We start from the raw sequence: 72,089 nt of genomic DNA, 5'->3' as shown, positions 1-72,089 counted from the left end.
AAAATTTAGTGGTCAAAGAATACATTGACAAAATATGCGCTAATAATATACAATAATGTAATATGCTAAAAAGTCATTTTTAATAAAAAAAATATTAGTATAAAATTTATAAAAATAATATATTTGGTCTTGAATTGGAGGGAGACAATATTGCTTTATTTTGAAGAAAAAAAAATGGATGACTATATTGTTCTATTAGTATAACATTTTTTTACTACTAAATCTTAATGTAAACACCAATACCTAATTTTGTAAAAACATTTATATTTAATTACTTTTAATATTATAAAAATGTGAATTTAAAAATATACTTCAATTATTAAAAAAAATTAGGACAAAATTGAACCAAAGACACAAAAGTGGGGACTAAATTGAAATAATGAGGTATATATGGGTACTAATTTTAAATTAGTACAATGACATTTGTCACATGTGACATTATCCTGCCACGTGGCACTGACATTGCCACGTGTCAGAACATGACTTGACACGTGACAACAACAAAAAATTTAAAAAATTTAAAAAATCAGAGAGTGACATGTAGCGTGTCATTAACGGCGTTAATTATTTTGTCTAAAAGGTACCTAATTCAGACACTTTTCAAAAGTGAGGATATAATTAGTATTTTTTTTATCTGAGTACCAAATTGATACACTTCTACTAATGTGAGTATTATCCAAGTAATTAAACCTAATTTATTTAATTATCATATTAATCTTACATCGAGTTAATTACTAATAGCAGCCTAAAAAAGACGATTTATTATGGGCCACAAGTAAGTTTTATTTCAAATGAGTTCATATCTCTTAAAACAAATCACCTAATTGTTGTCAAATTTGTCACTTATTATCTTCTTCATTAATAATATTTCAATTGAAGCAAACACATTAAAAGTTTTTGGACAAGGATGTAACCCTGCAAATCCAACAAAAACAAACAAATAACAATCATACAAACATGTAAATAAAAGTCATATGTTTAATCACATCATAATCATGCTATGCATCTTTCCCTTAATAGATTATGGCTATAAATGTTTATGCTAAATAAATTTGCTAAAAAGTCATTTATTTTTAAATAACTTTTATATAAATAGAAAATGATATGTGTTTATTCAGGATTAAAAAAATTTGTATTTTTAATTTAAAGATTTTTTTTCTCTTCTATCACATCTCCTTTTATAAGAAAGCAATTTCAAGTAGCTTGTAACAAAAATAGAAAATCATATCTTTCTTTGTTTCGATTTTTTAAGAAATTTCATCCAACACGACAAAGAATCATAATAAATAACTTTTTCATTTTGGATTTAAGAACAAACGAATTAATTTAGTTTGTTTCAATTAAATTATACAATTTAAAAATGTTAGAAAAGGATTACTCAGATAATATTAATAATAATAAAAATATAAAATGATATAATAATAATTATTATATCAATAATAATAATACTGAGACAATATATATAAAACAATGAATATTAATCAGATATCAACAAATATAATAACAATAATAAATAAAAAATAAACAAGGAAAGGAATAGAAATATTCTGGGTTGAGGCACGCATAGCGCTATCCTTAGAGAGAAAACGCCCCTACTGCATAGAGCTAAACAAATATGTCAATACACAATCATATGTGTTTTTAATCATTTGCGTTTCTCTCCCAAAATAAAACAACCCGTCAGATCAATCGAGTGCAGCGAAGGATCTCCGAACCTTATGAACACCACTGTCTTAAAGATAATATAGAGAATAAAGAATAACACTTTTAAGAAAAACTCTAGTGTTTGTTGTCTCTGTTTGTTGTTTTGTTGTACCCTTCCCCATGCACCTAGGTGGTATTTATAGGTAGCAAAAGGAGACAAAGGAGTAAATAGTAATAAGAATATAGCAGTTATCCATTCAAAACATTAACCCATAAATTAAAGGTTTATAAACACATGAGTAACACTAAGTTTTTTATTTTAATTATTTATTTTTTAAATTATATTAAAATATTTCTAACAATCCCCCACATAATTTAAAAAAATATATATATTATCTTTTAAAAAAAATATTGTAGTTCAGTGTAAGGAACCTTCCGGGTTTGACCCTTACACCTAGTGCTTATAAACTTTCACCCGAGAAAATGCAGAGACTTGATTGTCTTGAACTACATCCCCTGTGACCAGGTTTTAGTAAATAACACATACAATATCGGTATTCATTATAGGTTCTAATCAATGGGTGCACGTTACGGCCTTGTGCATGTATCTTGTTTCATGAGTGTCACTTAGAGACTTGCCCATGTCTCACAATGGCGGCCCCACCATCACACTCACTACGTAAACCCTCTAAGGGTGGTTTATGACTCACACCCCTACAATAATTGTCATTGGGTTTATTAAGAGGTATTTTATAAAATAATGCACATACCACAACCATTGGGTTTATTAAGAGGTATTTTATAAAATAAGCATAATAATGCACATACCTCGACCTTATTATTGTCACAATTTATAGTACACCTCGCCATAGGAATGAGACATAAAATTTAATCAAATAATTTGGTGTACTTTAGTCAACAACAACTTCGTTGTTACCCATTGAACTTCATTCCATGGGATCGCCATTCATGTGGAGATGGGTGTCCATTATTGCAACTAATTTATGGGCTATAGTCTCATTCCCATCGACGACTTAAATACTTGTTGTTGATGCATCAACCCTTTGATAAGCAGATCTGCAACATTTCTTTCTAACCTGACAAAGTCAAGAGAGATAATATCATGAGTAATTAAGTTTCTAATATATTTGTCTCTCATTCTCATATGTCAATTTTTCAATTTCATTGACATTTTTACTAAAAACTTTAAATATAATAATTTGATTGTCAGGATGGATTGGAAAAAAGAATAATTTATGCTTGCATAATAGATCATGATAGAACAACAACTTTTTAACATGTATCCATGATAGGGAATTTTCATCCAAGGTTAAAACATAACCATAACCAATAGATGATTTTGTGTCACCAAAATCAATATCCAATTTACATTAAAAATATCATTCAATAATTTCAAGAAATTGGACATATTGCCATAACTAGAAAAACAAATAATATTACACTAGATGGCAAAATAGTGAGGTATATATTCATTCACTTTATAATATATAACCAAGATTTTTTTATTAACAGGTATGTTAACCATTGCAAGACATCCCCACACTTTGAAATATTTTAAATGTGGTTCTTTTTTCTTTCATAACTCATAACAAGTTTTATCACAATCTTTTGTGTTCAAAATATGGTAAGCAGGATATATAATTTCATTAATATAATGTTAGGCAAGCTAGAACTTGTAGAATAACATTTACCATATCAAACAAAAGCATTTTTTTCTTTCGCTGCACCACTACCATATGAATATGTTACTTAATGAATAATACCATGAATTTCACATAAGAACACTCATTTATAATGACATGTATCATCACTTCTCTATTCAATTAATTTTGTACCTCAAAATTTTATAATTTGAATGATCTTTAACCAGAATTTCTCAACAACAATTATAATAATAGCATGTCATATAACACAACTTTCAACATTTGTAATAACCAAAGAAAAAGTTACTAAATATTTTATTACAAGATAAAGGTACTTAACTCAAACAAATCATCACAAATATATCATTTACCAATCAAAATACGTGTCTAGAAATAATAATTTATTGATATATGACATTAATGTTAGAAAAAAAATTACTCAAAAACCACTCCATAACCTTGATAAACAAAAAGAAAGTTTCTAAATTCAGAAACATGAAAAACTCTTTTTTTTTTTTTAAATAATGGATGGAAGACAAGTTTAGTTTTTACTTGACCATCCCTTCAATTTATCATATGGAGATTTCTTCTTTTATCAGCATTTACACGATCTTAAACATGATATCAATTAAAATAATTTATTTTAATTTCATGTCATAAACAATAATTTTGAATTCATAAATTTGATAAAGGTTTTATTTATTTATTTATTTTCATATAAATATCAAGCTATTTTTTTCTTTGTGAATGCAAAGTTAGTTCAAGTGTTTTCCATAACAATATAATAGTTTTAGTATGACAAATTATTTTATAATTTTTTTCATACAAAACACTTAAAATATATACATGATATAAAACATTTTTATCAATGGTAAGAATAGACAATATTAAAGCATAAATTAATATAACAGCAAAACATTAGCTTTAGACATCACAAAAATTATTCAATGAGCAGGAAATTCATTTATCCATAATTTCATTTATCTTACCAATAAAAGTAGAAACAATTATACACATCGATTTTTAAGCTTAGTTGAAACTGATTTAATTATAACCATAAGAAACACATTAGTTCACAAAATGTGTTTTGCAGTCTTCAACTTTATATTGTTTTTAATTTTAGAATTAAATACAGATGAGTAATCAAAAATAGAAATAACAAGAATTTTTCTCTCTAAGAATGTTAGAAAAGGATTACTCAGATAATATTAATAATAATAAAAATATAAAATGATATAATAATAATTATTAGATCAATAATAATACTGAGACAATATATATAAAACAATGAATATTAATCAGATATCAACAAATATAATAACAATAATAAATAAAAAATAAACAAGGAAAGGAATAGAAATATCCTGGGTTAAGACACGCATAGCGTTATCCTTAGAGAGAAAACGCCCCTACTGCACAGAGCTAAACAAATATGTCAATACACAATCATATGTGGATCTCCGAACCTTATGAACATCACTGTCTTAAAGATAATATAGAGAATAAAGAATAACACTTTTAAGAAAAAATCTAGTGTTTGTTGTCTCTGTTTGTTGTTTTGTTGTACCCTTCCGCATGCACCTAGGTGGTATTTATAGGTAACAAAAGGAGACAAAGGAGTAAATAGTAATAAGAATATAGCCGTTATCCATTAAAAACATTAACCCATAAATTAAAGGTTTATAAACACATGAGTAACAGTAAATTTTTTATTTTAATTATTTATTTTTTAAATTATATTAAAATATTTCTAACAAAAAATAAATAATAAAAATTTCACTAAATAAGTTATCATATTGTTAAAGCCCTTTATTTTATTTTTTCTTCTTTTATTTTCTTTTACTAAATTTTCATATGATAATAAATAATATATATATTTTGAATACGAATCTAATTAAGAAGACAAAGTGTAAGATGTTTAATATATAGGAAATTATGATATCATAAAAAATAAGTTCATTTAATTTATTTTTACAAAATTAATTTATAGAATGAATATTTTTTTCAATTTTATATTGTAAATTGATATCCAAAATGTTAATGGTTAAATGAAAAACAAGAAGTGCAAAATTGTCACGTGTGAACTTAATTGGAAAGTAATTTTACTCCTACCCCGTGAATGGTAATGTAAAACCAAATTGGTCAAATAAACGTGTTGGTGACTTTTGGCACAGTATTTTTGGTACCAAATAATGCTTCTGAATCAACATTTTAGTGTCCAGAAGCAGCATGTGCTGACTCTTGAAAAGGGAATAACCTTTCTTGCTAGCGGAACCAATTGAAACCGAAACAAAAGACACAAAACAAGAGACAGAACAACAATATTAAAACCATTTAGCTTTGTGTTTAGGTTGCAAATTTCACACCTGCTTTATCTAGCATCTTACTTAACATTTTCTTCGCCAAGTAAAAAAACCTGAAAAGGACACAAAACTAATCTAACTTTTTTAACATACAAAGATAAAATTATGGATTTGCTTACATCCACACCACAAAAGGAAGAGTCATAGCAGCAAAACTAGAAAAAAAATGTTAAATGACGGTGGCATGGACTCTTAAGACAGATGAGAATTTCACCTAACACAACCCAAATGTGTACTACAACTTCAGTGCATTACCCCACTACTTTCTTTCCTAACATTTTTGAATTTCAACACTTCATCATCTTCATCTATTAATTTAAACCTTCTCTTGAGGTTTCTTTCATAGTGCACCAACTTTTTTTTTTCTTGTGAAATCCATGGCCAAGACTAGGTGGTTGTGCCATCTTCTGCTGAGGTTCTTGGCTTTTGCAGCAACACTTTCTGCAGTCATTATGATGGCTACCAGCCATGACAGAGCTACCATCTTCACAGTGTCCTTTGAAGCTAAATACACCAATTCCCCTGCCTTCAAGTGAGTGTCTTTCTAGTGGTTATAATCATTAATCTTTTTTGGTGAAGAAACTGTTGCTGAAAACTGATAACATGATGTTCTACTTAGGTACTTTGTGATTGCATACTCTGTTATCACTGTCTATGGATTTTTTGTCCTCTTTCTTCCTGCAAAAAGCTTGCTCTGGCAACTTGTGGTAGCCTTGGATTTGGTACATGTCCTGAAGCCTCCTCTTTCTATTTATATGTGTTTCATCACACACACACTACATTAGTCTTTTTATAAATAAAAGAGACAATAATCTCACATTACTCGAGAGTCAAGGTTTAAAGGGAACAACATAGTGTCACAGTTTTGTTTTTAAAAGACGTCTACAAATATGTAAGAAGTAAAAAATATTTAGATTGTCTTAGATCTTGCCTTTTAAACGATGTAAGACTATTAAACATAATAGAAAGAATATGCATGATAACCGGATAACATAATGTGATTCATGTAACTAAACTTAATGAGATAAAATTAATATATGAGCAAATTATATTATATACTATTAGTATTGTGATTTAATTACTCTTTTGGTCCCTTGTTTTTGTCCAAAAATGTCATATTGGTCGTCTAATTTTTAAAGTTTCAATTTGGTCCCGATTTTTAGAAAATTGATACAGTTTGGTCATTTTCATTAAATTTCTTGAAACGGATTAAGGATTTTTCATCATAATTAAAGTTGTTAATAAGAATGATTTGCTTTATTGATGTAATTAACATAATCATAGTACCAATTTTGATAAAAAAAAAATCATTGATTCGCTTCAAAAAATTTAACAAAAAAGACCAAATTGTATCAATTTTTAAAAAATTGAGACCAAATTAAAACTTACAAAACTAGAAGACAGACCAATTTAATATTTTTGGACAAAAATAGGAATCAAAAGAGTAATTAAACGGATATAACATGAGAAGTTAATATTATAGTAGAGTGAAATTCAAACTGGAGTTATACTAATGGTTGATTTTTGTGTAGGTGTTCACCATGTTACTTGTCTCAAGCCTCTCTGCAGCTATTGCTATAGCTCAAGTGGGAAAGAAAGGAAACAGTTATGCAGGTTGGCTACCAATATGTGATTCGGTTCCGAAATACTGTGATGAAGCAACAAGAGCGTTAATAGCTGGTTTCATTGCAATGATTATATACATAATTCTTCTTTTGCATTCCATTCATACCATCATAGACCCTCTCCTCTTGAGAAAAAGTTGAACACTTTTTCAGGGTTAGCATGTTAGAGTAGAATTTGTGGTCATTTGTTGTTCAACCAACATTTTGATTCTGCTTCTCATCACTTTCACTTTTTTTTTTTCTTTCCTTCCCTTCTTTCTTGTAATAATTCCTTTAGATGAAATCTGTTTTTCAATTTTCATTAGTGAGATTTTGGTTGGGTTCTAATTTCACTCTGCCTTATTGCACTTGTAAACAAAAGCACGCTATAAATTTAATATAATTCAGCATCTCAAAATTTATATTTACAAATATATTTTAATTTCTTCAATAACAAGTAATTAGCAAAGTCTTTTATATCAATTATAAAAAAAGTTAAATTGTGTTTTTAGTCCTATTTTTGTTAGAAAATATTAATTTAGTCTCTTTTTTTATTCGTCTTATTTTGAAAATTTTGATATAATCAGATCTTGTTTGGTAGTATTGTACTAACAACGTTAAATATGTGTCAAATGTCAGTTCATGATTTTTTTGAATTTTTTTATTTAATTTTTTTTTAAAATTTATAAATGTGTCACATGTCAAGTTAGGTGTCGGTGTCTCAATCTTAATTTGTCTCTACATTTATTATTTTGTTTGAATTTAATTTCAATTTTTAAAAATTGAATAATTTCGTTCCTTTACAAATTTAAATCAAATTTAATTTTTATATAAATAACATACAAATATTTTTATTGAATATTTTTAACAAAAATAAGTTTATTTAAATTTATATTTTATATTAAATTTTATTTTAAATTATTTTAAATTTGTTAATAGTAAGTAATATAGGAAAAAATCAAATTTAATTTTAACCGACAAATATGTTAAACTTGTTTATCAATTGAATTTCATAAAAGGGTTAAATATGTTTTTGGTCCCTTAAGTTTCAGCTAAATTTGGAATTAGTCCCTCATCAAAACTTTTGACCAATTTAGTTCTTCATCTTTCAAAATGCGTGAATTTAGTCCTTTTAACCAAATTTTGTTAAGTTTATCTGACGTTTCAAGTGCATTTCATGATAGTATTTAAATTATTTACACTGTTTGACACATTTTTTTCTTCAATGTTAACTTAAATACTATCATGAAATGTGTTTGAAACGTCAAATAAACTTAACAAAATTTGGTTAAAATGACTAAATTCACGCATTTTGAAAGATAAAGGACTAAATTGGTATAAAGTTTTGATGAGGGACTAATTCCAAAATTCACTGAAACTTAAGGGACCAAAAACATATTTAACCCTTCATAAAATAAAATAACTTTACCAACTTTCTCGACTCTTTTAAAATTTATATTTTACGTTTTATTTGTATTAATATTTTATTACATCGTATTTTAATATTATTTTTTTATTTGAAATTGTTATAAATAATTATATAATTTTAAAATGAGCAAAATTCAATAATTTCTATACAAAGGTTTGAAAGTAACAATTATATAAATTCAAAGATAATTTTTTTTAAATTTTAAACAATTTTATAACAATTTAAAATAAATAAATTTAAAATTTGAAAACAATTTAAAATAAAGTTAATGTGAAATATAAATTTAAATAAACTTAATTTTGTTAAAAATATATAATAAATATCAATTTTAATAAAAATATTTTTATCATATTTATATAAAAAAAATTCAATTCAAAAAGAAATGAAATTGTTTAATTTTTTAAAAAAAAATTAAAATTAAATTAAAACAAAATACAAATACAAAAATTAAGAATTGAGAATAAAATAATGACACATGACATGACAGTGACACATGTCACTGTCACGTAACATAACGTTAAGCTTGACATATAATAAATTTTAATTCTTTTGAAAAATTAAAAAGTAAATAAATTAAAAATAAAAAAAATTACAAAAAAAACGGACATATATCACTTCTTTAACGTTGTTAGTATAATATTAATGAAAAAAAAATATGATTTTATCAAATTTTGAAACTAGTTTTTTTCTTTAAGTATCCATATTTTTTTAGTGTTACAAACTTTTATATTTTATTTTCACATGAATAATGATTAAATCATTTGTCAAAAGATTATAGTAGAAGTATATCCATAATATTTTTGTTTGTTTTTACTTTTTAGTTTATTAACTATATGATGAAAATATTTACTATTAGTTTCCAAAAAATTGTATTATGCATAACTTTAGAGAGAAAATGGCAACAGGGCGTTGACACAGAACAACGCATTTTGTCCTTCAATAATTGACAATTAATTCGGACCTTTTTATTAGTTTTTTAATAAGATTTCTTCTTCCAATTACATTTTTATTTATTTATAAAAGAACCTAAAATACTATTTGAAAAGTGATTTTCTAATCAATACGTGTTAGTCATAAATATGGATCAAATCTTTTTGAAGCATTCAAAATCTTATTTGATAGGTAATCTTTCAAGGTCTTTTGATTTAATGAGCTACTAAATAATTGCGATTAGGTTAAGGAAAAGTGGTTCTTGATTTAAGTATATATTAATTTTTAATGGAGTTCTCATCATTTTTCTATCATGTCTATGTCATTGTTCACCCTAGCCGCACGTAATTCGTAATCAGTTTAGGTAGCGTTATTAACTAATATTAGATAAATAAAATTGAATAAAGTAGATAATAATAATCATATTTAAAGGAAACTACAATTTTATACATATCAATTTGATCCAAACGTGATATTTTATTATTATAAATATAATATATAATCAGTTTAGGTACCGTTATTAACTAGTATTGGATAAATAAAATCGAATAAAATAGATAATAATAATCATATTTAAAGGAAACTATAATTTTATACATATCAATTTGATCCAAACATGATATTTTATTACTATAAATAATATATATATATATATATATATATATATATATATTAAGTTTTCATTTTTTTTTATATAATCATTTATTTATTAAAATTTAGTACTAAATTGTATAAAATCATGGTTTATTATAAAAATAATGATTTAAAATATATAAGTATTTTTTATTAAAATTTGCTATATTTATTTTATTCATTTAAAACTAAAAAATAAATATTTTTTATAATTTGGTTATGATTTGTTCAAGTTAACTTTAAATTTACTCATAGTTCACACTAGAATTTAATTTAATATTTTTTTATCACTTTCATTAAAAAACAAAGATAAATAAAGTTTTGCTCGAGAGTACTTTCACTTACAACATTCTTTATTTTCATATAATACACTATCATTCCAATTGAAAAATCACACCAACAACAAAATAGGATAATCTAACATATTTTAAAGGACAAAGATACATGTAGAATTTTACATTATAAATTCATATTTCTTCACATCACATACATCGATCTTACTACTAATGAACTGATTCTACTTTGGAAAGATTGATATATTGAAAAGACTGAGAAATTTTGCACTTGTCATATGACCTTCCACTTACACAAAGTCAAATTTTAGGATCTTAGTCCCGTAATTAGGGATGGCAACAGAGCGGGGTGGGGACGGGTTTCGCTATCATATACTCATTCCCGTAAAAGAAATTCATCCTCATCCTCATACCCAAACCCAACGGGTATCAAACTTTTGTCTCATCTCCATGCCCACTAGGTAACGGGTATAATCTTGTACTCATACCCGTACCTGTTTTCTTACTACTTTAATATTAATTTTAAATAATTTTTATAAAATAATAAAAAATTACGGTAAAGAAAACATAATATTATCAAATATTTAATATTAGGAGGATAGTTGTTTCTTCGATATCAAATACTTTGAAATAAATTATAATTGTTTATATTTTATATTAGAATACAAAATAAAATTTCATGAGAACCAAAACATTTATTAAATTTGCAAACATTAATGAAACCTAGTTGATAAATTTTAAAAATAGTGTTTTAAAAAAATATAAAAAGAAAAAAAATATTCAAATTAAAATATATTTTATTTTAAATGTTTGTTTACTTCAATTTCTTAAATTATAATGAATCTCTTTTTTATACACTAATAAAAGTTATAATACATCACTTGATCAAAATGACGCAAAGAATAAATAATAAACATTAATAAACATAATAAAATTTTAACATAGATCTTGTATCTTTTGAACTCCAATATATGTTAGATGGTGATAAAAAAATATGTATAACAATTACATTAAATTTTTATATTGTAGTAAATAAAAATTATTTATACAATTATAGTGAAAAACTTAAAGTATAATTGTAATGAGTTAGAAAATAAAAAATAGGTTTAATTATGCCTTTGGTCCCCATTTTTATAAAAAAATCTCAATTTGGTCCCTCTATTTTTTTTATCTCATTATGGTCCCTGTTTTAGGAAATTTGATCTCAATTTAGTCCTTTCCGTTACTAGTACAGTAACAGCGTTAATTGAGGTGCCACGTGTCAGTTCTTGGATTTTTTTGAATTATTTTTTTTTTTGAATTTTAAAAAAAATTGCCACATGTCAAACGGTCGTCGTGCCACGTGGCAGTGATAGAGTGATGTGACAGTGATAATGCTACATGTCAGTATTATGCCAGGTGTCATTTCCTTATTCTCAATTTGATCTTTGTATTTTAATTTTTGTCTCAATTTAGTCCCTATTTTTGTAAAAGTAGTCCAATTTTTTCTCTCTCCACATTGCAACAAAAATTAATTTTTATATAAATGTTATACAAATATTTTTATTAAATTTGATATTTTATTCAAATTGATATTTTTATTATATATTTTTAACATGTCTAAGTTTATTTAAATTTGTGTTTCACATTCAATTTTACTTAAAATTGTTTACAAATTTTAAATTTATATGTTTTTTATTGTTACATGAATTATTTAAAAATATTTTTATAATTTGTTATTTTTACATCAATTCAAACATTTGTGTACAAATTATTGAACTTTACACATTTTAAAAATATACAATTATTTGAAATATAAATTCAAATAAAAAAACAATATTAAAGTTTGATGTAATAAAATATCAATATAATTTATGATTTTTTTTTATTAGCATTATTATTTATTAACAACTTTAAAACAATTTTAAGTAAAGTTCAATGTAAAATATTAATTAAATAAACTTAATTTTGTTAAAAATATTTACTTGAAATATCAATTTTGATAGAAATATTTGTGTACATTTATATAGAAATTAAATTTGATTTCAATTTGGAGAGGGACAAAGTTGCTTAATTTTTACAAAAATGGAACTAAATTGAGACAAATTAAAATAAAGGGACCAAATTGAGAAAGTGGAAATGACATCTGTCATATAAGTGACACGTGTCATTATCACTGTCACATCACTTTGTCACTACACGATGACACAACAGCTTGACACGTGGCAAATTTTTTATTTTTTTAAAAATTTCAAAAAAATAAATAAATAATAATAAAAAATTCAAAAAAAAAATCAAAAAATCCAGAAACTAACACGTGACGCTCCTTTAACAGAAGAGACCAAATTGAGACAAAAACAAATAGAGGGACCAAATTGAGATTTTGCTACGAAAATGGGGACCAAAGGTATAATTAAACCTAAAAAATAATTAGATTAAATATATCGAAATAGTATTCTACATGATGAAAATAAAAAAAAAATATTAAAAAATTAACAAATGTGTGTCTTATAAACAATTTGGAGACTATTGAAAGAAATTACACAAAGAAAAACAAATGTATAATTAAAAGTACGATAAGATGAAAAATATCTTAGAGATCTAAGAAAAATTTTCAAATATCAACATATATACTCAATGGTTGAGAAATAACAAAAAATGTTTTAGCGAAACAAAAAAGTTCTTCAAATTAAATAAAAATTAATAATAATAATAATAATAATAAGTAACTTTTTTTTATATTACCTAGTAAATGAAATGTTTATGCTATTAAACACTTAAATTGAGAGTATTAAACATTCTCATGTGAAAGAAAAATATACAATAAATAAAAATATTAAAAAATAATAGAAATATTCAAATGTTAGAAATACAATTTTTTTTATTGACATACATCATTTTAACATAATTACATAAATGTTATGATAAGATAAAAAATATATTGGAGATGTGAATGAGTTTCATAACAAACCAAATAATTAAAATAAATAAAAAATGGAAAGTATATATATATATATATATATATATATATATATATATATATGCGGTTACTTAATTAATTGTGAATATTTTAATAATTTAAACGAGGATAGAGATATGGCGAGGACGAATATTATGGCGGGGATATGTATATCCTCATCCCCATCCCCATACCCAATTGAAAAAATCGGGGATTCCCCATACCCATACCTATACCCAGTCAATGCGGGGATTCCCCATAAAAATGAGCACGGGTTCGGGCAATACCCACGGAGACGAGTTTATTTGCCATCTCTACCCGTAATGGGCTAGACAAAGGAAGAAAGAGAAAATCTTAACAAATAAATATTATAAGAAATAAAATAGAGAGAGAAAGAAATGCATCATCCATTTTTTTCTTCCCTCAATTTTCCTTTTCTCAAACCCTCCATCCTCTTCATTCTACTATCGATTTTATCCTCTGTATTCATCTATTTCAAAAATCAAATATCACCATCTTGAAATTGAAGAGTAAAGGAGTATTTTGAATCGATCAATTTTCTCTTTTGAGTAAGTTCATTTTCTATCACTTTTTCTTTAATCAATTTGTTTTCTTCTTGTGTGTGGCCTACTTTCGGTTGAATGTGACCTTTATACACTCTAGGTGGGTCTCTGTCTGCTTGTGATCATAGAGTCATGATCTGATCATTGATTAGGCTTTCCTTTTGTAGATAGAGCAACCGAAAATTTTGAAGTTATGTAGGAGGGATCTGTATTAGGAGTTTACTGTTAGGTAAGGGGAGCTAATAATTTAATTATGCTTCTCTTTTATTGATATTTATAATTATAGAAATGAAAAAATGAGATGAATTCATATGAATGTGAATCTGGATTAAATCATAATTGTGATTAATGTAATGTATTGTATGTCTGACTATTTTAGGAGAATGAATTGCTTTCGAAAGTTTGTTAGCCTTGTGAAACTATTGGTGGATGAATGGAAATTATGTTGTTTGTGTGTGTTGGGTAATATAACAAATGTATAGTATAAATGATATTGAGAGGGTGTGGTATGGATGAACTTTGTCTCTATAAAGATTTAGAGTGTGAGTATATGATGGAAATTAATCCTTGTGTTAGAATTTTCACTAGAATCAAAAATCATTTTAATGTGTTTTGAACTCATGTGCAACTTGAAAATGAATTAGATGTAATTTATGATATATGTAATGGGCATATAACATTTTAGTTTGTGTGAATGTATTGATTTGATGTTACTGAATTTGGGATCAGATGGATTGATAGAAGTGTTTTATGTTATTGGAGTTTGGAAAATATATTTATTTTGGACCTATTCCTCTTATGTTTGCGAGTGTATTGCTCGACAAACCATGAACATTGTAGAATTTTTGTATGAAATGTGATTATTTGGAAATCTGAAAGTTGAGAATATGAAAAGTTAAATTGACAAATAATGTGAAGTTTGTTGAGGTCTCTATTGTTGAAAAATTTATGATTGCTTGGTATTGCTTGGATCTGTATATCTTAGTTAGTATTTAGATTTTGTTGATAGTTGAGAAACTAAAAAAATTATTTGACATTGTTTGATCTGGGTTGTATAGTTAGGACTTGTAATTTTGAAGTTATATTCGATTGATGAATTAATTAAGGATATGGATACACCTATTACCTTCTCTGTAATCAATTATATGTCGAGTGTAACTAATTACAAACATGAACTTTTTCAAATTTTCAAGATTTTATGTTAGAGAAATCTATGATGTTTTTGTACCTTAATTTGAAGTGATGATTGAATTGAATTGTGTTTGTCAATGTATGCATGTTTGAGAGATTTGGTTGTGATATAATAGTTTAAATTAGTTATTTCTAAGGGAAAATTCTAATTTAGGTTAGTCAAAGTGTATTAAAAGAGATTTGTTATATGAGACTATCCTGACTCTAGGATCTAACTGACATAGAGAGAGATAACTAGGTGGTGAGAGTTTAGGAATGCTTAACTTTGCAGACGATATGATATGAAAGGGGATTATACTCAATGAGTTAGTGAGGTTAACCCTATCATGACTGGATGGAGTATGTGAGTTCAATTTGATAACAAGTTATAGAAAAGAATGAGATGGTGGTCAGTATGACATGTGTAGAGTCTCATGAGTCCATTCAATACACTAGTCTTCCGGAAGCAGAGTCTATATTTTTTTTGAGCTACCTTGGAATGATGTTTGTTTGGGCCATTGGGTTGAGCCATGTGGACTGATACTTGGTATTTGATTTGATGAATGTGAATTGTTTGCATTGTTGGGCTGGTTCATGTAATGAAATGTATTGTTGAATGAGTTATGGGACTAAAGTACTGGAGTGGTATACATAAGAAAAATGAGAACCAATATGTTAAGGATTTATTTCTAGCAAAGATTTGTTTTGATGATATTTATTATAAGTTTGTATTTCTTTTATATTAAGCTTCTTCTTTTAATTGCATTCACGTACCCTTATTTTTACAAATTTTATTGTATTTCAAAGTTTTAGTTGGATAACTTTTGTGATAAGGTATGATTTCTTTCAAATTGAGTTTATTCTTTTGAAAAATTAGCCCACCCTTGCAATTTTTGTGTGTGTGTACCTTTTGTTTATTTTCTTTTGCGATGATCATATTTTAAATACAGGTGCAAATATGGGAGTTGATGGTGATAGTATCATTGGAACTGGAATGAGAAACTAAAGAATTAGTATATGAGTATTTTTAGATAAATAGTTTAACCATTTGAAAACTTGTATTAAGCTCATAGTTTATATTCTAAAGTACTAAATGAATGTTTGTTTAGAAAAAGAAATTTGGGATGTTACAAGTCCTCCTCATATGACAAGGTAAATTCCTACTACTTGTGGGAATTAGTTCTTTTCACACTGCACTCTATATATAAGAATGTTCATATACTTTTACCACCTAGATATATTCTTTTATATGAGTCCATCCTAGTAGAGTCAAGATAATCTTATGTCAAATCACCATTTAATACACATCCTAAGACCACCCAACATAATATTTCCTCATTGAAAATAACTATATTCACATCATATTCATAAATCAACAACTTTGGTATATTATGGCTATTGTCCTGAATTTACTCGGTCTTTCTCTCTCTTCTCTCTCTCTCTCTCTCTCTCTCTCTCTCTCTCTCTCTCCCCCTCACATACACACACACACACAAATATCCATTGTAGATTATGGCTACTCTCTTGGCTCTACTCGACCTCTCACACATATTTTCATTTTAAAAACCTCAAGCTACTAATTTTTCATATCCAAAATCTTTCCCTCTCACTTAGTGAGATAAAAGTGTAAGTTTTCAAAAGCTCAAGATAGCCTAGTGATCAGTCTAACTCACTCAGCGAGTAACCACTTGGAAGTACACTCGCCTAACGAGCCCTGGTTCACTTAATGACTAGTTTCCTTTTAGTTCTTCGGATTTTTATCAAATTAATTTTGCTCAACAAGGAAATTGACTCACTTAACGAATAGGTACTAGAAGCAAAACCACATAAATTAGCCTTTTGAGACTAAACTCGCCTACTGACTCACCCACCATGAGCTCTTTGAATTTTATTTAAAATATTTTTACTCAGCAAGATTTTTACTCTCCCAGTGACCTAAATTCTTAGGAACCTTTTTCACAAGGCTCGAGAACGAGTATTGGTTTGCCTAGCGAGTTGAACGACTTGAGCTCTCTAGATTTTGAACTTTGGAATTTCGCTTAGCGAGTGGTGGCTTGCTCAGCAAGTTTACATAATTTAGAAAAGTTTTTAGAATATTAGTTTGATCTATTGGCTCCAACTAGTGTGTTTATCCCTTTTAATAGTCATAACAAATACATTTTATCAGACCATGAACCAATTTAACCATGCTATTATTCCTTTCCTCAAATTGTTCCTCAACCACATAGAGTATTTCACACCAATATATGACACTAATGTTTAACAAAATCAATCATCATTATTATACACATCCTCATCACAGATTCCATCCACATCATAATATAACACAATATAACAATCAAGAATAATAAGATAGCTAGCTTTCTCTTACTCGAATTAAGTCTTAATCTCAACTGAGCTTAAAGAATTCTAAATCTCACATGATCCTCTACCTATACAAAGAAAACTTAATTAATGATTTGAACACATCCTAGTGATCTCATACAAGCAAAGATTTATCTTGAACCTTTTTGAATCACATGTGACCACACAATAACATGTGTGCAAGATTTTCAAAATGACTCAAGAAAATGGAAAAAGATGAACTTAATCTGATGGAAATTTTGATCAAAAAAAAGGTTGTGTTCTAAACCAGGATTCTTATAACACTCTCTAATATCTAAAGAGATGAGCAGAGAGGTACAAAATTTAGAGAGAAGTAGAGAAAAAGAAGATAATAGGTTTTAAATAGAGATAATGTTCTTTTATAAAATGAATTCGACTAAATAATATTTTTTCTTTTTATAAGCTTTATATTTTAATAATAAAATATTCAAACTCAATTTATAAAGATCACTTCAACTCTTTGATATTTTCAAGGTCTGTACAAATATTTATAAATCTATCTGAATAAAAAATTTTAACATTAAATATATTTTTAAAGAAAAAAAAAAGTATATTAACATTAAGTTCTTACGCTAAACAAATAAAAAGTTACTGACATAATTTTTTTTATTTTATCAACATGTTAATATAATAATAAAATAAGAAATATAGCAAATACTTTCATCATGTTTTTAGTATGCGAATATGTCAAAGAGATGAGCAAAGAGGTCAGAATTTTAGACGAAAGATAGAGAAAGGAAAGAGAATAATTTTTAGAAAGATAGGGGTCTTTTATAAAATGAACTCGATCAAATGATGTTTCTATTATAAACCTTGTATTTTAATAATGAAATATTCAAGCTCAAATTATAAAGACCATTTCAACTCTTAGCTATTTTCAAGGTCCTTACAAATATCTATAAACACTACAAGAAAATGTCTCATTAACTACCAATGTCAGTCATTATAGTGACAAATTTTGATACCAATCTACAAAATAAAAAATTATTAGTTATTAAAATAGTCACTATTATGAATAAAAAAGTTATAATTGATCGTTAAATTTGTCACTAATTAATTAGAGAATAATTTAGAAACAAATTCCTTTGGTAGCAAAAACCTTGATAACTAATGTTTAGAGACCAATTTTCTTTGGTAGCTAAATCTTAGTAGTTAAATTTTATAAATCAATTTAGAGACCAATTATATTTTTTTATTCATAATAGTAACTATTTTAGTAACCAATGATTTTTTATTTTGTAAATTGGTATCTAAATTGGTCACTATAGTAACTAACAACATTTGGTCACTAAAATTAGTTGTTAATGAAACATTTTCTTATAGTGAAATTTGACTAAATAAATTTTTTAACATATGAAACATATCTTATAAAAAAGTTATAATGTTAAAATTACGTTATTACCATTAAACAAGCAAAAGTTCTTGATCTCATAATTTTTATTTTATCATCTTGTTAAGATAATAATAATGAAACATTTAAGAAATATAATAAATACTTTCATCATTTTTTTTGTGTGAGAAGTTATCAAAGAGATGAAAGGAGAGGTTAAAAATTTAGAGAGAAAGTAAAGAAAGAAAAGAGAATAGTTTCTAGAAAGATGGTAACCTTTTATAAGATGAACTCAACTGAATGATTTTTGTAGTTATAAGCTTTGTATTTTATAATAAAAGATTCAAACTAAATTTATAAAAACCGTTTCAACTCTTAACTATTTTATAGGCCCTTACAAATATCTATAAATTTGACTGAATAAAAATTTTAACATGTGAAACATATCTTATAAAGAAAAAAAATTATCCTATTAAAATTAAGTTATTACCATTAAACAAAGAAAAAGTTCTTGATTTTATTTTTTTATTTCATCAACTTGTCAATATAATAACAAAACAATTAAGAAATATAGTAAATACTTTCATCATTTTGTTTTGGTGTGCAAAGATGTCAAAGAAGTAATTATGGGTCTCCTTATCGCTCAAGTTCAAGGGAGAATCAATAGAAAAATGAATTAAAATATGCATATAGAAAGCCCAAATAAGATCTATGATTTCATGAGTGCAACAATCACCTCTTTTTCTACCTACTTTGATGGTATGTGAAAAGTTATTTGTATATAAATCCTTTGAAAGTGTAGAAACTAAGCAATATGGAACTATATTTCTTTTGTAATGCACACAATATATAACAAGTCCTACATATTGCAAAAGGCGAAAAAAAAAGAAGACAAACCTTCGGTCTCATATAAGATATAATATATACAGTGACGGACCATTGAAGGGACACGGGGAAACCGTAGCCCAAAAAAAAATAAATTCTTTTATTTATATGTTAAAAAATTAAATTTTTGGAAAATTTTAAATGATAAAAGTATATATTGGCAATTGATGAAAATTAAATTAGGTATCTTTTTATTTATTTTATAAAATATAATATTTAATGTTAATAAATAATAAAACATAAAATCAAATTGAATAAAAAAATAAACAAATTTATTAAGATATTTTTTATTTTCTCTTTCATTGTCTCCTGAGTTTCTCACATGTTGTACTCACTTTTAACTTTTACTTGTTTTGTTTTCTTTTGTTTATGAAGAAAAAAAGAAAGTTGAACATAAATTTATTATTTTGTACTCTCATTTTTTATATGCTTTCTTCCATTCTTGAAAAAAAAAAGTAATTCTCTTTTGTCTCACTATTGATAGTGAAATATTAGTTTAATAGTTAACATTATTTGTTATCTTACGATCATTTTGTATATTCATTTTCATGAATATAGAAGAAAAAGTAATGCACCAAGTATTTTTTCATAACCGATTTTTAATTGTGACTTCATTATTATAGATTTTTCTTTTATTAATTACATATCTCAATTTTTTATTAGATAATGATAAATTATCTTTTACTCTTATTTTATTTTTAATTTTTAAACATAGGTATATTGATGAAGAAATTAAAGAATAGATTAATTATTTAAAAGTGATAAAATGGAAATTACCCGTGAGGAAGAAAACAAAAAAAAAAAATCAATCTTTGACAAAAACAGAAAAGTTAATTACATCTACTTGATTGATCCTCTTTAATTCGTCTAGTCTTATTTTAACTATTCTTGTTTCTACCATCGAACAGAAAGATAATGTTCTATAATGAAAATTATCAAAACAAGATTGCGAAATAAAATGGAGGATGAACTTTTTGCCAACAATATGATTATTTACGTTGAAAAAAAAAGTTGAAAATTTTAATATTGATTTAATTATTAATGAGTTCAAGAATCTGACTAAAGAAGGATAATCCTTTAGATGTGTGATTTGTTTTATAATTACAGGTATCCTAAATTATATGTTCATTTTTATTGTATTAATCACAACAATTAAATATATATATATATATATATATATATATATATATATATATATTGAGTGTATTTTGACTCCCCCACAAATATTGACCAAGATCTGCCACTGAATATATCATAATTGGTTTAACAAATTATATGAATCAATCCTAGATTGAGAAGTTGAACACATAGTGTAGTTGGTATAGAAAACTCTATGAATAGTGCTTAATCAATCACAATACACTTCATAGTCCTTATTATCATTGTGTTGCACTTACATGGTCCTATGTGTAAGGCCCTATTGTTTCTGCCCCTTTTATTTTAAGGGCTGCCTCAAACTTATGGGTCTAAGGGTTGGCCCAATACGAATTAAGACCTAATGTACCATAACCCTAACCATTATGCTGACTTTCGTAAAAACAGAACTCTCACACCCTTGAGCTGCTGCCGTCATCCTCTGCTAGGGTTTGGAATCACCATAGCCAAGCAAGCTCAGTCTCGTTCTTCCACTCTGCGTAAGTCTCTTCCAACTCAAGTTCTTTGTCCATTTCGTTTCTTACTTGTGTTCCTAGCTAGAGCTATTTCTAGTGAACTCGTTTTGAACCTGTCCCACTGCATTTCAGCTCTCGAAGCTGCTCTTTAAGCTACTATTCTTCACGATTGAATGTCGAAGCCCTAGCTAACACTTTCCAGGTAAGGGAAGCTAGACCTTACTATATTTTTGGTAGAATCTAATTATTTGATGAGTATATGATGATTGAATGACCTGTGTGAGAATATAATCGATTGAAAATACCTGTTTGAACTGTTTGGATGTGTCTGGGTGGCTGTTACTAGAGAGAACAGTGGTGAGCACTGGTCTTCTCGCCCAAGTGAGCCTGCCTCGCCTAGGCAAGATTAACAAAGGCTCGCTCAAGTTTTCCCACGCGATTAGTCGCTTAGGCGACTAGCTCAATTTTTGAGCGAGCGAGCGTCTCGCTCAGGTGAGGAGAGTCTCGCCTAAGCGAGAATGCGCAGAGGTCACTATACATGTATGTCGAGCTCTCGCCTGGGCGAAGGGGGCTCGCCTGAGCAAGAGACCCTCTCGCTTGAGCGAGACCCTTCAGTCTGAGTGAAGAGCTGAGCAAGATTGCGTTCTGGTGTGTTGTTTTCTCTACTGTTGGATGTTTGGCTTGTATATGAGTGAATTATTATATAATAGTATGAGGGAAAATGAATATGCATGATTTGGAGGGTGTATGAGTTGTGAATGATGAACTTGAATGAATCTTCGCATGTATTAATCATGGAATGGTTGGTTATGAAAGTGGCATGGTAATGAGATTAGTTGAGATTCGGTATTCATGGATGAAGTATGATGAGTTGGTATGGGTTTGATCTGAAACCTGAGAGAGATTGGTAACAAAGGTCGACATAATATATGTACATGCATGATAAAATCTTTCTTGATTGATTGAGTATGATTGGTCTGTGTTAGTGCGTAATTCCTCGGAATCTCTAGGCGAGATCTTCGGGGTCGTGCTTCAGTGGTCGAGACGTAATTCCATGGCCCCTGTTAGTGGGTGTCCATGGTGGTGCCACATCTATATAACTTGGTAAGGATTCAAGTTAAGGATTGCATCCTGACACTCTAAGGGGTCAGTTAGTCTCACTTAGAGCGGACTAACCCTTGTGGTGAGAGTAGCAAGAGGCCTGAAACCCATTAAGGGCTAACCTTGTGTGTGGAGGATTGATTTATTGTAACACTTGTAACACATAGTTCGGGGGTGAGCAGAGGTATCCACCACAAGTGCAAGCATTCGCTGAATTCGACCAGGTTATATGTATCCGAATGAGTCGACTCGAGTCTTAGTGTATTGATTTGAAGGTCATAACATGCTTGGTTGATGTATGTATGTTTGACTGTGAAGGTATATCTGATTGCATGATAAAAATCTTTTTGGCTCTAGCTTACCCTTTGCTTGTTTGATTGCTCTATATGTTATTCTTCTACCCTTGCGATGATCATCAATTTATTGATGGGAGCAGATGTGAGAGGTACTCGTGGTCAACAGAGGAGAGATGATCCCGCTGCATAGTCTACCTGGGCTGGACTTCATAATCTTAATGGACTTTTCTTTAGGGCTATGGCCCATGTACCTGTCTGTCATTTGATTTCTATATATTCTGTTAAACTTTTTAACTAGTTTCCTTTCGGGCATCGTGGTGTGTCTTGGGTTGTGTCTTGGGTTGTAAGGAGTTAAGTTTTAAACTCCAAGATTGCGTTGTTATGTTATCTTTATGTGACACTTCCTTTAGTTTCGTTTATTAAATTAAATGGGGTGTTACACTATGTGCTCGATATGTTATCATTAAGTGCAATAAACTCCCAATTATGAGGTTGATAAATTGATTTTCCTTTTTTTTTAATTTAGAGTTAGCATCATAAGGGACATTTAAGTTTTGTTTGTTTTGGAAGATGTATTTGGAGGAGTGAAATTGAAGAGAAAGAGAGGTGAATGTGAGGTTATTTTGATTAAGGGAAAAATGATGAGGAATAAAGATAAATAAGAGAAAACTCTATGAAAGTTATCGAGTGATGTGATGAGTTTGACAGATTAAAAAAATATTTTAATTAATAAAATTTGATGAGTACCATTTTATCCTTGGTCATCATAGTAATTTAAAATAAAATGTAATCAGAGTAAATTATGTTAAAATAAATTGTGAGTTATTAATTAAAATTAAAAAAAAATTAAAATTGATGAAATTATATGGAAAGAAAATAGGATCGATAGAAATTAAGTTGAAATAAATTGTGGGCGATTAGTTTAAATAAAATAAAATAATTATTATTATTGTTATTGTTGACCTTTTCTTATTCTTTAGGGTTCACTTACTTTTTCCTTCAAGGACGACTACCTCTTCTTCTTTAGGGAAAAAATTGAATCACAATAAGAGACATCTAAAGAGGTTGCATCAGCACAAACGACAATTACTAGTCAGCAAGCATGAGCACACCACACCGAAGTATATCAAACATAACCAAAAGCACCCTAAACTAGTATTCACCACCTATTACACGCAACAGTAGGACGACTAGCCACCTCCAACGATGTCCACAACCATGGCCACACAACACCACATCACAACCTCAATTGCATAAATGCAAAATAGGAAACAAAGCATGGAAAGTTAATTTTTGTGGAAAGATGATAATAGATTAGCACAAGACACATAATCACTATAGTGAGGAGAATCAATTCTTGCAAAATATGGTGAGAGGAAAATCGATTCTCCTCTATAAATCAGAGTGAAAAAAAACAATAGTAAAAATGAGGCTTTTTGTAATTGGGGGTTCATTGTAACTCGAATTTGTAAAAAAGGTCCCTCGATTTTTTTTTTTTTTGCGAAACAGGGTTAAGTCGTCACGAGGGAGGACGACATTAAAGGTGAAGTCGTCCTCCCCTCAGCCGGTTTCATTTTTTTTTTTGAAAAAGCAATGTCGTCAAGGTGGAGGCCGGTTTCTTTATATCTTAGATTGAAGTCGTTAAGCCAAAGCACGGTTTCACTTTTAGTTTTTTTTTTGTTTAACGTAACATTTTTATTTTTGTTTAGAATTTAAACGACGAAATGTTTGCAATTTTAGTGCTTATGGCTCTATTCACAACCTTCATCACAACACCAATAGTGATGGCATGGCAATCTATAAACCAGCAAGAGAAAACTCAACGAAAACATGGCGGAAGCTGGGTGACAATTCTTGGGGGTCTGGGAATGAAATGGTTGAGAAGTTCAGAGTCTTGGGCAGTCTCCATGGGCCAACCAATATCCCTTCTATCATAAATTTGATTGAATAAACTCAAAGCACAAAAAAAGTCCTTGACAAAGTTGTTCATGATGCACCTTGTTAAGCTCACAGAGTGCTCATCCTCTATCATCATGGTTCATTGTGCTCGTAGGAATGGTTTCACTTTATTCAGCCGCTTCAATCGTAATATTAAAAAAAATAAGTGAAATCGGCTTCAAGCCTAACAACTTCAATCTCAAATATTATAAAACTAGCATCCACCATGACGACATCGCTTTTTCGAAAAAAAATAAAGAAATCGGCTTAAGGGATGACGACTTCACTTTTAATGTCGTCCTCCCCGTAACTATTTGACCTTGTTTCGCAAAAAAAAATTTAACGAACCCTATTTTACAAATTGATGGTCAAAAGGATCCAAAAATACAAAAAAGCCTAAAAAAAAAGAGTGATTGGGTAATTTTATATTTGGTGAGGTATCTTTATGGCCATACCTTTTTACTCGAGCGAAGAAGATCCATCCACCCTCTCCCATATTTCAGCACTTATAAATGAGTTCTTATCGCTTAAAACAAACATAAACTTTACTCGTTTTTCTTTCCATATGCACAATACATGTACCAAAACGATTAGTAATTTAAAGTCATAATAGATAAACTTCTTAAGAAGCATTAAATATATTACTTTTGAAGTAGTATATGTCATTTCCTTATCTCTCTTGTACCTCCCCTCCAATTTAAAAAAATAATACTAAACAAGTATAATTATAATAAATATTCTCGTAACATTTTACAATATTTTACTATACGTATTATCTTATTTTTATAATAAATATAGCTATAATATATCACAAAAATATTACATTATAATAAATATATTTATGAACGTAACATACCACAAATTCCTCTAAATAAGAATATTGATTAAAAACTAAAAAAAATCCCTTTCCTTAAGAATATCGATTAAAAATACTGTAACAAATTCACAAACAAATTTGTATTAATGCATATATGTTAAGATTTTCAATACATTTTTAAAGTGAATTTCAATGAAAATATTGAATTTTAACGTTTGTTTTTTAACAAGCGTCTAAACTAACTAGTGGTTAAGAATGTCCTAAATTTATTAATTATGATAATATCAACTACTATTAATAATAATCAGCACCTTTTAATATTTGAGTTTGTGGTTTTCAATAATCTTCAATTATTAAAAATTATTGACGGACTCTCCCAATTATTGACTACTTATGATTGCTCATTATTCTTGACACACTTTTTGCACTGCAAAATAAATTTTGAAAGTATAAAAAATAGTACATTTATTAAAATCTAATCAAGAAAATATGTTGAGTGAACATAGCATTTAATTGGATTATTTTAATTGGTTGTATATTATATTTAATAGATATAGTATTTAATGATAATAATTTGTTGAATAAACAGCTACCTGCCTCCTCATTATTATTGGATCCAAGATTTTTTTTTATATCTGATATTTGGCTAAAGGAATTTTAAAGCGTTGTCCTTTCCTGCATTCGTCCCGAGATGTACATAGTACTGAAAGATGGATACGTTTTTATGTGTACTGTTTCAACCGGTACTCTTCTTATTCAAGATATTTATCCTTCCCTGGATAAGGATGTATTTATTTATCCTTCTCTAAAAACAAAAACAAGATGATAGAATAAGATAATATAAATTTTTTGAATAGTAGATTGAAAAAATTAATAAAGATTTAATTCAAAATACACAAATTTATGAGGAATTTGAAATTTAATTAAGACAAAAAAATATGTATTATTCTTTTTGTCTTAATTTATTTCATTTTATTTGAAGATTTTTATTTTGCTACACAATTATGTTAAAGGATATTGTGATGGGAACAAATGATGGATTGATCAGAGATAGAGTTTGTGTATTTGTATATGAGTAGTTAAAGAGGATGATTCATGAAGAGAATCATAAGAGTTATTTTAGCATGTATTCAGACCTAACTAAGATGTATTGAGTTCTGAAAGAGATCTTTTGGTAGAATGACATAACAAAGGAGTTTGTTCAATGTGTTTCTACATGTTTAACATGCCAAAAGGCCAAGGTGGAGAATTAGAGACCTCTTGAGAGGAAGTCAAATAGCATTAACATAAACTTTATTACCATTTTTCAGAGTTAGTGAAAGGTCATGATGCTATATAAGTGATACTGGTCTAGTTAACCAAGAGTCCTCGTTTCTTGCAGTGAAATTGAGAATATTTATGGCTAAACTAGTACAATTGCACATCATGAAGATAGTGAGATTGTATGGAGTGCCTTCTAGTATAGTATTAGACAAATATTTGAGGTTCACATGTAGATTTTAGTAGACTTTGTAAGGTGCTTCAAGAACTCAGCTAAGAATAACTTATGCCTGTCATCCTCCAACAGATGGCCCGTTTGAGAGAACAATTTAGTCTCTAAAGGACCTTTTTGAGAACCTGTGTCGTGGATCACTTGGGGAGTTGCAATCATATGCTACCTTTGGTATAGTTCACATATAACAACAATTTCTATACTATCATTGGGATGACTTCTTATGAAGCTCTATATGGGAGGTCATGTATGACTCCCTTGTATTGGTATCATGATGGGAAGGTTGTGATAGAAAGGTCAAAGTTGCTTCAACAAATCATTGAAAAGTTCAGGCATATTCTTAAAAGAATGTGAGCCTTACATAGCATGCATAAATTTTATGATTATCAAAGGAGGAGGCTTTTCAATTGGGAATCATGTGTTTTTTAGAGTGACACCTACCATTAGTGTGGGAAGAGCTATTAGGTCCAAGAAGTTGTCTCCTAAGTTCATCAAGCATACCAGATCCTTAAAAAACTGGTCCATGGCATACCTTCTCATTTAACAAAAATTCATAGTATGTTTCATGTGTCACAACTAAGGATGTATATTCCTAATCCTAGCCACGTGTTGGAGTTGGATGATGTGCAAGTCAAAGATGACTTATCTTTTGAGGCTTGGCCAGTCAGGATTGAAGATCATCAAACTAAGAAGTTTAGAGATAAGACCATCAACATGGTGACGATGTTGTGGGATGCTAGATATGGTTTTTCAACATGAGAGCTGGAAGAGAATATGAGAAAGACTTATCCTTATCCTTTTTCTAGTAACTGAATTTTCGATAACAAAAATTTTCTTGTTGGAGAGAATGTGAGACCTAAAAAGTCTATTATAAATTGAGCTTGAATATTTTATTGTTGAAATACAAAGCTTATAGATAAATAAAAAAACTCAATTAGTCAAGTTTCATTTTATAAAAACCACAATCTCTCTAAAAAAATGTTTTCTTTCCTTTTTGTACGTTCTTACTAGATTTATGATATTTTTGTGCATGCTTTTTAAGATTAGAGACAATCATAGAGATCTTAGCATAGAATAGAGCAATCCTAGCCAATTAGATTTTTCTTTTGATTAAGTTCATAGTGTTTGTCTAGGATTGGTATAATATGTTAGATCATTGATTTGAGTTTCTTATGTACGGGAAGAGTATCCTTTGAGAGTTTGAATCTGAGTTTGAATCTTTAGAGCTTAATTGAGTCTGAAGCTTGGTTTAGGTAAGAAAAACCAGTTATTTTCTTGTTAATTTTTTTATATTGGATTATTTAGTTGTGTATAGGGGTGGGCATGGATTGGATTTTTAATGATTCAATCCACATCCATTTTAGATCCAAATAATTGGATTAGATTTTTGACCCAAATCTATTTTTTTAGCAAAAGTAGTTTGGATTTTTTTAAAATTCAGATCCAAATATTTGGATCAAGATTTAAATCCAATCCAAATATTTGGATCAAGTTCAAAATCCATAATCTATTTTTTATAAAAGAAATTTAAGTTGAATTTTTTAAAACTTGTGTCATTAAGGCCCGGATGACCCGGATGGGCCCGACGACCCAGACGGGCCCAACGACACGGACGACCCAAACGACCCAAACGGGCTTGACAACCCGGACGAGTCAAACAACCCGGACGGGCCCGACAACACGAACAGACTCGACAACGCGAACAGGTCGAACGACCCAAATGGGTCCAACGACCTGTACAAGCCAAACGAGCCAGACGGGCCAGACGACCCGAACGGACCCATCCAAACAGTCGGGCCCAATCGGGTAGTCGGGCACGTTTGAGTCGTGGGGCCGTCCGGGTACGTCAAGTTCGTTAGGCCCGTCTGGGTCATCGGACCCATCTAGGTCGTCGAGCATGTTCGGGTCGTGGGGCCCGTCCGGGTTGTAGGGCCCATCCAGGACGTCGAGCTTGTTTGGGTCGTAGAGCCTGTCCAGGTCGTAATTCCCGTCCGGGTCGACGGGCCCGTTCGTGTCATCGTGCCCATCTGGGTCGTAAGGCCCGTGTAGGTTGTCAGACCCGTCCGGGTCGCCGGGCTCGTCCAGGTCGTCCACCCCATTCGGGCCCGTTCGGGTTGTCGAGCCCGTCCGGGTCTTTGGGCCTGCCTAACCCGTTCAGTTCTTCAAGCCCGCTTGACCCATTCGGGTCATTGGGCCCGCTTGGCCCGTTCAGGTTTTCGAGCCCGCTTGGCCCGTTCGGATCTTCAAACCCGCCTGGCTCATTCGGGTCTTCGGGCCCACCTGGCTCATCAGGTCATTGGGCCCGCCTGCCCCGTTCGGGTCATCGGGCTCACTCGAATTTTCCGGATCGTTGGGCTCGATCGACTCGTTCGCTTTGTCGAGCCCGCCTAGCCCGTTCATATCTTTAGGCCCGCCCAACCTTTTATGGTCGTCGGGCCTGCCCGATCCGTATAGGTTGTCGAGCAAGGCCCGTCCAAGTCTGAATTTAGCATATTCCATCTTAATCTTTAGTCTAACCCAACTAAAAATTTAAATTGAAAATTTGGATTGGATTTTTTGGATTATCCACATTTAAAAATCTTGATTTATAAAATGGATATCCAATCCATAAAATATATAAAATATAGATTAGATTGAAATCCATATCCATTAAATGGATTTTAAATGGATTGAATTTTTAAAAAAATGGATTATAAATGGATTGGATTGGAGTAAAAGTGGATTGGATCAAGAAAATTAGATTTTTTGCTCACCCCTAGTTGTGTGAATACAATTTGTGATGAGATATGTATAGTAGTGATGTTATTTGTTATTGAGATATGAAAAATGAATGGATACATGTGTGATAAAATGATTTGATTTAGCATAAACTAAATTGACATATCAATTGGGTCAAATTGGCTTAATGACATGTTGTTTTAGAATAAATATATAATTCTTTTAGCTTGAGAAATAAAATGAAAGGCTCAACTTGAATCAATTTGAGACAAACCTAAAAATTCATTGAGTGAAATTCCAAATTTTTAAATTTCAAAGAGCTCAAGCTCTTTTATTCATTGGATGAACTAATAATCGTTGGATGAGCCTTCTGAAAAAGACGGTCAGGACTTGGTTTACTTGACAAGTAAAACACTCATTTGAGTTGAGATAACTTTTTCATTTTATTTAAATGTGTGAATTATTTAAAATAATTTATATGATTATTAAAATATTTACACATTTATTTTAATTTATTAAAGTATATTATTTTTGTGCATACCTAACCTAAAAATAGGTCCATAAAATAAGCTTAAAACCAGACTCGATATCATCTAAAAATAATAAAGATCCATTGAAATAATAATATCACCTAAAATATTGGGAAGACATGTTGTTATAAGTGTTATATGTTATTATTTATAGGAATTTAACAAAATCTGGTAATATATTCTCTTTATTCATGGATTATAAAGATCTATGAATATATCTTTTGTCACAAGTAATATTTACTCAACACTTAATATTACTTCATAATTAGACATTATTTATCTACTACTTTTATTAATTTGAGTGAGAGTCTTTTGCAGATGATTTTTTCTCCACTTTTACTAACGAGCTCAAACTACAGTAGCTTTAAACCAATGACCTAATCATTCGAGGTCTTTCCATCCACCTCAAAAGCTACTTAACGGTTTTTAATAAAAACAATTTCTTAAATTAATTAATTATATATATATATATATATATATATATATATATATATTGATAAATCATATTTTTGGTCTCGATGTATATTCACAATTTGTTATATATCTTTTGTACTTATTATATTTTTTTATTCAAATAGCAACTAAAGAGCATAATTATCTCCAACTAAATATACTTCAGGAATATAAAAAAGATTTTATACTTGAAGGTGTTTTTTTATTGCTACAATTCATCTATACGTTCTCTTTAAAACATTATATTTTTCAGTATAATAAAAATAGAGTCTACCTCACTTCACCCTTATATGTATTTCTTTATATTTTATTCAAAAAAAATTTACAACTTATTTATTTATTTTATATTCTTCTTAGAAGATACTTAATTTTTTTAATGTTTATGATAACATATATCAATTAATATAACTTTCAATCCATTAACTATTGTATAGGGACCAGTAGTTTGTTTTTCAAACATCTAAAAATATTAATAGAATATAATAAACAAATTTTGGAGTGGTTTTTGTGAAATACTTTCTTTCTGGTACTCTAATAATACAAAAGTCAATCATATGGCCCTAATATAAAATTTTGAGAGAAGACAATTAAATTTTATTTTATAATAATGAATGAGTGACACATTACAGTACACACCAAAATCAAGAACCTCTCAACAACTAAAAAACAGTGGTCGGTGCATCTCATCCTTATCCTCTCATCTTTTCCAACACAATTCCTCTCATTTTTTAAACGTTTCTTTTATATTTTTTTTCTTTCTCACACCTTTTATTTTTTTTATCATAAATATAAATAAAATGGCTAAATGATTTTTTTATCTGAATATGTGAATCAATTAATAGTAGTTTATTTATTAAAATAGTGAAAATTTTAATTTAGTTCTCGGATTTTGAAAAAAATTACAATAGCTATATCCTTTTGTAAATTATTTGAATTTATTTTGACGTATTTTAAATTAATTCAACATTAGAAAGCAAAGTAGAAAAACTGATTTATAATTAGCTTCTATAAGTGAATATAATTATCATATTTTTGTTATTTTAAATCTTATAAGTTCGTATATCTATAAAAACCCTACCATTTTCTCCTTTTTAAAAAGTGTTACCAACACGATACTTGGTTTTGCGGAAAAGCAAAGTAACGACGCAGCATTCGATACACATCTTCTTCTCTCTCTCTCTGAAGATTGTTTCTCTCTCTTCGGACCCTTTTCTCTCTGAATTCATTCTTCTGTACGCATCATCCATTATCTTCAAGCTCCGGTCATGGCGTCTGGATCATCGGGTCGCGGAAACTCTGCCTCCAAAGGGTTTGATTTCGGTTCAGACGACATCCTCTGCTCCTACGATGACTACGCCAACCGCGATTCCAGTTCCAACGGCAATCACGCGGATCCGGTAATTGCTCCCAATTCAACTATGGTATATTTACCCATGTGCCCTTTGCGTCAATTCGTGCGTTGACTCGCGCGTTTATGGTTTCTAAGGGCAAGTTCAGAACATGGGTCTCGGCCGCTTGGAGTAAAAGTTGTTAGGGTTTTGGGAAGTTATCCTTTTTAGTGATAAAGGTTTAATATTGATGTTGGAGGTTTCTATTTTGTTGTTTGTTTGGTTCGATTCTTTATATCTCTGATCGTGGTTTTGGTTATAATTTGTTGAGACTGGATTGTTATTTGGGTCTTTATGTTGTTTGCGGTAAGTGAATAAGTTGCTTGGAGTTGAAATTGTGAAGATTGGAGTGACTTGCTGAGTTAGGGTTGGTGACATGTTAGGATGTGAGTTCGAGGTTGTAAGAATGCTTTAGTGAAATTTTGTGGTGCAGGAATGTGAAGCTGATTTCTTCAGGTGTTGTGGAATTCCTTCTGGTTGGTGAAGTTACTTTTGACTTATTGGGGCAACAGAAGTTTTAATTATTTCGTTGAGGGTTTATTTGGATTGTTGAATGGTGGATGTGTTGTTGGGAGTTATAATAGGAAAAGTTCGAGTGACTTGCTGAGTTTTGGGTTTATGCTGTTCTGTAATGGCTAGTGAAATCTTAGGTTGTGAGTTCGTTGTTGTAATGGAAAGTTTTAGTGAAGTATGAGTGTTTATCTGTGGGCCCAAGGTATTTTGGAGTTTATTTAGGAGTGTGGATTCTGGTGTGGGGTGGATGAATGCATTAGCTGTTTGACTTTGAAAGAAGAGAAGTATATTGATTGGATGTGAGAGGAAAAAGGAATGTTCTTCTGTAGTGTGCATTTGTCTCCTGAGTGTTGGGTTTTCTTTATCCGTACACATGGTTGAGTTTTTCATATGCAATTTGAAAACATTGATGTGTGAGATGTACGGGGTCAACATGGTTGTCAGCTGGGAGAAATAGAATCAATGAGGGATTGTGTCCAAGTGTACCACTTATATATGTTTTTTTGGCAATTCAGATGCTGGGATGCTTTTAATTTGTGCACTTAGATAGGTTGATAATCATGGTTCACTGTATGTTTGGAATATAATTGATCAGTCCTCATATACAAAACTAAAACTGATGTGTTATTTACCTTTTATGGTGTAGATATACGAGGATGAATGTAGGTAATAGGTCAATTCCTTGAATCATGTCAATAAAGGAATTGTGAAAATTAGAGAAACACCATAGTTTAAGATGAGGATACTGATGATAACATAATTTTTGTTTTATGCTTAAAGTGGTAAAGTGATATTATCCCATTGAATCAAATTGCTTATTATGGGTAACCAGAGTTTTTTGTTTACTCATAACTATTGTGCTTGCTTTCTTCTGAGTTTTCTTTACAATTCTACAATTCTCAAGCTTAATGTTTCCTATATGCGGCATATTCTTGTACTGGTTATGAGCCACATGTACCTTATATACCTCTCTGTCTTTTCTAATCTCTTATCCACAAATATTCTGCAGGATTTTCACAAAGCAAGGATGTCGAGGACATCGATGTTTCCTGCTACTGCCTATAATCCACCTGAAGATTCTTTAAGCCAAGACGTGATTGCGACTGTAGAGAAGAGTATGAAAAAATATGCTGACAACCTCATGCGTTTTCTAGAGGGAATTAGTTCAAGGCTATCACAGTTGGAATTATACTGTTACAATCTTGACAAATCTATTGGAGAAATGAGATCAGATTTAACTCGTGATCATGTGGAGCAAGATTCAAGGCTGAAATCTCTTGAAAAGCACCTTCAAGAAGTAAGTCACTATAATAATTTGTAATATCTATAATAGTTTGTTAACAATTAACATCGAAATTATATTGTGCTGTTACTGACATCATTCCATCTTATCTTCCAATTTTATCCTCCTCCCAAAACTTTGGGGTGTTGTATGATGGAATATAAATCATTGATATAATTATAATCATTAATTTTCTATTTTACTCATTCATAAGTGGTATTGCAAACCCTTTCCTTTTTATCTTCTCAGCCAGCATTCCTCCCATCCGTAGATATGTTTCCCCATAGTGTCATCAAGTCACATAATAACCTGCTAACTGCCAGATTATATGATATTTTATAAGCATAATAGAGACAAGGACAAACAAAGGGGTATAGATTGACACAATTCTATGAGATATAAAAGTTTTTTTCCTTAAATGATTTTGATTTGATTGAATCAACTTGTATTTGGATCTGGGGGTGTTATTTTGATAGTTTGGACAAATCTTTAGTTGGATTATATTGGATGGATAGAAAAGAATCCATTAATGCTTTTGTGATGTGTCAAAAAATGCATTGAAAAGAAATCCAATTGATCCATGTTCAATTTAATCAAAACCATCATCCATTGATCGCTAACTCCATTAATCACAATAACCCCACCCATCCTACCCATTTATTTCTGTTAACTAAAATAGGTGAACTGGATGTACTAATAGGGATTGTTTTGCCAACCCACTAGTGTAATGTTCGTGAACTCAACTCGGAGATTTAACTCATAAACTTGGAAGGGTTTACTCAATGTAAAAAATAATATTAAAAAGTCTATTAACGACGAATTGCATGAGATTATATTTTTTAGGATTATATTTTAACTTGATAGTAAAGAAAAGTAGCAGCCACAATAAGAAAGTATAATAGTACAATAGTGCTAAAATAAGATTAAACATAGCATGAATGACCAAGTCATATATGAATTCATAAAAACGCAAGTTCTTAAACTGAAAGCATTTGAAGCAGAAGTTAATTTCTTCAAATAGTTTGAGTACTAACAAAAACTGTTGAGTATAGTCAACGAGGGGAATTTTATGTTGATTTTGAACTTGCTGACTTGCTTCTTGACTTGAGAAGTTACACAAGTTTACAAAAATTTAAAGAGTTTGTGAGTTTACTTAGAAAAGAGTTTGAAAGTGAGTTAACTTGCTTTATCTACTGGGATCGAGCGCTCGTAATAGGTTAGAGTTCACTCCAGAGTGTGGCAACCTTGAAAACCCTACCCAGTCTACCATCATCAACATAAAATTGCCTCCGTGTGAAGGGTAATTGCCTCCGTGTCTCTATCTTCATTGAAAAGTTGGTACTTCTTAGGGCCATTTGTGCAGAATGATATTTTGATATATCAAATTCTAACTCAACTCTGTCCAAAGCATTATTTTATTACCAATATAATTTAGCTTCTTTCTATTGAAGTTAAATTGCTGTTATAATCTTTAGTTGCTTCTCTCTTTATTTTTCTTGGCACATATTTGGTGAAGAGGAAATGAGTGGGAAAGAGAGAATGACGGAGAGGTTAAATAGATCAGAAATGGGGGAATTTTTTGGTTTGGTTTGGTGGAAATGGGAAGAGACAGAAAAAAAGGTGTATCTTTGTTTCCTGGCTATACTGCGTGGAATTGTGAGTGGGGAGACAATTGGACCTTGTGGTTTGAAACTGTTGAAATTGTGATGGTGTTTAAAACCACCAATAATGTTTTATGGTTGATTTTAAAAAGCATAATTGATTTTCACTAATCACAATAGGTTGTGTGAATTAAAAATCAATTAACAAGGAACATTTTTATATATTTTTCCTTTCCTTTTTTTCATATCTCTTTATCTCTCTTAAAATGGACATTCATATATCTCTTTTTTTTGTCATCTATTCTTTTCCTTCTCACCACAAACACACTGAGGGTAATACGGGGATAATAGTCATAGTAATTTATTCTGTTTCATTCCCTTTTCAAACAATGGACTGAAAATTTATTCTTTCTTGCCATTAAATATCTAAGGTAGTTGTTGTATTCTATTTCATATTTTTCTCTGCTCATCATTAGATATTCAAAAGAATCATAGTGTGTACTCAACTTGAAATTAAAAGAAAAGAATGTGTGCTCATCATTAGATATTTTATCAGGTGCATAGATGCACTGTAACATACATGTGTTTCATATGTACCTGGTTGACATGCATACCACATTACCACCAGAGTAGCACCTACTTCCTGGCTCATTTCAAAACGCAAATCTCATTATCCTTGTGGAAATGTAATCTAGCCAAAAAGTACCCGTGTAATCAACAGTCAAAACCCTTTACAAAGTTGGACCTGGATAAAAAGGCACCGCTGTTTTCTTTGTTGAAAATCAACTCTTCAGAGAGATCTAAATCAGTATTTAATGATTTCCAGTTGATTTTTCTTCATCTTTCTCAATCTCTGATTCTTCAGCTAGGATATCCAAGCACAGCCATGAGGTAATTTCAAAAGAAGTTATCTCCAATTGTGTTGCGGGATATTCTGGTGTGTTTCTAGCTTGCTTAGTGCTACAAGTGGTAGGGGTCCTTTGTGTTGAATATAAGGAGTTGTGTGGGATGTAAACCAAATGGTTTAGTTGGTCTTAAGATAGATCTCTAGCCCAGCAAGGATTTGGACTAGAAGTACCATTCTGGGCAGGATTTTTGGGTTTGGCTTAGTAATGTGGACCTAGAATATTAGTCGTTGTCTGAATTTTCAAACCCAGCCATAGTCTTATCTCAATTTGCAGATTCTTAATATACTTTGTCCATCAAGATTAACAATTGCCTACCCTATGCAGTATTACTAAATTAAGAATTCATTACTACTGGTATAAGTTGAACAGTACTCCCAACCTTAAACTCTCTTATGCTGCTTCTGTAGGTTCACAGGTCTGTACAAATTTTAAGAGACAAGCAAGAGCTGGCTGACACTCAGAAAGAATTGGCCAAGCTTCAACTTGCTCAGAAAGAATCATCTTCCTCCACCCATTCACAGTCCAATGAGGAGAGATCATCACCAACCACAGATCCTAAAAAAACTGACAATCCATCTGATGCAAACAACCAGCAGTTGGCTCTTGCTCTACCTCATCAAATTGCCCCTCAGCAGCAGCCTGCAGCGCCTCCTGCTCAGGCTCAGGCACCTGCACCAAATGTGACTCAAGCCCCTCAGCAGCCTCCTTATTACATGCCTCCCACCCCTCTGCAGAATCCACCTGTGCCCCAGCTTCCCCAGAACCAATATTTACCTTCTGATCAACAATATCGAACTCCCCAACTTGTGGCCCCACAACCAACACCATCTCAAGTAACACCGTCCCCACCTGTGCAACAATTTTCTCACTATCAGCAGCAACAGCCACAGCCACAACAGCAGCAGCTCCAGCAGCAACAACAATGGTCACAGCAGGTACCATCACCTCAGCCACCCTCAATGCAATCGCAAACAAGACCCCCCTCTCCTGCTATGTACCCTCCATATCAGCCAAATCAAGCAACAAATCCATCACCTGCAGAAACACTACCAAACAGCATGCCCATGCAAGTGCCATATTCAGGAGTTCCACCACCAGGATCTAGCCGTGCTGACACAATACCATATGGATATGGAGGAGCTGGAAGAACAGTTCCACAACAGCCTCCACCCCAGCAGATGAAGGGTTCTTTTCCTGCACCTCCAGGTGAAATGTATGGACCTACTGGCTCTCTCGCGGCCCTTCCTCCTCCTAGTAGTGCATACATGATGTATGAGGGTGAGGGAGGAAGAACACATCATCCACCACAACCTCATTTTACTCAACCTGGATATCCTCCGACAAGTGCTTCCCTTCAGAACCCCCCAAGCCATAATCTTATGGTTCGAAATCCCAACCAGTCGCAGTTTGTTCGCAACCATCCCTACAATGATTTGATTGAGAAATTGGTGAGCATGGGATTCAGGGGTGACCATGTTGTGAGTGTGATCCAGAGGATGGAGGAGAGTGGTCAGGCCATTGATTTCAATTCGGTACTTGACAGGTTGAATGTGCATAGCTCTGTGGGTCCTCAGAGGGGATGGTCAGGGTGATGAACAACTTTTTCTGAACAACACTTGTCTGCCAAACTAAATACTGTGTTCAAACCCTCAAATCATTGCGTGTTTTAGTATGCATTGAATAAAAGTTTTTATGTAATGTGATGGTTTATCTTCCTATGTAAAAAATGCCTTGAGATGTGAGGATTTGTCTAGTATTTATGCAGAAAATCCTCCACTTGCTCTTTTCTATTTTTTTAACTTATATTTTAAAGAAGTATATGAAACTTTAGATTATTGGTAATGCCCTGTTTGTCATTTCACCACTAAAGAGAGTATTTACTTTATCTGTTCAATATATTTCTTATTAGTTATAATAACATGTATGAAAAAAGTTTAAGTTTAGGGGTAAAACTTTCAATCATTAGTAAAGGTTGATTCTAGTCTTTATATTTTAAAAATGGGGTTTTGATTCTTGTACTTTCTAGACTGTAGTAATTTGGTCTTGTGTCAGGTCAAAATGATAAATAGGGTAAGGAATAAAAATTTTAACATTTTATGATTGCAAAGACTTAAGAAGTTGTCCCGTATGGACTAAGACTAGTCTTTATAAAAAAATTTGAAAGACCTCTTATTTTATCCAAAATTTAGTAGAGTAAGACATTTGTTAAGGAGTCATTGTCCATTTTTCTGAATTTTTACAACTTACAAAGAAAGAAAAATTAATTATGAAGTATAATATAATTTTTTCAGTATTTTTTTTTCATTTCTGAACAGTATTTTCTTTTAATATTGATTAGTTCAGAGTTAACTTTTTTTCTTCTTTTACTTTCGGATTGTTGAATTTGAAATTTTATTTTCTACTGTGTGAGTGTAGTGTCCAGTGCAGATACCGAGTTGAACATGGATTGTAAAAACCATTTGTTGCATCTACCAAATATCTATAATAAAAACAACTTCTGATTGTAAATATAACAGTAAGAAGTTACGCATATAATCGATCATTGATCGCTTCTAAATTTTGCAGCTTTCCCAAATACGTCATTAATTCTTTTAGCTTATATCTCAGTACAACTCAAAGTTCTTTTCTAACGAATTTTTTGGGCTATAAATTTTATAAATTTTTTTCAAGTGTATGAAATATCATTTTCATATGAGTTATCAAATATTAAGTAAGAATAAGGTATTATTGAATCGCAAGCCCACAACTGTGAGAGTTATGGTAGAAACTCGAAGAAAAGAAATACAAGGGTAGATAAGACAGGAAGAAAAGGTGCATGTGCTGGAGAGGGAAAGGTAAAGTCTTTGCCTCGATGCCATTTGCAGACTTTTGCAATGAATCATGCATTGACACAATTTTTTAATATAAGAAATAATAATATAATGATGAATCCATTGATGATGATGATAGTTAGTGGAGTTTTGGTCACCTATCACAATGTATGTGCTTCAAATAAAATTGCATTTCAATTAAGTATATATGTTATTACATATTCGCTAGTCAATTTATTGTTAGGAATATAAGAGCACATTGGTATTTTTTCTTTTACACATAATTCAGTAATTATGGCAGTAAGTGCTATATTATATTCATTCTTTTTCTTATTTACTTTTTGTCTGTTTTCGTGCATGTATAGAAAATATCTTAAAAAATAAGTCAAAAAATATATAAAAGAATTTAAAAAAAAAAATCTCTTATATGGCATAGATAATTTAAAAAAAGATATAAATCAGTTCAGAGTTAACTAAGAATTCAAGTTTTACCTTTTTAAATAGGACTTGAATGTTAATGACCTTGCAAAACTCACTCTTTGAAATAATTTAGTTCAGAGTTTTCGTACATTTATAAATAATTTTTCACTGGCCATCAATTATAATCATTAAAAGGTAAGAAATTTAATTAATAAACCTGATATGTATGATAATTTGTGATTGATTCAAAGTATTGTTTACTGCCTAAGCTTAAATTTTATATATATATATATATATATATATATATATATATATATATATATATATATATATATATATATATATATATATATATAAAATAATATTTTAACTTTGATTTATTTTTAATTTATCATTTCCATCATGTATTTTAATTTTTTTAATGATGTGAGATGATTTAAAGGAAATTGAAGTGGTGAGTTAAGAGTGAGTAAAAAAATAGATTAAAATATCATTATTCATATATATATATATATATATAATTACAACTTTCTTTTTGAAAAACTTTCAAAAATTGTAACTTAAAAATTAAGTTTCTAATAAAAAGGTAGACAAAGAGTACGGAAAGTGAAAAGGAAAAATAAACATCAGTTACGAATCTTCAATGTATATATATTTTTCTTTATTTATTAGAATTTAACGCGTCTTCTTATTTTATAGTCAAAATTTAAATATATTCTATATTGAAATTCTCGCTATACAAAGAGAAAACTTATGTAGTTTGTTAAGCAAAATGTTTCTGCGAAAGAGTTTAGAGTTCAATTTTAATAAATTATAATGATTTTTTATAATATCCATAAATTAAAAATAAGCTTAAACATACCTTTTAAAATATTTCTTTATTACAAAATTTAAAAATTTGACCACATGTAAAAGTCCTATGGCTAAAACAAGTTGTAATTACGTGATACTGTACTGCGATAGTAAATGTATTTTTAAATAAATAATATTCGCCCAGTCTCATTTTCGTTAACTATTTATTTAATATCATGAAAATATGTTCAATGCACAACGTGTTAAATAATTATTTTTGTTATTTGCATAATATATTTACGGAATATAAAGATTTTAGTTACGTCAAATTATTTTATCATAAATATCTTTAGATATTTAGGGAATTTAATCCTCACTGTACGGACTGGATTTCTTTTATTTTCTTTTAATTATTTTTCTTAAACATTAATTACAATTTTCTTAACCATTAAGACTAGAAGAAGTGAAGTAACGGCTCCACAACCGTTATGATTAGGTCCAATCTAGTGGGCCCACTTTTCCATTGGACAACTAATCGGCCAGAAAACATGGGCGTTGCATGTATCTCTGGATAGCAGCTTTAGCAATATCTTTATATATATATATATATATATATATATATATATATATATATATATATATTAAAAAATGTCACATTTTTGCAAACTTAAATATTATTATTATTATTTACATGAATCAGGTGGATGCAATTCTTTTTATATTTATTTTTGAGGTGAAAGTTTATATTTTTAATACTGGATAAAAATAAATTTTGTGTTTTATTTTCTTAAATATGTCAGAATATTTATTAAATAGTTTAAAAAATAAAAATAAAAACGAGTAAAACGTTAAACAATCATTCAACGTAATTAATTAATACACATTTTTTAACGTCATATGATAATTTAAATTGAGTTAAAAAATTGAGAATGTTTAATTTCGTTTAATATTCATTATCAATATCAAGCCAAGTTTATAATTGTTATTATGAATTTGGTTGTGATCCTTAATTTATGCTTTTTTTTATATATTTTTTTCATTTGATTGTATATTCTAAACGTGTATGAGTGATGAAGTTTACCAATCTTAATATATTTTTTAAGTGAAAAAAGAAGGTAAAATCTTTGAATTAATGGTCGGTCATTAATTTAATATAATTATGTTTATACTTGTATCATTTTATATTATTTATGTAATATTTTGTATTAATTATTATATAATGTTGTGTATATAAATAAGATTCTTACCATTAATAATATTAATAATAAAACATACAAGTTGCTCCCTATTCTTTCTTCCTATATTTTTTTTTATTATTTTCTCTATTATTAAACTTTATTAATTTTATTTTATAATACATTATTCAACACGATGATGCTCCTGCTCCAACCAATTAAGGACTAGTGAAAGTTTTTGTTTTTTTCTCTCTAACGACAATGAGATGTGTTGTCTAAATCCAGGCTCTTTCTAATTCTTTTTTCATTTCCAATATTACCTTATGTTCTTATTCTTGTAACAAGAATTGTTTTATTTCATCAATTTTTATCTCCATCTAATTATTTTTATTTTTATTATGACAATTATTATTATTATTATTATTATTATTATGATTATTACTATTACTATTTTTTATGTACTAATTTTAAACATCTCAAGTCTTGCAAATTTTGAATTTGTCATCCTTGATATTATAAGGAAAATTTACATTTTAGATGCAATGGGTCTTGTACAAAAACAAGATGAGAATGAAGAAATTGTTAGATACAAAACACGATTAGTTGCCCAAGATTTCTCATAAAGACCTGGAATTGATTTTGAAGAAACATATTCTCCAGTGTTGGATGCAACAACATTTAGATATTTAATTAGCCTTATTGCAAATAAGACAAGAAGGTATGAATTTATACCTCATGGGTGTTGTTACAACCTATTTGTATGGCTATCTAGGAAATGATATTTATATGAAACTCCCTGAAAGATTTAATTTGTCCAACAAAGCAAATTCTAAAGAGGATTATTCAATAAAATTGAACAAGTCCATGTATGGATTGAAACAATCAGGATGTACGTGGTATAAACGTCTTAGTGAGTACTTGTTAAAGGAAGGGTATAAAAATGACTCTCTTTGTCCTTGTATTTATATGAAAAGATCAGAGAATGAATTTGGCATATTTGTTGTCTATGTAGATGACATAAATATCATTGGAACTCCTAGTGAGCTCACAAAGGCAATTGATTATTTATAGAAAGAATTTGAGATGAAGGATCTTGGAAGAATAAAGTTTTGTTTGCGATTACAAATTGAGTACTTAAACAAAGGTGTTTTTGTATATCATGAAGCTTATATAATAAAAGTGCTTAAAAAGTTCTATATGGATAAATCACATTCATTATGCACTCCAATGGTGGTGAGGTCATTAGATGTTGATAAAGACCCTTTTAGACCTCAAGAAGAAGATGAAGAACTTTTTGGTCCTGAAGTACCATATCTTAGTGCTATAGGAGCACTAATGTATCTTGCTAATTATATTCGACCTGATATAACATTTGCTGTAAATTTGTTACTAAGTGTTGGGAAAAACACCCAAGAATCACTTTATTAACAAAGAAATAAAATAAACACAAGGAAACACATAGATAACACACCCATGCCATTTGGCCCCGAGTACACCCACACTCTCCAAAGCAATAATTTAACCCAAACCTTACAACGCTCTTGTTACAAGAGCATTAACAATTAAGAAGAGTCAAATATAAGCTTGAAGTGTCTTTGACTCGGGACAAAAACATCATGGACTTAGAGCCAATTGTATAGTGACTAACACCCACTTCCTTGGTTGTCCTATGCGATGTGGGACTTTTAAAGACATGCTATTTTTATCAACCCAACATTCTTCACCCTGATTAAAATAAACACATCTTCATTGTCTATACCAACATTCATACTCCACCATAAGGGGTATCACTTGGAATCAAGTTGTCCTGAGAATTTTCACTTGGAATCAAACTATCACAAGAATTTTCACTTGGAATCAAACCATCCCAAGAATTTCCATGCACCTGTATCAATGCTAACAAATGCCCGTGTATAATCACCACACACCTCGCATCAATATTAGCCAATGCTCACGCATAAACACCATACACCCTTTGTTCGACGGAACCATGTTGTAACCTATGACACAAAACCACAGAACATTGCGAAAAACCACAAATCGAACATCTGCACTTCGCAACCACCGTGTCGTTTGACTCTCTCGCTGGAGATGCAACACCTACTGGCATAACACCTCCATTGACTCTTGTCAAAGTAGATATATAAACCGTAGAGCACTTCCTCTACGCACATGCCGCAAACTATGACTCACACAAATAAGATCTCCATTGTACATCACTCACCAGGCCATGCGAGCACCAACTTTGATGTCCTCCGCAGATCCAGGAGCATCTCGCCACATGTGAACTCTACTGCAAATCCCGCACGACTCACAATCCTTGCACCACCACAAACCCAACTGTTGATTCACCGTATCAACACAACACTTACAATGATCCTGCCATCAAATTTCTCGTTGCAACTTCAACAACCAGGCATGATTCTCCAACAACAAGGAATTAATATTTTCTGATGTGAAAGATCAAACTACACTACAACCACATAGCATACTAAAAAAATCCTACCAACAACAAGGAATTAATCTTTTCTGATGTGGAAGATCAGACTACACTGCAACCATAGAGCATACTAAGAAAAAATCCTACCGAACCATAACTTTTGATACCACTGTTGGGAAAAACACCCGAGAATCACTTTATTAATGGAGAAATAAAATAAACACAAGGAAACACAAGACAACACACCCATGCCCTTTGGCCCCGAGTACACCCACACTCTCCAAAGCAATAATTTAACCCAAACCTTACAACGCTCTTGTTACAAGAGTATTAACAAATAAGAAGAGTCAAATATAAGCTTGAAACGTCTTTGACTCGGGGCAAAAAACATCATGGACTTAGAGCCCATTATATAGTGACTAACACCCACTTCCTTGATTATCCTATGCGATGTGGGACTTTTCAAGATATGTTATTTTTATCAACCCAACAATAAGATAAAGTTATTCACCCACAAAAAGACATTGGAATGGAGTAAAACAAATACTTCGTTACCTTAAGGGCACTATGAATATGGGATTATTTTACCCAAATAATTCAAAATCACATCTAATGGGTTATGCAAAGGCATGTTATTTATCAGATCCTCATAATGGTCAATCACAAACAGGATATTTGTTCACATGGGGTGACACAATGATTTCATGACGATATGTGAAACAAACAATAACAGTAACATCGTTAAATCATGCAAAAATTTTAGCATTACATGAGGCAAGTCGTGAATGTTTTTGGTTAAGGTTTATAATTCAACATGTGCGACAAGCTTGTGGTTTATTCTCGGGAAAAATGAAATCGACAACCATATATGAAGACAATAGTGTATGCATTGCTCAATTGAAAGAAGGATATATTAAAGGAGACAAAACAAAACATATTCTTCCAAAATTCTTTTTCACTCATGATCTTCAAATAAATGGTGATGTAGAGATCCAAAATGTTTGCTCATGTGAAAATCTAGCATATTTATTTACAAAGTCTTTGCCAATGATAACTCTTTTAAGTAATTGGTTTACAAAATTGGACTTCGTCATCTTAATTATTTAAGTTTACATGAGGGGAAAAAATAAAAGATGTAAAGAACAATATTATATACATTCTTTTATCAATGGTCGTCCATTGATTTGATACAATTACTCATATATGATGTGTTACTCTTTATGTAATATTTTGTATTAACTATTTGATTTATATTCTTTTTGGATTATCATGTTATATCTATGAACATGACTCTTCCTATCAGTAATTAGTAATATGACACACACAAAATTACTCTCCACTCTCTCATTCTATCTTCTTCTTTCTATTATTTACTTTGTTATTAGCTTTATTTTTTAACAAAATCAAAATTTGTGTTTTTTACAAGTTTAAAATGTAAATTCTAAACGTGTTTTTTTACAAGTTTTTTTTACCTGTTCCTACTAATTCGTGAGAATAATTATATATGTGTATTGTGATAATTAATTTTTAAATATAAAAAATGAAAATGCAGTTTTTATAAATTTATATTTTTCAATAAAATATGTAAATGATAATATCTCATCACCGTGTCAATTTGTCAAAGAGATAAACCTAGTAATAACAATGTAATTACATTTAATTGAAAATACAAATAATAGACATATATTCCTAATATTTTTATTTTAAGAATTTTGACGATTAAAATTAAAAAAAAATCTCTAACACATTGATTTGTTTTTTATATGAGCCCTCTTTTATTCCGCGTTCAAAATTGAAAGCCTTGCTCGTGGTGATTTTCTTTATTTTATTTATTTATTTATTATGTACGCTTCAGCGGTTTTGAATCGAGAGAAGCGCGTAGCGTTTGTCTCTCTCCACCATCCAAATTGCACGTTACGTTACCCTTTCACTTTTCTTTCGCTTTAAATCCCCTTCACCATCCAATCAATGCACTACAATTTGTCAACTTCAACATAATACAAAATTATTTCATTGTTAATTTATTACTGTAAAACAAAATTAACTCCCCATATTTTTAGCATTCAAAAAAATTATAAATATACATATATTCAATTCAATTCGTTCAAACACCTTCTTAATTATGTTATCACTATCTAATTTTAAAACAAAACCTGTATCAACTATATATACCAATAAAAGAGTGTAGAATCCTTGAAATCAGAGAAAGTAAACGAACTTTCATTGTTGTTGGCCATTGATGAAGAATCTTACTCTTTTTCTTTATAGGAGAATTAAAAGAAGAAGAAAATGTATTTTTATATTTTTTTCTTTTCTCAAAACAGTATTTGTATGCATAAAATTCTTAGTAATTATTCGTCAAATTTGTTTATAATAGTGATTAAGGTTTACCTAAATTAAGAAAATTATTATTTTTATATTAATGCAAATTTAAGTAAATTATATATTCTATTTTTAGTCTTTTAGTACATATTTATGTATTATTACTTTTGATCTCTCATAATTATGTTACCTTGTAAGAAGCTGCATCTTACACATGCAGGGAAGGGATATCCTCACATGATCACATCAACCCACAATTTTGTTTTCTTTGTTTTTCAATATCAAATTGGATTCAATGGTCAACAATACTCGTAAATTGCAATTTTATTTTCAAATTCAGGATCACGATCCATAAATTGACCATGACAATAAAATTTGAAAAAGAAAAGAAAAAAAAAAAAAGACAACGACGGGAAAGCGAAGCAAGAACTAGGTCAAATTTGAGGTTACCAAAAATTTCATCGGGTAAATTAATTAAAATAAAACAAAAAATAAATTCAAAAGAGACGAAAAAGGTGAAAGTTTGAAGCAATATAGGTTAGGAAAGTATTTAATCCGTTTAATTGACTCAGCAGTTAGTTAAAATTCAATAAGCAAAAGTAAAAGTATCTGAACGCGCTTCTAAGACGCCCTTTCTTCTTCCCCCTCAGCTTTCACCAGTGCGCACGTTAGCCACCATCACCATTCACCACCTTCTCTCTTTCTCTCTCTCTCTGTAACTAACTCTACCCACACTTTCAGCACCTTTTTTCAACTTCAAAACCCGTTACTTTGTAGTACTATTGCTACTGCTGTTAGAGTTGCATCCTTCTTCTAGGGTTTCGATTCCCATGCTATGAGTCTCCGCCACCGTCACCCTCCGCCGCCGGCTGCCGGCGCTCCGGGCCGCGACGATGAGCCTTTCAACATCATTCCCTTGCACAACCTCCTCACAGACCACCCGTCGCTTCGATTCCCCGAGGTCCGCGCGGCGGTGGCGGCGCTGCGGGCAGTTGGGGACCTCCGACGACCTCCGTTCGGGCAATGGCGGCAGAACATGGACCTCCTCGATTGGCTTGCGCTCTTTTTCGGATTCCAGCGTGACAACGTTCGGAACCAGCGCGAGCATTTGGTTCTCCACCTCGCCAACGCTCAGATGCGCCTCACGCCGCCGCCGGACAACATCGACACGCTTGACGCCGGCGTGCTCCGGCGGTTCCGCAGGAAGCTGTTGAAAAACTACGGGTCGTGGTGCTCCTACCTCGGGAAGAAGTCCAACATCTGGATCTCCGACAACCGGCGTGGTGGAACCGGGGATGACCTTCGACGTGAGCTGCTCTACGTGTCGCTGTACCTCCTGATCTGGGGTGAGGCTGCAAATCTTCGCTTCATGCCGGAGTGCATCTGCTATATCTTCCACAACATGGCGAACGAGTTGAACAGAATTTTGGAAGATTATATCGACGAGAACACCGGGCAGCCGGTTATGCCCTCAATTTCCGGTGAGAACGCGTTTTTGAACATGGTTGTGAAGCCTATTTATGAGACTGTTAAGCGTGAGGTTGATAGTAGTAGGAACGGTACTGCTCCTCATAGTGCTTGGAGGAACTATGATGATATTAATGAATATTTTTGGAGTAGGAGGTGTTTTGAGAAGCTGAAGTGGCCTCTTGATGTTGGGAGTAACTTTTTTGTTACTGCTGGTGGTGGGAAGCATGTGGGGAAGACTGGGTTTGTGGAGCAGCGGTCGTTTTGGAATTTGTTCAGGAGTTTTGATAGGCTTTGGGTGATGTTGATATTATTTCTTCAGGCTGCTATTATTGTGGCTTGGGAAGAGAGGTCTTTCCCTTGGCAGGCTTTGGAGGATAGGACTGTGCAGGTAAGGGTTTTGACTATATTTTTCACTTGGAGTGGTTTGAGATTTGTGCAGAGTTTGCTTGATGTGGGGATGCAGTATAGGTTGGTGTCTCGGGAGACAGTTGGGCTTGGAGTGAGGATGGTGCTGAAGTGTGTTGTGGCTGCTGCCTGGACTGTTGTTTTTGGTGTGTTTTATGCCAGGATTTGGACGCAGAGGAACCAGGATAGGCGGTGGTCACCAGCTGCGAATAATCGGGTGGTGAACTTTCTGGAGGTTGTGTTTGTTTTCGTTATTCCCGAGCTTCTAGCTTTGGCTCTTTTTGTGCTTCCTTGGATTAGGAATTTTGTGGAGAAAACAAATTGGAGGATTTTCTACGTGTTGTCATGGTGGTTTCAGAGCAGGAGCTTTGTAGGACGTGGTTTGAGGGAAGGTCTTGTGGACAATGTTAAGTATTCAGTTTTCTGGGTTGTGGTGCTGGCCACGAAATTTTGCTTCAGTTACTTTATGCAGGTGAAACCCATGATTGCTCCGTCAAAGGCAGTGTTGGACCTGAAAAATGTTCACTATGAATGGCATGAGTTTTTTCATAGCAGCAACCGGTTGGCTGTTGGGTTGTTGTGGCTTCCAGTTGTGTTGATTTATCTTATGGATATACAGATTTGGTATTCGATATACTCGTCTTTTGCTGGGGCGGGTGTGGGGTTGTTTGCACACTTGGGTGAGATAAGAAATATGCAACAACTGAAATTGAGGTTCCAGTTTTTTGCCAGTGCAATTCAGTTTAATCTCATGCCGGAGGAGCAGTTATTGAATACAAGAGGAACATTGAAAAGTAAGTTTAAGGATGCCATTCACAGGCTGAAGCTCAGGTACGGGCTTGGTCGGCCCTATAGGAAGCTTGAGTCTAACCAGATTGAGGCCAACAAGTTTGCTTTGATATGGAATGAGATAATTCTGTCTTTTAGGGAGGAGGATATTATATCTGACAAAGAGTTTGAGTTGCTGGAGCTGCCTGAGAACTCTTGGAATGTCAGGGTAATCCGCTGGCCATGTTTTCTTCTCTGCAATGAGCTACTGTTGGCACTCAGTCAGGCCAAAGAGCTGGTTGATGATAGTGATAAGAGGCTTTATAAGAAGATATGCAAGAGTGAATACAGACGCTGTGCTGTCATTGAAGCTTATGACAGTATCAAGCACTTGCTTCTTGAGATTATCAAGCAGAACACCGAAGAGCATTCTATTGTGACTGTTCTGTTTCAGGAAATTGGTCACTCTCTCGAAATTGAAAAATTCACTAAATTGTTCAAGACAACTGCACTGCCTAAGCTCCACGATAAGTTGATAAAACTTGTTCAGTTATTAAACAGGCCGGTCAAAGATCCTAACCAAGTAGTGAATACCCTTCAAGCCCTTTATGAGATTGCTATCCGAGACTTTTTCAAGGAGCAACGAAATCCTGATCAGCTAAAGGAGGATGGTTTGGCTCAACAGAATCCTGCTTCAGGTCTACTTTTTGAAAATGCCATTCAGTTACCTGACGCCAGCAATGAGAACTTCTATCGGCAGGTTCGGCGCTTGTACACAATTCTTACTTCCAATGATTCAATGCAAAACATTCCGGTAAATTTAGAAGCTAGACGGAGAATTGCTTTCTTCAGTAACTCACTTTTTATGAACATGCCCCATGCTCCTCAAGTTGAGAAAATGATGGCTTTCAGTGTGCTAACACCTTACTATAGTGAAGAAGTGTTATTCAACAAAGAACAGCTCAGAAATGAGAATGAGGATGGGGTTTCAATCCTGTACTATTTGCAGACTATATATGATGATGAGTGGAAAAATTTTATAGAGAGGATGCGTCGGGAAGGAATGACAAAAGACAGTGATCTTTGGACTGATAAACTTAGGGATTTGAGGCTCTGGGCTTCCTATAGGGGCCAGACCCTATCACGGACAGTTAGAGGAATGATGTACTACTACCGGGCTCTCAAGATGTTGACTTTTCTGGACTCTGCATCAGAAATGGATATTCGAGAAGGTGCCCGGGAACTTGTTTCAATGAGACCAGATAGGGTACGGAGTTCCAACTCTGAAAGGTCACCTTCCTCTAAGGGTTTAAGTAGAGCAAGCAGTTCAGTTAGTCTGTTATTCAAAGGCCATGAGTATGGGACTGCTTTAATGAAATTCACGTATGTGATTGCTTGTCAGATATATGGAACTCAGAAGGAAAAGAAGGATCCTCACGCTGATGAAATTTTGTATCTAATGCAAAAAAATGAGGCACTTCGAGTTGCTTATGTTGATGAGAAAACCACTGGAAGGGATGAGAAGGAGTATTACTCTGTTCTTGTTAAGTATGACCAACAGTTGCAGAAGGAGGTGGAAATTTACCGAGTAAAGTTGCCTGGGCCCTTGAAGCTTGGTGAAGGAAAGCCAGAAAATCAAAATCATGCCATCATCTTCACCCGTGGTGATGCAGTCCAGACTATTGATATGAATCAGGACAACTATTTTGAGGAAGCTCTTAAAATGCGAAATCTCTTGGAAGAATACAGGCATTACTATGGTATCCGGAGACCCACTATTTTGGGAGTTAGGGAACACATTTTTACTGGTTCCGTTTCTTCTCTTGCTTGGTTCATGTCAGCTCAGGAGACAAGTTTTGTCACCTTAGGGCAGAGGGTTTTGGCAAATCCTTTGAAGGTTAGAATGCACTACGGTCACCCAGATGTATTTGACAGATTTTGGTTCTTGACTCGAGGTGGTATCAGTAAAGCTTCCAGAGTGATCAACATAAGTGAGGACATCTTTGCTGGATTTAATTGTACTCTTCGTGGAGGGAATGTCACTCACCATGAATACATTCAGGTTGGAAAGGGAAGGGATGTTGGGTTGAATCAAGTATCAATGTTTGAAGCAAAGGTTGCTAGTGGAAATGGGGAGCAAGTCCTAAGTAGAGATGTGTACAGATTAGGACATAGGCTGGATTTTTTCCGGATGCTGTCATTCTTCTACACTACTGTGGGGTTCTTCTTTAACACAATGATGGTGATTCTGACTGTATATGGATTTTTATGGGGTCGGCTATATCTTGCGCTTAGTGGTGTTGAGAATGCAATGGAAAGTAACAGCAATAACAATAAAGCACTTGGTACCATCTTGAATCAACAGTTCATCATCCAACTTGGACTTTTCACTGCCCTCCCTATGATTGTAGAAAATTCTCTTGAGCATGGGTTCCTTCAAGCCATATGGGATTTCTTGACAATGCAGCTCCAGCTTTCATCAGTTTTTTACACATTCTCAATGGGCACTCGTAGTCATTTCTTTGGTCGGACTGTTCTGCATGGTGGGGCGAAATATCGAGCTACTGGGCGTGGTTTTGTTGTTGAGCACAAAAGATTTGCTGAAATCTATAGACTCTTTGCTCGTAGCCATTTTGTGAAAGCAATTGAGTTGGGGCTAATACTTGTAATTTATGCATCACATAGTCCTGTAGCAACTGACACTTTTGTTTATATAGCGTTGACCATCACTAGTTGGTTCTTAGTAGTGTCATGGATTATGGCACCATTTGTGTTCAATCCTTCTGGCTTTGATTGGTTAAAAACTGTTTATGACTTTGATGATTTTATGAACTGGATTTGGTACAGTGGAAGTGTGTTTGCTAAAGCTGAACAGAGCTGGGAAAGGTGGTGGTATGAAGAACAGGATCATCTGAAGGTAACTGGCCTTTGGGGAAAGCTTTTGGAGATAATCTTAGACCTTCGATTCTTCTTTTTCCAATATGGAATTGTGTATCAGCTTGGCATTTCTGCTGGAAGTACCAGTATTGCTGTTTACTTGCTATCCTGGATTTATGTGCTTGTTATATCTGGGATTTATGTGGTGGTAGTGTATGCCCGGAACAAATACGCAGCTAAAGAGCACATCTATTATCGGCTGGTCCAGTTCCTTGTCATAATTCTTGCAATACTTGTGATAGTTGGTTTGCTGGAATTCACTAAATTCAAATTCATTGATATTTTTACTAGCCTGCTGGCATTCGTTCCCACAGGATGGGGCCTGATATCAATTGCCCAAGTATTCCGACCATTTTTGCAGTCCACTATCATTTGGGATGGTGTGGTTTCAGTGGCTCGTCTATATGACATAATGTTCGGAATCATTGTTATGGCCCCTGTGGCACTCCTATCATGGTTGCCTGGATTTCAGAATATGCAAACCAGAATACTTTTCAATGAAGCATTCAGCAGGGGCCTCCGGATATTCCAGATTGTTACAGGGAAAAAATCACAGAGTTGACTGTGCATTGAGGTAATTTCTATGCATATTTATACTATATTTGATCTGGCTTAAGTCACACTGCATTAGTATTAGGATCACCATGTGCTGGTGTATTTTGTGAATGTCTAATGTGTGAAATATTTTATCTGTCTAAGGCCTCAATGCATTAAATCCGGATCACCATAAGTTGGTGTACTTTGTGAAGTACTGCTGTTTCTGAGCTATTGCGGTTTCTTTTGAATGAACTATATATGTATACTTGTGCCTATGTGATATCTATCAACTGAAGTCCCTAATGAGACGATTCCCTGATTGTAATGAAGCAGCTTCTGCTTTAATAAACTAAATATATTTACACCAAAAAGAAAAATATAAACAAGTGAATCAGCGTATACCATGGAGCTGAACTATTTATTGTAAGTTTATGGATTTATCTATTTTTCTAGAAGCCTGTGAATTAATCGTGTAATATCAATTTCACTGAACCATGACTGTCATTTGACAACCCAGTCCATATATTTTCTTTTCATTTTAAAGTACTAAAAATAAATGTTCTGAAAAAAAGTTCAGCCCTGGGTTTATAGCCGCAGGAGGTGCTATTGAAAATACCACTGCCGCTTATTCAGTTCCCTATTCATAATGGCGATATTTGTTTTATCCTATCATCCGTATCTTGTTTGTCTATTGTTGGTTCTTGTTATCTAAAGGCTCTAGCGGTTCTTTTATCTGATTTATGTTTTCTGGTGCTTTCCATGTGTGCGTAGCTGAGGGTACACTAGCTTCCTCTTGCCACATTTGAACTTTTACTTGACTGAATTAACTACTGGCTAATATCATATGTTCGTGTGTATTTGTCCCTTTAGCTAAGAGATCTGTATTATGTTTGCAGTATTGACGGTGGAAAGATGTGTAAAGAAGGCCATAGAAGATGAGAGGCGAACTTTTTTCGGTTTCCAAATTTTCTTCTGGTTGAGTTGGTGGCTGTGATATATTTTTTTCCTGTTCTGTGGATAGGGGAAATTATTTTTTTGCTTTCTTTTGATGATCATATTTGTTATTGTAATTAGCCAACTCAACGTTTCTTAAAATTAGTTTTGGCCGGTGATCTTCTGGTTATGCGTGCTGATATACATCCTGGCCATAATTCAGTTTTGTTAGTATATTTCCGTAGTTGAGATTATAGTGCATGTTTAATTCAAGAAAGATAATCGTTTATCTCTTAAATACTAAAGACTTGGTGAATTGAACCCTCAGTTTTTGCAATAGAAATTTGAAGTTATCTCTCTATATTATGTTGACGAGCAGCGACCTCCGTAGCCTTCTAGAGATGATTATCTTTGCACGAAGAGGGAGTTGCTATTGTACATAGTATGAAAAAACCGGTGAGAAACTGTTACGACTTTTGTGCCTGATCTATGAATAGACAACCGATTTGTTTCATAAATTTTAAGGATTGTTCTTTCTTCATATCCATTTGGTCTTACAATAATATAAATCAGCATTAAATTAGCTTTTAAACAAATACAATTTAGATAGAAATGGTGAAGTTAAATAGTTTCGTATTTTAGCAAAGAAAAATAGTACATTAGAGTAATGCAAATTTTTTAGTAATTTTCTCTTTTCTCTCATCTAATCATTCTTTTTACCCTTTTTTTTTTCTTGTTTCCGGCTCTTTCACTCCTATTAAATTCACAATAAAAAAGAAAAAAAAATCTAGAAAGAGTAAAAGTGAATGTAAATAGAAGTTGATGGGAAAGTAAATGAGAAAGATAATGAAAGTTATTTTTTAACTGAAATAAAGTAAAACTACTTTTAGAATGTTTAAATTCTTTTCATAGTTTTTTATTTGTCTGGTGTGGAAAAGGGATTTGTATGGATATGGACAAACTTATAATACAATATACAAATTTTTTAATTGAGTTGGGTCACTATTTTTAATTCTTTTTCTATTAGACTCAATTCAATACAAGTCATCTTTGATCAATTGGACTGAGGCCAGTCAAATGAGTCATTAATTTTGAATTTTTTATTTTGTTAAAACTTTTAATTTTGAAATATTCTTTGAATTTTGTTTTAAAAAGTATATTATAATATCTAATATTTTAATAATGTAATATTTTAAATTATATGTAACATCTCATTTTAGTAACTTAAAACTAATAAAATAGAATATTTCATAAAAGCATTCAAAAACAGGTAATCCAATGTATAAAGTATATTAATGTAGTCTTACAAAAGATGAAACTATCAAAATATAATATTTAGTATACTCAAACTAAACTAACAAGCTTTATATAAAAACTAAACACGGTTAAAGCTCCTTGAATCTTTCACTACTCTAACCGATGGCTCCTCATCCTCTAGAGGTGCCTATAAACCTACAACTTCATCCGCTCCTATCAAATAGGTGATTATCACAAAAAGAAGAAACAAACAACACAAGAAAACACAAAACACGCAAGAGGGTAAGCTAGAGTACAAAAAAGGTTATTCTGAAAAAGTAAATCTTGTGAAATATCACACCAACATAGATAAAATAGATATGTATATGCACATAAAGCAGTTGACCCTAAATTCAATTATCCAGACAAGATAAAATTCACTAGAGGCATGCACTTGTGATGGTTCTTAGTAGGAATGTCAAAAAAATCCGTACCTGCGGGTATTTGCGGATAAAACTAGCAACGTGTAGGAAATGGATATTGAAAATGGATATCCGCCGGTAACAGGTACAAGTATTTTTTATATCCGCATGTTAACAGGGCGGGTACAAGTATCATAGTATCCGTACATGTGGATACTTGTATCCGCTACACTATAATTTAAATTAAAAAAATTAAAAAAAATGATTAAAACATTAACACATTAATTTTGAATGTGTTATTTTTTATCAATTGATTTTAAAAAATCTCCATTTATTTGTAAACGGTCGTTCAATACTATTTAAATGAGTTATGTGCACTTTATATGAACTTTATAAATGTCATGCATTGTATTTTTATTTGAATTTATGGTTAAAATTTGTTGTTAAATATTAAATATTTCTTTTGTAAATACTCGCGAATATCCGCAGATATCTGTGGATATTAAAAAATATGCGGATATTCGCACGGAAATAGGTACGGTATGTGGTGGATATTTATCCAGCTGGTAGAGTATGAGGGAGCTATTACTCGTACCCTACCTGTCCTGTTGACATCCTTAGTTCTTAGACTCTGCAGACTCTAGGTTCAAGGGGTTATCACCTAACCACACACAAGGTTAATCAAACAAGTCCAAAGACTAGGACCTTTTGTGACTCTCACCACATAACTCATTCTACTTTATTTGAGTGTAAATGATTATTATAGTTCAGGATACCACCTTACTAATATCTCCTATGTCAAGGCATACACTAAAATTACCATAAAAAAGAATTTCCCTTGAAACTCCTTAAACACCATAATTTCACAGGCTCACAACATCATTCTCATATCTTATCAATCATTAAAGCAATAAACATAATGAATTCACTCAAACAAAACCATCACAAAGAAGAAAAGCAAAATGGGGCTTGTAGAGGAAACTGGGGCTCAATGACGACGCTTAGTCCCATTCTCATCGCAATAAGTGGCACTCAGCGGTATAGTCTGTCGCTCAACGCCCTAAAGCTAAAATGCTTCCAGACCTGTAGTGCAAGCTGACACTCAATGCCATTTTGATATTGCTCAGCGTTTTATAAGTTGACAACAATGCATTCTATGATATTAAGTGCACTTGGAACTGATCAATTGCTCAAATTAGTACTCCTTTTGCAGTACATTGGTTCAAAACAATTTTAATCATGAAAAGACCTATTATTATGATCACAGATCAATAGAGACTCATGACTAAAAAGTCGCATGCAAGTGAAAGAAGGCTCACATGCAACAATAAATAGAAAAAAGGGTGAAACTCAATTTACACAAATTGGTCCAAATTAAAATGTTCGCTGTGAGTATCACTTTTACTATCTCAGATCTTCAATTAGGCGAACAAAGGATCATAACTCCTAAAGAGAATTAAAAAAAAAACTCTAAAAAAGTAATTTCTAGATAGATAAAATATTTTAAAATAATAAAACTCGTTTATAACAAAACTATTTATATTAAATTTTCTTTTAATATTAAATAATCAAATTTCACTATTTTTAAACTATTATCACCTCAAAAATATAACTAGGATTTTACAATATACGTTCAATTAATAAAATAACCAAGTAAATTTAATAATAATTATATTACTATTGTCGTTAAGATTTAATAATTTTGAGTTCAGCGTTCAAAACACATAATTCAAGGAAATTGGGTCACCTTAAATTGATTTGGATACCTCATTCATTAAAAAAAAAACCTCAACCTAATTTATTTAATGAGATAATACGTTTTTTTAAATAACTAACAATGTTAAAACATTATAATCTCAAACTCATTTTCATTCTTAATCTAATTTTTAAATGATTTCTATTACTTATAACAACCACAAAATAATTAAAAGAAATAAAAGTATAAAATTAAACACACATTCACACAAACATAACTACTAAACAAATAGGCTTACAAAACTAAATCAAATATTAAAAAAAATGAAAATATTACTTTATACATAGGAAAATCTCCCTATGTTTACTTATGAAATTGCCTACAACTTGTATGGTCAATCTTCCATGTTTCAAGATACAATTATCATAATCATGACAAACTAAAACAAATGAGGTAAGTTAGTATAATCAATTAAAACACTTAAATTATACAATTATTTAAAAAAAACATATTAAATTCATCAGTTGTCTGCATAAGACACCATATAATTAAGATAATTCCAACTGGATAATTTTCCTGAGAATAATATTGAGTTCAAACATTTAAGGCTAAAATATTTGTCCTATTTTAAGTGTATTATTAGCCATTAAAATGTTCCCCCGCCCCCCCACACACACATACATATATATATATATATATATATATATATATATATATATATATATATATATATATATTGTTGACTTTCACCTAAAATAAGTTGTAAAAATCTTTATTACTTTACCATATAATACCTTATTTCTATTGTGGTTTAGGTTATCTATAAAAATCTATATTTTATAATTTAATACTCACATCATACGTAATTATAATAGTATTACCACTTTGATAACTACAACCATCATCATCATTAATTTAATCTCATTTAATGATAAAATATTTAATCATTTTATTCCATAAATAACCAACTTAAATAATAATCTAACAAATAAAATATTCTAAAAGAATATAAAACACATAATTATGATTATACAATATATGAGCCATCAAAGTAAATTTAAATAAAGTAAAACATGTTCTAAACAGTTGGAGAAAATCACCTGAGCGAGATTCTGCAATAAAATTTGTCTGAGCATCAAAGTTAGAAGTAAAATACTGTTACAATTTATTCCTTTATAGGTAATCTCGCTTAAACGACAAACAAGCACTTTAAAAAGAAATTCTTCGTTGAATTAGGAATATTATTTGTGTGAGCAGTTCCAAAAATAAAACTTTTACTTCTAACTCTTATATGGTTTAAACAATATATAGAAGAAAAAAAACCATGTTATGAATTAATGATTGTCCATTGATTTACTCATATGATTAATTATTCTTTATGGTAAATATTTGTATTAACTAAGTTGATTTATTTCCTTTATGGATTACATATTGTATCTATAAATATGACTCTTCTTATCAATAATAATACACAGATGACTTGCTCTCTATTCTCTCATTTTCTATTCTTTGTTGTTTCTTCTCTATTATCTTCTCTGTTATTCGCTTTATTTCATAACACATTATGAGCACGATGCTCCAACCAATTGAGGACTAGTGGAAGCTTTTTTCTCTATAACGACAGTGTTATGCGTGTCTCAATCCAAGCTCTTTCTAATCCTTTCTCAAATTATAATTTTACCTTATATTCTTCCTCTTGTGATAAAAATTATTTAACTTTATCAATTTTCATCTTCGTCTTATTATTTTTATTTTTATTTTGACGGTGATTATTATTATTATTATTAATATAATTATTTTATGTGCTAGTTCTAGACACACGAAATGTTGCAAAATTTGGATTTGTGATCCTTGATATTACAAGGAAGAATTCACAAATATTGTGAATTTATTTCATGTCTATGTATGGCTGGCAGGACAAAGCAATAAAGCTTTTGATGAAAAATCATGAGATCCGCCTAATATGCTCCATTCCCAGAAGTGAATGCAGCAATCAATATTAGAATTTATTTCATGCATTTGTATGGCTGAACAAAACAATGAGCTTTTATAAAAAATCATGAAACCTGTCCAAATTGGTTCTGCTCCATTCCCAAAAGTGAATGCAGCAATATTTGATTTATATTTTCATGATCGATCATGATCTTGATTTTGGACATGGTTATAAAGAAAATTTCAAAGACACATTTTGTCACCAGAAGTGGCACGATAATGTGAAAAAAGGAAAAGGAAAATGTGAAAATATTGACAAAAAGATGAAAGTATATATTATCATTACGGTGGTAAAGGTCATTTGAGTTGTACTTATTGTACACCAAAGCATCTTACAAATAATGAGAAGAACACAGAAACACAATTTGCTTATGAAGATGGTGATTCTGATTATGGCCATATGGATGCTACTCATCTTGATATTGTTATTTTCTTTGCTAAAGCAAATGGAAGCATTGATCACCTCATTGATTATGAGAGTGTTAAAAAAATTCTCATATTGATATTTACGTTTATATGAAAAACGAATGTTTGCACTAATACCAAAAGAATGTGCCTTATTGATAGTGCAACAACTTATACAATTCTCAAGAGTAATAAATTTTTCTCTTGTTTGATAATGTGAGACATCGATGTTAGTATTATTTATAGTACTACAAATATATTTAAAGACTCTAGAAGAGCTACCATACTTCTACCAAGAAATTGAATAGAAACTTATTAAGTTTCAATGATATTTGTCTAAATGGATATTATATTGAGACAAACAATGAAAAAGATATGAAATATCTTTATATCTCTATGATTGAGTTGAAAAAGAAAGTGTATTGGAGAAATTATCAACATTCTCTTATAGTTTGTACTACAAGTTTATTAGTACAATTGAAATGCATGTCATGGTAAACAAGAAATTTACAAATCAAAATGATTGACTTATTTAACATGATCAGTTATTATGATGCGAAAAAAAAAGGTTGAAAAACTCATGTGGACACGTTTGAAGCGTGGTAGACCTATTGGTTCCAAAGATAAAAACTCTTGAATGAGAAAGTGAGTTAATATGCAAAATGACCTAATCGAAAAGGTTGAAATCCCAAAAGATTCATTTGACATAATTAATGGTTCGGTTCCAGAAGAACCTCAAGTACCTGAAATGGTTGAAATGATGAGATCTCAATAAATTATGTCATGAATCATAGAATATGGAACCAAAATAAAATTAACATTGACGAAACTTTTACTTATAACATAGCGATGAATGTTATGAATGACAATGAGGATCAATAAGCAATGATCATTGAAGATTGTCGGCGAAGAAAAGATTGGCCAAAATGAAAATATGCAAAGAAGCATAATTGTATTTGCTTACTGAACGAAAGGTTTTTGGAAGTATAGTTCGCACACCTGAAGTTGTGAAAATTGTTGGGTACAAAGCATAATTGGTTGCTCAAGGTTATTCATAAAACCTTGTATTGATTAGTGAAAAAATATGTTCACTAGTATTGGATGCAACAACATTGCAATATTCGATTATCCTAGTTGCACAACAAGGTTTGCATTTACATCTAATGGATGATGTTACAACCTATTCGTACGGTTCTTTTGAGAATCATATTTATATGAAAATCCCTGAAGGATTTTATTTGCCCAACAAGACAAATTCTAAAGAGGGTTATTCAATAAGATTGAACATGCTCTTTTATTGATTAAAGCAAGGATGTGTGTGGTATAACCATCTTATTGAGTTCTTATTAAAATAAGGATATGGAAATGATCCTTTTTGGCCTTGTATTTATATGAAAATATTAGAAAATCAATTTTTCATAATTATTGTTTATGTAGATGACATAAACATCGTTGAAACTACTAATGAGCTCACAAGGCAATTGAAAGAATTTGAGATGATTGATCTTTGAAGGGCAAAGTCTTGTTTGAAATTAGAAATTGAGTATTTAAATAAAAATATTTTTATACATCAAGAGGCTTATATGATTAAGGTGCTTAAAATGTTCTAAATGGACAAGTCATGTCCATTATGCACTCCAATAGTTGTGAGGTCGTTAGATGTTGATAAAGACTCTTCTTAGACCTCAAGAAAATGATAAAGATCTTCTTAGTCTAGAAGCACCATATCTTTGTCATAGAAATACTAATGTATCTTGCGAATTATACTCGATCTAATATTGCATTTGCTATAAATTTATTAAGCAAGATATAGTTCTTCTACTACAAGAAGAAAATGGTTTGGAGTAAAACATATACTTCGTTACTTTAAGGGTACTACGAATATGAGCTTATTCCATCCAAATGATTCAGATTCAGACCAATGGGTTATGGATATGCATGTTATTTTACATATTCTTACAATGTCACAATGGTTGATCAGAAACAAGATGTTTGTTCACATGTGGTAGCACAATGATTTCATGATGGTATATGAAACAAACTATAGTAGCAATATCGTCTAATCATACAAAATTACGAGAAAAGTTGCGAATATGTTTGGTTAAGGCCTATAATGCAACATGTGCAAGAAACTTGTGACTATCCCAACAAAGATGGAATCAACAACCATATATGAACATAATAGTGTATTGTTCAATTGAAAGGATGATATAGACATCCAAAAATTCATTCATCTGAAAATATGACAAGTCTATTTGAAAAGTTTTTGCCAAGAAGAACTTTTGAGCAAATGACTCACAAATTCGGATTTCGTCTCCTTAATGATGTAAGTTTACATGAGGGGGAGAAATAGAATATGTGATGAACAATATTGTATTAAAGAATACAAAATGTTGTACTCTTTTTCCTTCACTAGGTTTTTTTTTATCCCAAAGGATTTTTCCTAGTAAGGTTTTAACGATGCACATTCTTTATCAATGGACACTCAAGGGGGAGTGTTATGAATTAATGATTGTCCATTGATTTACTCATATGATTAATTACTCTTTATGGTAAATATTTGTATTAACTAAGTTGATTTATTTCCTTTATGGATTACATATTGTATCTATAAATAGGACTCTTCCTATCAATAATAATACACAGATGAGTTGCTCTCTATTCTCTCATTTTCTATTCTCTTGTTTCTTCTCTATTATCTTCTTTGTTATTCGCTTTATTTCATAACAAACCATACCTTATATACCAATTCAATGTAGTAAACTATGTAATATCGATATAACATTCTAATTACATTATTACGTGTAGTGTCTATATTATATCAAATATGACTAATAACTCGTACATGAGAAATCATTAAATGTGTAAGAAATGATTCTGTGCCTTTATTCAGTATCAATATATACATAAATGTAAGATGTTTTAGGCCATGATTGGGAAATTCTTATTATTTCTTAGTATTTTTATTTATTTATATTTTCTTTTCATATGAGAATGATTAATACTCTCAATTTAAGTGTTTAATAACACAAACCTTTCAATTACTAGGTAATCTAAACTTTTTTTTTACTTATTATTATTATTATTATTATTAATTTTTGTTTCATTTGAAGAACTATTTTATTTCGCTAAAACAATTCTTGTTATTTCTCAACCATTGAATCTATATATTGATATTTGAAAAGTTTTCTTAGATCTCTAAGGTATTTTTCATCTTATCATACTCTTAATTATACATTTGTTTTTTCTTTGTGCGGTTTCTTTCAATAGTCTCTCAAATTGTTTTATAAACATTTTTTTAATTTTTTAATATTTTTATTTATTGTTTATTTTCATCATGTAGAATATTGTTCGATATATTTTATCTATTTTTTTACAACATATAGTGGAGTTCAAAAGATACAATATTCATGTTAACATTTTATTATTATGTTTATTATTTGTTCTTTACATCATTTTGAGCAATGATGTAATATAACTTTGATTAGTCTATAAAAAAGAGATTCATTAAAATTTAAAAAATTCAAGTAAACAAATATTTAAAATATATTTTAATTTGAAAATTTGTTTTCGTTTTATATTTTTTAAAAATATTTTTAAATTATATCAACTAAGTTGCATTAATGTTTGCAAATTTAATAAATGTTTTGGTTCTCATGAAATTTTATTTGGTATTCTAATCTAAAATGTAAATAATTATAATTTATTTCAAAGTATTTGATATTGAAGAAACAATCATCCTCCTAATATTGAATATTTGATAATATTATGTTTCCTTTACCATAATTTTTTATTATTTTATAAAATTAAAATTAATATTGAAGTAGTAAGAAAACAGGTACATGTATGGGTATGAGATTATACCCGTTACCTGGTGGGATAACGATTTGATACCCGTTGAGTTTGGATATAGGATAGCGAAACCCGTCTCCGCCCCGCCCCGTTGCCATCCCTACTTATGATTATGTAGTTAGTAGTTATGATTGGGGGATCCTTATGATTATATAAATCCCTAAAATTGTGGCTTCTATTAATATGTGATTGATTTCTGATAGTGGTTTACATAGATATTATTTTGTAATTAATATTTACATTGTCTAATACACCCCGTAGTCAAAGCGGAAGGTTGTCGTAAGTTGAGACTGACTCTAAAATCTTCAAAGAGTATGCACGAAAGCCCTCTAATGAAGACTGACACTTGACATTATCACGGTCACATCACTTTGTCACTGCCACGTGGCATGACGAGCTTGGCATGTGGCAAATTTTTTTATTTTTTAAAAAAATATAAAAAAAATAAAAAATTCAAAAAATTGAGGAACTGACACGTGACACCCCATTTAACGTTGTTACTATACTACTAACGGAAATGACTACATTGAAATCAAATTTCCCAAACCAGGAACCAAATTGAGATGAAAACAAAATAGAGGGACCAAATTGAGATTTTGTTACAAAAATAGGAACCAAAGACATGATTAAACCATATATTAACTTAATAACATTACATTATCATCACATATTAATATAATATCACGTATATTTAAAAAATACGTATACATAGGCGTGAGTCGCGCCTGTACGCTAGTTACGTCATAATTGCTGTTACAAAATACACTTTTTAATTTACATTTATATTTTTGAAAGGACACCAGTGAAATCATGGAAAACTTTGGAGGTGCAGAAAAAAAATCTTGGGGTGTAAGAAGAAATCCCCCAAAAGAATTTAAAAAGCATTCTATTGAGTCCAGTAACTGGGCTTAAGCACATGTGCTTAACAAGCTAAACATCTAATCACAGCTTCAAACAGGGAAAGCAAATTCCCTCGTTTAAGAAAAATGAAATTACCAGATGTTAATCTCACTATTTTATAAAACTCAATTTATAATAAAATATATTTTATGAAAAATTATTTAAGGGTCAAGGTTTTATGCCATATAATGTCACTAGAGAGAATTTATTCCCAAAAGCTCATTGTTAGTTTTTTCAGCATTCATTTAAGGAATTTTTTAGAGTTAATGATTTGGAAATACAAGTTATATAAACTATAAAAAAGTAAATGGAAAATTAGACAGACTTACCTGTCATGAAGTTATGTTGAATATTTTTCACATCTCCTCTGGTTTTAAAATAAATATTGACGTCAATTATACTCTTTATGAAGGGTTTAAACAAGTTCTCACTTCCTATCAAATGAATGATTTTTCTTTTATTTTAGTCACTGTGAAAATGTTTTTGTTTTTAATCTCCTTAAAATTAAAAAATCACAACTTTTGATTAACTAATTATGTGTTAAAAGATAATTCATAAATGACATAAAGGTGTACCAATATTAGCTAGAGCTGTCAAAAAACGGGTAACTCAGTCCGACTTAGCTCGACCCACCACGGGTTGATCATTTAGTGACCTAACTAAACTCGACTCACTTATTAGTGAGCCAAAAAAATTTGAACCCGACCCGATCCACCATGGGTTGGTGGGTTAAACGGGTTGCTTCACAGGTTTACTTAATTAAAAAAATGCAATTTTTTATCAGTCAAAACTAAATTATAATTCTAATTAAAATATAAATAATCTTTAATACAATCCAAATACAAACCAAAATCACAAAAGTACAAAAAAATAACCTAACATGACCCATATGCAAAACTCAACTTAACAAAAAATACTTATGTGACCCTTTATTTGCGGGTTGGCTCACCAACCCGGCTCACCACTGATTCAATCCAGGTAAATCGAGTTCTAGGTGAGCCAGGTCAAAAATCAACGTATTAAAATTTGTAAAAAAAGTTCAATCCAACCCAACCCGAACCCGTGGTGAGCTAAGTTGACTTGTGAGCTCCAATCCATTTTCACAGCTCTAATGTTAGCGTTTGACAATTTTGAAAATAAACTAATAAAAATCATTTATCTATCTTAAATAAATATTAAGGATTATAAATTGGGAATTGAATATTTAGAAAAATGAAAAGTAAAAAAAAATTATATAGGACAACCAAAAATTCATAAAGACTAAAAAATGATTAAATTTTTATATAGATGAAAGGCAAAAAAAATTATAAAGACTAACATTAAAACTCACTAGTTTTCCAAAGACCATAAACATTCTCAATAAAATAACATTCAAATTCTCTTTGATTTTTAAATGGTTATTATCAGTCTCTTATGTCTTTTTTTAAAAAAAATGAAAGTCAATTATCTTATATTTTTAAAAAGTGATACTCACTTTCTTTATTTCATTTCGAAATATCTTTTTTGACCATAAATTAAAAGAAATGGAAATTTAAAATTTCCTTAAAAACTAAATAACTTTTAATAGAAAAAAAAGTAAAAAAAAAAATTACAAATAAAATAAGAAAAATAAGTATCACTTGATTAAATAAATGAGGATTTGATAATGGAACTGAAAAGTTAAAAAAATTTCCCTCATATCTTAAAACACTTAATGGTTGATTTTGTTCATGAGGATTACAAGCTTTGAAACAAGTGTTTATATAGTAATATCTAATCTATGTGTTACCACACTATATATACGCCACTAACCAACTTCAGCATTGGTAATGAAAACAGAACCATATTCTACAGAACTAGTCTTAAACCACAAAAAGAACCCATATTTCTCCCCTATTCAAATCAAGGGCTTTTATTTCCACACCTTTCGCTAACAAAATTGTTTGAAACTTTGATCCTTATGAGGCCACCCTTTCACCTTCGCCAATCTGCATGATTGTTCAATAAACAGTGAAGGAATTGGTGTCTTTTCCCATGGAATGATTCCAAAATCATCACTAAACTCCTGCATTCCTCCAACCAAGAATTGCCAAACTAGAGCACCACCTCCAGACCTGTTTTTCTTTGCAGATTTGTAGGATATGTCTAAAATTGTTCTGTACATTGTTTTTCTCTCCGACATTGTAAAATTTATGTCTGACAATCCAAATTCAGAGAACACAACTGGCTTGTGAAGTACCTTATCACCATCTTCAATGTGAGAAAGCATCCACTTGGACACAAATTTCATGTAGTCTTCAAATACCTGCTCATGAAACCTATGCATAGGTTTTTTCAAAAGTTAATACAAAACATTAAGCTATTCAAAATCATCATAACATGTCTTGGATTCAAGTTTCAAACAAATTGATCCCTAAGCCCAGTTTTCACACTGACCCCCAAACCCAGTTTTATACTGGACTCTCAAAGTCACTCAGTGGAAAACTTGAGGTCTTTGATTCTTTAAGAGTTCAGTTCCTTCATTAACAGTCAAAGAAAATACCAAATCATATAGCAGTTACACAATGCTTACCAGTGATCAGGATAGATATGAACAGAGGTGAAATCAATGTTTGAGATCAAGGAGTTCCTTATAAAATCAGATCCAAGTCGAGATGCCCAGTCCTCAGGGTTCACCGTCAATCTTTTCGGGTCATTAGGACCGTAAAAACCTTCGAGTCCGACCGTCACCAGATGGCGCTTGTCGATGAGTTTGACAAAAGCTGACATTTCTTCTATCCAATCCTGCAGTTCTATGACAAGTAAGTAAACTGTATACAACTATACTCCAATATACCTACATAACAACTAGTGAAATGAACCTCTATTGTTTTCTTTCCCTTCTAAACTCAGGAGAAAGAATGGTATTCATCTATCCTGAATTTAGATGCCACAAGAAAAGCAAAAACTAGTTACAACTAAATACTTAAATTGGATTGTTTCAACTCCTAAGTTCCTTTCTTGCATGTATTATACAGAAGGGGTTCAGAAAGAACGAATATCAGAATGAACATAACACATAATGGCTGAAATTCAGAGTGTACTACAAAAGAACAGATCATCTGAGATCAAAATATTGTATAAACAGATATATTAAGGAAAGAATAGACAAATTTGAATCAGTCAAACTTTGAAGGTGTTAATATTTCTGCAATGCTATTCATATAAACACTTGATAAAAACACAGGTGCAGTACTTACTTGGAGAGTGTCACCAGAAGGATCAGTCATGCACCGAGGTTCATTAATCAATTCCCAACCAAAAATGGCAGGGTCATTTCTATATTCAATTCCAGTTATAGTATTCTTCCTTGTCAGAATTGTCTGCAGAAATATTGAAAGGAAACAACTAATTTGTCTAAGGCCAAATTATCAGAATTGTCTGCACGAGTATCAAATGTTTTGGATGCTAACTTGATGCACCATAGATATGTATCAGTATGAAATATTAATGCTAAAACTGTGCCATTCCAAACACGAAGAAACTAGGGAGGGGGGAGAACAGTAAAAAGATAGAAATATCATACCTTGATATAATTCTTGAAATAACTGCGGATTGATGGATCAAAGAAGAAAGAATCGTTAGATGAGCTTAGCCCTACCCCTTCTTGCCATGCCCATTTAACATATTGAGTCTTCCCACCATATGCATGCAAGTTATTTACTAAGCTAAGGAGTAACCTAATTCCATGTTTCCTTGCTTCTGCTATGACATAGTCCAAGGCCTGTTACCCAACCAGAGTTAAAAATGGTTTTCATTCATCATATAAACAACTTGCTTGGTTCATGGACCAAAAGTATCAGAAAAAAACACACATTCTATCAGGCATGACTTATACACACAAATATCCAAGACAATTGATAGAAACTTGTAAATGACTATATAAAAAGCAAGTATAAAAAGTTCTCGAAATGTAAGCTTATATAAAACTTTAAATTCTGATATGTTAATCATAAACTGGTTTTAGCCAAAACCAAACCATTTTTTGAGATTTTTCACACATGACAGATTGATCAAGGATAGTGTAAGGAGGAAGTGAAATAACAAGCATCTGGCACACTTCACTTTCCCATGGGAGAAATGATAGAAGCATACAATCAAGCAACACAGATACAATCTTCAAATTTATTCTACTAAAACTGATGCCACACAGACTGATTTTCAATTTTTGTTTGCATCCTATCGCATATGAGATTGTCACTTTCCAAGAACAATGTTAACCATTGTCACAATCACAATATTCAACTATGCTTCAACAACCATGTTACAATTCAAAAGTACCTTCCACAAATTCTGCAAGTTTGGTCTCGGTTCTAAATGAACCTCAGCAATTACACGCTTAAATCATGCACACAAATCATTGTACACACAGTTAGAAACCTAGTTTTGAAAGCCCCCAGCCACAAGTGCTCACTTTCAGGGGAAAAAAGAAAGTGAGAGGGAAGACAATATAGAAAAAAAAAAATCAAAGCAAAAGAAAACCAAAATATTCAAAGCCTCACTGCTAGACACTCATCGAAATCTACTTATGTCAGCAAACATAGACAAGCATAGAAAACAAAACAAAAAGAACCGACTCCAAGACATAAAAAACTAGGAGGAACAATAGACAATGAATAATAACACAACATACAACAAAAGCACCAAATCCACAAAACATTACCTTGAAAGCTTGTTCATTGAACACACCAGGAGAACTCTGAAGAGCATTGTAATCACCATCATTGAAGGCCCAAGTTCTACACACAGTAAGCCCCATCTTGGCCCCAGCCTTCAGCATTTCACGCACCCTTGGCCTGGAATACTCATCTACAGATTGCACCATTAACCAGTAAGAGTTCCATCCATTAATATAGAAAGCCTTCCCATCCACCATAAACTGAGTTCCATTTCTCTCCACAAAAGCCAATTCCACTTCCTCCTCAAAGCCAAACTTAACATCCCCAAAAGACATGTATATAAACAACACGATCGATGCAAACCCCACAACAGGGTAAAACAAACCATTTCCACCCACCATGATTCTGTATCTCTTGCACTCCTTCTGCAACATAGAACCAGAGAAATTCAACAAATTTGGGAGATCCTCAGATACCCCTTGGGATTCTTATTCAAAGGGTCAATTTGTTAGTGGCACCAGATAAAGGTTGCAGAATTCACAACTTCAGACCCAGATGTGAATGTGAATGTTTCTGACACCCCAATTGATCAGAATGAATAGATCTCTATCTTTCTCTCCGAGGACTGTGAGTGGACCCGAAAGGCGTTAACTTTAAGAAACTAAGTGCAGGAAGACTTCAACTTTGACAAGGTTGCAGGTTGCTGAAAGAAGGGGTTTTATTTTATAGCTATGCGTGAAATGGAAATGCTTGTGCTTCAACCATGAGGAAGGAAGTAAAAGAGCATACTGAAAATGACTCACATCACATGTCTTTGTTCTTCAGTCAGAACAGTCAAAAGAAATATGAGAGGGTGATTAATTAGGTTGAAGGGGGAAAATTGATGAAGAAGGTGATTGTGTGGTGAAATGTTTGTATCAGTGTATTCAGTTGTTTGGATTTAGATCTGGGAAGTGTGAACCTTCCTTCAGTTCTAATACTTTAAGCAGAGTATCTTTCAATTTTTCAAGAACTGTGGGCCACTTTGTTGTATCTGAGTTTTCACATGGTCAGCAATACAAAACAAGAACAAAATAAAAATTATTTAGTTCCATTTTCTTAACCTTTTTTTTAATTTTATGACTTTTACTTTTGAAAGAAAATGTGATTCTCTTACATTGATTCTCTTATTTATAGACTTTGATTGTTTTCTATTTTATTTTTAATAGTATTTTAAAGTTGTAAAGTATTTAAAATTTAATTTTATATAATCACATCTTTTTATTACCATATATGTAACTTTTTATATTTAATTCTTTGTTTCTATATAATAAATAAAATAAAAAATATATACATACTTTATTAAACAGTTATAAAACCATATAGCAAAAACGTGGAGACATGACTTCCTTGAAATTGAAATCACAAGTAAAACATGAATACACCATTAATTAACTATGAATATATTTACAGTGTTGTTAAAAATATTACAGCAAGTAAATACACTATATTAACCAATTATAGGTTATTAATTACAATAAAAATCAATAAATTTAAAACATACAGTGTTTGTAATTGTAGATCGAGTAAAATACTCTATACTATACCAACATATAATTTATTTGTATTTTATAAGTATGTGTTTTCTAAAACAATTCAAGAATACATATTGTATAATTTATAAAAGATAACAATATTTTAAAAACCCAACATTACCAATATATAATTGTATACGTTATCAATGCTTTGAAGATTAATAATGTCATATTTTTTATTTTATTACAAATGCAATCATTTATAATCTTTAAAATAATATTATTATATTAAATTATTAAAAAATAATTAAATATTTAATGTGTTTGAGATGATAAATATTATAAAAAGAAAAAAATTCCTCATATTTCCAAAATAAAACTAAAAAAATGATTATTTATTAATATATGCCTTAATTTCAACATAATACCAACATAATACACATATCATTATTGTTAATATTATTACTATTATTATTATTATTATTATTATATAATAAAAACCATTAGGGTCAGGACCACCATCCACACATATACCACAGTACTTATTCTAATTATACACCATTTCACTTTTAAGACAAATATTGTTCATTCTAATTTCTATCTAAACATACCTAAATAGACATGTTGATACCACAACATTGCAGAATTTACATCAACTATTTTATTGAATGTGAAAAATCAAGTTACTAAATAAATAATATATAAGACAAAGTTTACAATAAAAAAGAATATTATTAGAAGAGAGAAAAATAGAAGAAAACATAAAGTAAAAAAGGCAAAACTAACAAAGATTGAAAAAAAAAAAAAGCACTTATCACAGACAATATTCTTAAATGTTGCACGGTACAGAGATTCTTTGTGAAGTCATATTTATTGGCGAGACCTAGTTTCCTTGCATGTTTTGTTTGCAGATGTCGGCAAATTCCACGTGTAAGCATTTCATGCATGGACAATTTTTTGACAGCTACCACTTTCTTTATTTTATTATGCTACCTCACTTAATACCATAACAGGTATGCAATATTTCATTTTTATCATAAACAATTATTACCCCACAAAGATAATTAGTATTTAATTCATGGGATGTTTGTGGTTAGATACTTTTTTATACATAAACTATGTGCATTATTATATGTTCTGGTGTGGTATGGTTGAGTGATTTGTCCTTACACCTTCACCTCACCACATCCAAATCATAGCTACCTTTTTTGTGTTTCAAATTTTCTCCAATGATTCCATTTAGAATCATTGATTTTTTTTATTTTTTTTTCTTTTGATCAACATCAATGGCTCTGTTTTAGAAGTGGTTAGGCTTAGCTGGTGCATGGTTTCTGATATCTAATCATGGTTTTGTAGGTAGGAAAATTGTAGCCAATTTGTATTAGTTTTTTAGATGTATTTGTGGTTGAAACTACTTTCATTTGGTAGATACATTAATAAAAGATTATAGAATTAATTAACTTAAAATAATAATTATAAAATGTTAACTATCTTAATTTATTTATGATTAGATGTCAAAACCTTGGAATAGAATACATTTTAGGGTTCCATTTAAAAACCTTGAACTTAAGAAAATATATAACCAATGTATCATTGTACATTTTCAATGCATTAGTTTTACTTTCTAATGAATACCCTATAATTCTCAATCAACACTTTGGAAGAAAGTTAATTGATTAATCTACTATATCCAACCAAACCAATTGCCAAAATCAGATATGGTCCCCCCTTCATTTTCTTTATTCATTTGGAATTCATTTCTTACAAACTACCAAGTAACAAAAGAGCATAAATCTAATAAGTGTCTAATAAGTGTGCTTGAAATTGTTTTTCTTCATGTTATTCTTTCCTTTTGACGCAAGAAAAATATACAATATAAGGGAATCTAGCCTTGTCCTAAATAAGGTTATAATTTTCTCTAATTTTAAAATAAGCACTCACTCTTACT

The 72,089-nt window shown here is 30.9% G+C and overlaps 4 protein-coding genes and 1 non-coding gene across 5 annotated transcripts; 4 read left to right on the top strand and 1 right to left on the bottom strand.

The window, feature by feature from the left end:
* The first annotated feature begins 5,842 nt into the window (after positions 1-5,842).
* LOC114170093 (CASP-like protein 1C1) lies at positions 5,843-7,623 on the top strand. The gene is made up of 3 exons (XM_028055578.1): positions 5,843-6,203; positions 6,291-6,393; positions 7,204-7,623. The coding sequence occupies exons 1-3, from the start codon at positions 6,049-6,051 to the stop codon at positions 7,435-7,437; spliced, it is 492 nt and encodes a 163-aa protein (XP_027911379.1). The 5' UTR covers positions 5,843-6,048; the 3' UTR covers positions 7,438-7,623.
* Positions 7,624-31,875: 24,252 nt separating this feature from the next.
* LOC114169276 (arginine-glutamic acid dipeptide repeats protein-like) lies at positions 31,876-38,320 on the top strand. Its single transcript, XM_028054351.1, has 3 exons — positions 31,876-32,183; positions 33,697-33,984; positions 36,886-38,320. The coding sequence occupies exons 1-3, from the start codon at positions 32,052-32,054 to the stop codon at positions 38,068-38,070; spliced, it is 1,605 nt and encodes a 534-aa protein (XP_027910152.1). The 5' UTR covers positions 31,876-32,051; the 3' UTR covers positions 38,071-38,320.
* Positions 38,321-47,020: 8,700 nt separating this feature from the next.
* On the top strand, positions 47,021-53,808 carry LOC114169426 (callose synthase 12-like). The gene is made up of 2 exons (XM_028054569.1): positions 47,021-52,591; positions 53,451-53,808. Exon 1 carries the CDS (start codon positions 47,273-47,275, stop codon positions 52,577-52,579), a length of 5,307 nt encoding a protein of 1,768 aa, XP_027910370.1. The 5' UTR covers positions 47,021-47,272; the 3' UTR covers positions 52,580-52,591; positions 53,451-53,808.
* LOC114170945 lies at positions 50,232-50,309 on the top strand. The gene has a single exon (XR_003601296.1). It is a non-coding gene; the product is annotated as a small nucleolar RNA J33 (small nucleolar RNA).
* Positions 53,809-65,642: 11,834 nt separating the features above from the next.
* Positions 65,643-69,628, bottom strand: LOC114169737 (mannan endo-1,4-beta-mannosidase 2-like). Its single transcript, XM_028055008.1, has 5 exons — positions 68,672-69,628; positions 67,535-67,732; positions 67,209-67,331; positions 66,542-66,753; positions 65,643-66,287 (listed from the first exon to the last, which is right to left on the bottom strand). Exons 1-5 carry the CDS (start codon positions 69,059-69,061, stop codon positions 65,900-65,902), a joined length of 1,311 nt encoding a protein of 436 aa, XP_027910809.1. The 5' UTR covers positions 69,062-69,628; the 3' UTR covers positions 65,643-65,899.
* Between the last annotated feature and the right edge of the window lie 2,461 nt (positions 69,629-72,089).

This window comes from Vigna unguiculata, chromosome 11, assembly GCF_004118075.2.
Source record: "Vigna unguiculata cultivar IT97K-499-35 chromosome 11, ASM411807v1, whole genome shotgun sequence".
NCBI classification, from domain to species: domain Eukaryota; kingdom Viridiplantae; phylum Streptophyta; class Magnoliopsida; order Fabales; family Fabaceae; genus Vigna; species Vigna unguiculata.
This window is presented reverse-complemented; position numbering and strand designations above follow the sequence as displayed.

Coding starts and splice junctions, on each gene's coding strand:
- LOC114170093 (XM_028055578.1), top strand. CDS start 6,049: ATGGCCAAGACTAGGTGGTTGTGCCATCTTCTGCTGAGGTTCTTGGCT. Junction 6,204..6,290: donor ACCAATTCCCCTGCCTTCAA/GTGAGTGTCTTT, acceptor TGTTCTACTTAG/GTACTTTGTGATTGCATACT. Junction 6,394..7,203: donor TTGTGGTAGCCTTGGATTTG/GTACATGTCCTG, acceptor ATTTTTGTGTAG/GTGTTCACCATGTTACTTGT.
- LOC114169276 (XM_028054351.1), top strand. CDS start 32,052: ATGGCGTCTGGATCATCGGGTCGCGGAAACTCTGCCTCCAAAGGGTTT. Junction 32,184..33,696: donor ACGGCAATCACGCGGATCCG/GTAATTGCTCCC, acceptor AATATTCTGCAG/GATTTTCACAAAGCAAGGAT. Junction 33,985..36,885: donor TTGAAAAGCACCTTCAAGAA/GTAAGTCACTAT, acceptor CTGCTTCTGTAG/GTTCACAGGTCTGTACAAAT.
- LOC114169426 (XM_028054569.1), top strand. CDS start 47,273: ATGAGTCTCCGCCACCGTCACCCTCCGCCGCCGGCTGCCGGCGCTCCG.
- LOC114169737 (XM_028055008.1), bottom strand. CDS start 69,061: ATGTTGCAGAAGGAGTGCAAGAGATACAGAATCATGGTGGGTGGAAAT. Junction 67,733..68,671: donor TCAATGAACAAGCTTTCAAG/GTAATGTTTTGT, acceptor GTTGGGTAACAG/GCCTTGGACTATGTCATAGC. Junction 66,754..67,208: donor CTTCTGGTGACACTCTCCAA/GTAAGTACTGCA, acceptor ATAGAACTGCAG/GATTGGATAGAAGAAATGTC.